We start from the raw sequence: 72,089 nt of genomic DNA on the forward strand, positions 1-72,089 counted from the left end.
TAATTCGTTTTTTTTCTTTTTACATTTTTTTTCTTTCCATGGTGGCACGTGAGGCCCCGCCTCACCTGCCTCCCCTGACTGCACGTCACTGGTGGACACGGATAAGGTTAAGTGGGATTTACCTTGGATAACCTTAGCCGGTTTAGTGGCCTAAGAACAACGGCTCTCCACCAATTCCCCTCCCGCATCAATGTCAATGACTCCTGACAAACAACCCATTTGCATTCAGCTGTAACCATGACAACATTGCCTAACACCAGGTCAGAGTTCACTTGGTTTTAGTGCTGTTTTCAGCTCTCCTGGGAGCAAATGGAAGGTATGTTCCTCTTAAATGTGTCAATAAATGTCAGTGTGCGATTCTGTGCATAGTCTGCACTAAAACAACTAAAAAAACTCATCCAGTTATAGTGAGGAGGATGTTTGTTCTGAAATAAGCCCAGGAGCAAATGAATTGATTATCTGCAATGATCATATAACATTTTTTATTCTTCAGTCACCAACCATAGGCATGTTTTGCATTTCAAAGGACCACGTGTCAGAAAAGAGGACAGTCAGCATGTGAGATCAGTCACCATGTGAGAGTCGTGTGGAATGTGTGGATGTTGGAAAGGTTTGAATCGATTGAGAAATGTGGGATATGGAGAGGTTTGTTTCTTGCCCATTCACTTTCAGAGGTGGGGAAATCCTGGTAATTCTGGGTAATCAGGGAATTTGCGGAACCGGGAAACATTCTGGCTTGAATGTCCAGAGTGAGTGGAGTGCGTGGATGTTGGAACTGTTCAAATCGGATGAATTGTCAATGGGGAGAAAATTACCGGAAATTCCGGTAAAACCAGGAATTTTGGGAAAGGAACAACATGTTTTGCGTTGGACATATGTGAAGAGCAGTGTGGTTGATGGTTGAAAGATCGAATTTGGGTAAAAAATGGCGCAGAATTTTGAGAATTTGGGGAATTGTTTAATTATGAATACATTTGTTCATTTGAATGGGAATTTCCTATTAAATTGGAAATTTCGGGGAAAACTGAAATTTTTGAAAATATAGGGAGTACAACAACTGTCATAGATGATATGAATGGGTTGGTGTTGGAATGTTTCAAAGCCGTTGAAAAATGTTGACATTGTAACAGTTTGAATCTAAATGGGTATTTTAGGATTTGTGGAATTTCGGGAAAACTGGGAATTTGTACTAATAGAAAACAATTTTGTTTTGTTGTCCCAATTAAGAAGAATGTTTGAGGGTGGAATGGTCAAAAACGGTTGAAAAATGTGGACTGTGAAAACTTTTCAAGAAGAGGTGAAAATAGGGCTTTGCAAAAAAATGTTGAACTTGGAAAATGTTAGTTTGATTGTCCAAGGTGAGTGGAGCATGTGGATGGTGGAACAGTTCAAATCAGTTGAGAAATAAGTACCAATGATTGTCACACACACTACGTGTGGTGAGATTATCCTCTGCATTTGACCCATCGCCCTCACCCCCTGGGAGGTGAGGAGAGCAGTGAGCAGCAGCGGTGGCCGCGCCGGGAATCATTTTTGGTGATTTAATCCCCAATTCCAACCCTTGATGCTGAGTGTCAAACAGGGAGGTAATGGGTGCCATTTTTATAGTCTTTGGTATGACTTGGCCGGGGTTTGAACCAGTGACGTGCAGTCAGGGGAGGCAGGTGAGGCGGGGCCTCACGTGGCAACATGGAAAGAAAAAAAATGTAAAAAGTAAAAAAATTAATTAAATTGTTATATGTATCCAGTGATTATACTATAAAGTTATTTTCCATTTTACTTCACCAGTTTTAGATTATTTTTATTCAAAATCGCTGAATTTTCACATTTGCCGTTCAAATACTGAGAAGAGACTTGCGGTGAGTCAGCAGCCAGTTGAGTCTCACCATGGATTGCGCAATGACTCGGCTAACTGCTGGCCTGCTGTGCAGTGAGACTGTATTGCTATATGAATTATATTATACATTTCCATAGTTTAGTTAGCTGAGGTATATAATGTACAGTGTACAATGTACAATGTATTTTGTCAACAACTGTATGTGTGCAACGTATTTCTTGTGCTGAGCAATCATAAAACGGCTGCGAAGACGCACTGTGTGAGGCTCGCAGTAATCCCGCCTCATGGTGGTAGAGGGCGCTAGTGATCCCAGCGATCATTCTTGCGACTACTCGGCTGCAGAATAAGTGACAACAAGCAGCAACAGTGATCGTTTATTTTTTCCTCTCGCCTGGACTTTTAACATGGTGGATTACATATCTAAAATAAAACAGTTTTCTAAACTGGACTTTCAATCGAAGCAGGAGGTAATAATTAAAGGAAGATCTCCATCGAAACAGAGAGACTTTTAAAACTGAAGAAAGATAAGGAAGACTTCTATAAACAAGTTATCGATGCTTTTGTTCAGAAGGAGCGGCGCATGGACTTCATTTATAAGTAAAGGTAAGACCATAATAAAGTTTTTTTTTATTAAATGTGCTTTTTTGTGTGCTACAGTTTGTATGTGTAAAGTTAAAGTACCAATGATTGTCACACACACTAGGTGTGGTGAAATTTGTCCTCTGCATTTGACCCATCCCCTTGTTCACCCCCTGGGAGTGAGGGGAGCAGTGGGCAGCAGCAGCACCGCGCCCGGGAATCATTTTTGGTGATTTAACCCCCAATTCCAGCCCTTGATGCTGAGTGCCAAGCAGGAAAGAATGCTGGTATGAGCTTTTAAACATAACCCGTTAACTGCTGACAATCGCATGGTGAATAAGATACTCTTTAGGGTTCATATGTTTGTAAATCTGACTGTGATGAAGTCAGTGCCTCACCAGCCATGAACCTCACCGCACGTCACTGGTTTGAACTCACGACCTACCGATCTCAGGGCGGACACTCTAACCACTAAGCCACTGAGCATGTGCTGAAATTGTGCAAGTTGGAAAAATGGCCCATTCATTTTCAATGGGAAATATGACCCGAAAACCGGGAATTGTGCGTAATCTAGGCTATTTTTAAAAAATGGTTTTGAGGCGCTTAGGATTCCCGGTCAAGCCGGACGTTTTGATACTTGAACGGTTCTGATCGGATGAAAACTGTGGGCTGTCACATACTTGTGTGAATGCCCAAACATTCACACAATTATGTGACAACATCGGACAAGCAGAAATGCACAGAGCCATGTTTATTTACAGCAGAAGTCACTGCTTCTTCTTCTACTTCCGTTCCCGGTATGTGCTGCACACATGTCAAGATTAAGTACTCCAATTTCAGGCGTGATGCGGGAAAATGCACGTCATAATCGGATCATTTTTTCCGGGGTCTGTGTACACAGTAACATTGTAATCCGAATTATGATCACATTAAAAACATTTTGCCTATGTATGCATGGCTACTTTCATTGGTTATTTTCAACCCTATTGCTCAATTTTATACTCTGTCTCTCCCTTTTTGTTCTGTGGATCTGCCTCAGTCAAATGGAGCCATTGGTACGTGATCCCCCTGGCCTACATACACAAACCCCCCTGAGCCCACTTGCCCCCCGGCAGATCAGACACAAACACATCAAGGCAGGATTCTTATACCATTTAACCTTTATTAATCATGTACACTCACACGTACATGCGCACAACACCTTCCTCTTTCAATCACATCACCTCGTAACTCTGATTTACGTCACCAAAACATTAAATATCTAGTGATTTATTTAGCTTTGTCAAACTCCTTGTTAGCTGAGACAGTCATTTTTAAATGCATGCTTAATTGTTGCCTTGACTTGTATGCAAGCAAACAAGTAGTAATAAATTACTTTGTTTAAAATGGCATTGAAGATCATATATTTACCTTAAGGAAAATATATGGCAAGATGGTGATTTTACATTAAATATCCATTGAATTTTTCTTTACTCCCGACCACTGCACATTTTTGGGAATTGTGCATTATTCACAATCCCTATGTGAGATAAGAATACACATTTTTCTCTTTTTATATTTTATTCTGAATCGTAAATAAACGCTAGTAAGAGTCAGCTAACAATGCAGGTAATGGGGATTCAATCTATTCGGCTTCAAAGCCCCCCTAAAAAATCCCATCAATGTTTTATTTAAATACTGTAAGTAAAATGTGTTAACAAGCACATTGATGACAATATGTAATATTTCGGTCATTTTAAGCATTGCCGGAACATGTTTTGGGGGTGCATTGATTTCACAGAGCACATCACACAGTTTGCTATTTCCTTTAACAACAACTACTAATCATGGCAGAGAGAGCCAACAACAACTTCTTTGGGGGAAATGATGATTCAGAACTTTATCTTTTTGAGCCTGAATACAAGGAGGATGAGTTACTAGTTTTACAGTTGGGTGATAAGCAGATCATGTAGCAATAGTGCTAAAAGCTAAACAAGATATACAAACTACGAACGTGATAAAACAAACACTAACTGTACAATCTCTGCTCTCACTGGCATGCCTACTTTGTTACATTGTGGCTCAATGATTGTGAAGTTTTAACTGAATAGATTGGACATTTTGTATGCCTCTATTTGCTGACATTACTATTTTATCTTTTATCTTCCTTTGTAAAATGACTCAGCAGAAGTGCATGTATGAGTGATTGTAAACCTGCCATCATGACTTGCCTCATGTCCCAGAACAAAGTGGATTCTCATTCATCGAATTGTCTATATGAATTCATTAAATCACAGCAGTAGATAATTATGGCTTTTAACATTGTGGTGGTTAACTTATTGATCACAAGCTGGAGTCTCTGGTGCAAAAAAGTTCTTGGAGCCTGTCATTTTTTTCCCAGCTTCCATCACTGCATACAGTAAAAACGTATTATCACTGTGTGTATTGTTCCAATACAGACATCCATGCAGTCAGCATCTTTTTGGTCCTCTCCTGACCTGACCTTGGCGATCCCCGACCTGACCTAAAAACATACTGACTCACAGAAGGTTCCACCGGAAAACAAGTCACACACCAAAACAAAACAATTGTGGCTTATTTACTCAAACATCATTGTCCTGCATTGTTGAGGCCATGACAAAAAGGTCTGATGCATAAACAACAACATTTGTTCCCGATGGACAAACATAAAAGTGGAGACAAAAACAGTCAGGCCCATGTGACCTTGTAGTGTCTCATGCATTGCCCAAGAGTGACCCCACAAGCTCCATTGACTCTCTCCTACATTCACACACACATGAACTGAATTACATGTTTAATTGTGCAGATGTCATGTTGTTTTCACCTCAACTGGCTGTTCTGGCTGTGTGTACCCTTAAACAGGAACTGCACTTTAAAAAATGTTTTGCTTATTGTTGAAAGACATGACAGCAAATGTCCTCTTTTTAAAATGCATTCTAACTGGTAAATAAATGTGATCAAAAGTTGGCTTACAATGGAGCCTATGGTAGTCGCTCTATTCTGCCTATAAAGCCTTTAAAGGGTTTATATACATGATGTAAGTATATTTGTAATGTACGAGAACATTTATAATAATATGCTCTAATATTCATTCATTTCAAAAACTCATCATGACGTTCAACAATATCACTGATTACTGCTCACTGCAGACTTTATGAGAGGCAACAAACATAATAAAACATCATTTACTGTATAATGTCTACTGTCATTAGGACTGTTAGGATGTTCAAATATTTACGTTTAGATGAAGAATGACTCAAAATCCTCACAAAGAAAAGGGGGGTGGAACCAAACGTCTTTTCGTGTCGTTCTGTCCATTGCCGGGTCTAAATTGGCTGTCAAAGTGTACCAACTTGTCGGAATACATCTTTGTCCTTCTACTGTCCAGGTGGGATGCATGAGTTATGATCTACAATAAAGTTTGGCGAGCAAGCAAACGAGAAAGCAGTTGGTCAGTTGATCATGTCAACATTGGCATGCAAGCTCGAGATCACGGCGCCGCTAAAAATAGTTTGCCTGCACTAGCGCTTATAATAACAATATCACTAATACTTGGTTAATATTCAAGTCACGAAATGTAAATGGAGTATTGTTGGCGCTTTTCGGATGTTTTTTAATTGGATTTTATGGGTGGAATAGACGTAATCCCATTGGCTCCGCTGTAAGCAGACTTTTATATACGTTTATTTACAAGTTAAAATGTATTAAAAAAAAGACATCCTTCGTCATGTCTTACATAATGATTGTGAACGATAGGCAAATTCTAAAAAAAGTGCATTTCCCCTTTAAGGACCATGCCTAATGTTGTCTTGTAACTATAGCCGACAAAATGAACGCATTAATGCAGATTTATTCATCATCTTTATTAATCTGATTGATTTTTAAAAATAGAATTAAGCTCAGAATGGCTCAAATTCCCTTAAACGTCTGGCAACGCATTTCAGACAGTTTGTTTACGCATGCGTTGATTATGGTAATGCAATGGTGACAGGTTGCGGAACCAAACAAGTCAATACGGAAGCCACGAAACAGTACGTTGGCCTTTTCGATGTGAAAATTGAGTACCGTATTTTTCGGACTATAAGTCTCTGTTTTTTTCATAGTTTGGCCGGGCTCCAGTGCGATTTATATATGTTTTTTTCCTTCTTTATTATGCATTTTCGCCAGGTGCGACTTATACTTCGGTGCGACTTATACTCCGAAAAATACGGTACACACACAAAAACCCTGACAAAACAAAGTACAGTATTTATGCACGCCTTGCAGGAATAACTTTTCTGTTTACTGAAGTACTTCCAGCTAAAAATAGCACATTAATACCACTTAAGCAGTAGCAGGTTCACGTTAATGAGCATAAACACGAACATGATGTTAAAGATGTTTGATAAACACGTTTAGTGCATATATTCCCATTTTTCATAAGTTTTTTTGCTCATGTAAAATGAAATAAAATTAAAGTAGATTAAGAAACAAATGATATTTTAATTTTGATTAATTGCAATTGATCTACAGCAACCCTGTGATTAATCTGATTAGAAATTGTAAATGTTTGACTGCACTACTTGTAACAATGTATTGTTCTGCAATGCCTGAGGCTGTGTGTTCCACAAGCAAGTGAGTCAGAGCCCACGCAGCACTCAGCTGCACACAGTAGAATGTTAAAGCAAATTTAAGCTGTAATTAGTTTCACCATTGTCACTGAAAGCCTAATGAATGCCCACAAAATGCTCATTTTCTACACGTCAGTGGTTTTGCACACAAGGATAAAGGCCGATTTTGAAATCTGTTTTTATCTGTCACGCGCACTAATACCTGCACAACCGCATCTCTCTTTTTCAACATCATTTTTATGAATAACCTTTAAGATGGCAAACCCACATTGTGGCCCTTTCCTCCTCCACAACTATGGCTGGAAACCATGGAGATGGCCAGCCAAGCAAAGAACTAGATGGATGACACACTCAGAGCAGATCTGTATAGACTGCTGTATAAATAAAGATGCGTCATGCACGCCTGTGGTTCTTGCACTTGTGGCGCCATCTTTGACCTAGACTTTAACAAACTGGTTATGTAGTCAAACGCCAGAATGGTTACGATCAACAGACTTTTCTAAAGTAGGCATTTGACAATTATTGGCAGTATTTTCCAACTGAATCATCACAGTGGTGACTTGCAGCTTTTTGTTTTAGTGCAGAGGCAGAAACGCTGTTAATCTCCCAGGATGATACACCTGGGCTCTCTCCCACAGCAATAATGATGCAGCATTCATTCAAAAAAGCTTGTTGGACGGCGTGGCGAAGTTGGTAGAGTGGCCGTGCCAGCAATTGGAGGGTTGCTGGTTACCCCTTTACCATCCTAGTCACGTCCGTTGTGTCCTTGGGCAAGACACTTCATCCCTTGCTCCTGATGGCTGCTGGTTAGCGCCTTGCATGGCAGCTCCTGCCATCAATGTGTGAATGTGTGTGTGAATGTGGAAATACGGTCAAAGCGCTTTGAGTACCTTGAAGGTAGAAAAGCGCTATACAAGTATAACCCATTTATCATTTATTTATTTGGCTTCATTAATTCAACCAATTGAATAGACAACATTAATTCATATAGTTACCATCCATACTCTCCACCCATTCAAAGCAAAATATTTCCTATTTTTCCCCCGGAATCACCAGGAATTTTCCCAATTGAAAACGAATGGCTAAAACACAAACTTCTATATATCTCACATTTCCCATTTGAACGGTTGCAAAATGGCCCTTGCTAATGTTCGTCAACTGCTTTGTTAAATCATTTTGCAGGCATACACCTCAGAGTCATATAAATTGGTACGTAAAACATGCTAACTGTTACCATGCTAACGTTAGAATGTTAAAGGGGACCCTGTTATGCAAAACCAACTTTTCTTGCCTGATAGTACCTGCTTTTGTGTATTTGGGATCCCTATAAGTCCTGAAATTTTTAAATCAAACCATGGAGGCATTGCGGTGATATTTATATAAAAAAAACGGTAACAATTTAGTATGGGGAACATTTTCTAAGTAACAAAGACTAAAGGGTTAGGGTTATTGTAGTTTTGTGTTTTGTTATGTAAGAACAGACCATATTCATTAAGTGGTATTAAAGGGAGAATCAACTTCCTTACTTAGTACTAATAAGCAATAATTCTGAGGTTATTGAGGGAAGACTATTAGTTAATGGCTTACTGGTTGTGTAATAAGGCCATGCAGAATAAGGCATCAATAAGTACTTAATAATGACAAATTAAGAGCCAATATGTTACGAATTTGCATCTTAATAAGCCTGGAACACTTTGAAGACCCCTGGTGTAGTGGACCACACAGCTGACTTTTGAAAGGTTGGCTTGTGATCAATAAGACAATCACACTGCTATTGACAGGCAACAAGTCACATGGGTTAGGTTCCAGCCACTGCTGTGACCCTGAACTGGAATAGTCGTGTACATTATTCGCTAATGTACCTCATTATTTTACATTCTACCTTCACAAAAGTAATCTGTATGTTTGAGTTGGAGCATCATCCCATTTGAGTGGTTGACTAGTGACCAGTTGAGGGTACACCCCACATCTTCCAGTGATACGGATGGAAATGATTATGGTATTACGGCTTGCATTGGAATACTTTTATTACTACTGGTTTTTAAATTGAAAAGCCACTGGCATATCCAATCACATCTAATGAGATGAAGCAACCTTATAAATAAAAACATTGCAACTACAGTACTTTAGTATAACATATTCAGTTGTGGAGATGTAACAGTGACCTCTGCTGTCCTCTTTGAGGATTGCATAATGTAGGACTTGATGGTTGAGAGGATTTGCGTCACAAATATAAGACATATAGTGGATAAAAAGTAAAAAAATTTTTTTTTAAATTATGAATTTATTTATCAATCAACAAAACAATACACAACAACACCACAACAATACAATCCAATTCCAAAACCAAACCCACCCCAGCAACATTAAGAACAACAATAAACAGAGCAATTGAGAGCAATTGAGGACACACAAATCCAAATGTAGTGAAACAAAAATGAACATTATCGACAACAGCATCAATATTAGTAACAATTTCAAAATAGCAGTGATTAAAAAACCCTCATTGATATCATCATTAAAAACATTAATAAAAAAAATAAATAAAAAAAATTCAAATGAACAATAGTGTCACAGTGGCTTACACTTGCATCACATCCCATAAGCCAGACAACACACCGCGTCCAACATTTTCCACAAAGATATAATAAGTCATATTTTGGTTCATTTATTAGTTGAAACAAATTTAAATAATGGATCCCATATTCCAATATATGACTCATTATTATCTAAACTAAATGCAGTTTGTTCTACTGATATCATCTCCATAGCTTGTGTGTACCAGTCAGTATGAGTTGGACTATCAACAGCTATCCATTTTTTAAATAAAGTACATTTGTATTCACCCATACAATAATTAGAGCAGCTTGTGGTTTGCATGTATACTTAACAGCCAGGTGGTTTTGCATACTCCAGTTTCCTCTCACATTCCAAAAACATACATGTTACATTGTTTGTGAGTGTGAATTGTGTTTGTCCAGAGTGTAACCAGGGATAGGCTCCAGCTCTGAACTTTTAACATATGACAAAATATTACTTAGTCCACAGTAACCATTCGCGTTACATGTTTATATCTGCATGACCTATTGATTTCTTCTATCACTAACTGATCCAAAAAAATAAGCGAGAATCTTCAAGACAATTTTCTCCACTTGATCTTATCTGAACATTTCATTACACTCATGTTATCTCAGGCCTTCATGGATAAAACAACATAGCACACAATTGGTTGGTAAGAATAGTGACACTTGAAGATGGATATAGAGAACATACAAACCCTTTATTTATTAAATCATAATTATTGAAATTCAACGATTTGGTGCATTTGCAAATAGCTAAAATTACGTATAAAGCAAACTATGTCCTGCTACCCAAGAATGTACAACAATTCTTGTCAATAAAAAAGGATAAATATAACCTTAGAGGAAAATCTAATGTAAAACATTTGTATGCTCGTACAGCCAGGGGCGCCGAAAAGGGGGGGTAAAGGAGACAGATTCTAGGGGCCCATGATGGAGGGGGGCCCAGAGAGGCCCCTAATGATGATGAAATTATAATACAGAAAAAATAATGACACTGTGTTGGGGGCCCTGTAAAGATTATTTTCATGGGGCCCAAAATCCCTAGCGGCGCCCCTGCGTACAGCACTTAAAACATTTAGCATATCAGTATATGGAATTCAATTATGGAACGGATTAACCAAAGAAATTAAACAAAGCACCAATATGATTCAGTTTAAGAGAGTTCAAACTACAAGTGTTCACAACGTACACAGAACAAGAATTATGATGAACATCTTGAACCCTTTTTTTCTTTTTTTTATTGAGACAAAGATTATTTATATATTTAATATTTGTTTGCTTACTTTATTACTTTATTTTATTATTTATTTTTTCACTGTTCTGTTACAGAGAACAAGGAAATTGGATAAAATTGCTGTGGTATGAAAAGGGGTAGGATTAAATAAGTTCTGCTTCTTCCTACTCCTTTTCGGACGTGCTGTAATGAAACAACTGGAATTATGTGATGCATTACATCGTATCATATGCATGTTCCAAATAAACTGAAACTGAACTGAGCTGAACTGAACTAAAGTCCAGAGATTGCAATATAAACCTGACACTGCAACTACTCTAGAAATGTGTGTAAAATGTATATAAATGTTGGTCAATACGAAGGTCCTGAGTAATCTTGGGTTCAATCCCAGGCTCGGGATCTTTCTGTGTGGAGTTTGCATGTTCTCCCCGTGACTGCGTGGGTTCCCTCCGGGTACTCCGGCTTCCTCACACCTCCAAAGACATGCACCTGGGGATAGGTTGATTGGAAACACTAAATTGGCCCTAGTGTGTGAATGTGAGTGTGAATGTTGTCTGTCTATCTGTGTTGGCCCTGCGATGAGGTGGCGACTTGTCCAGGGTGTACCCCGCCTTCCGCCCGATTGTAGCTGAGATAGGCTCCAGCGCCCCCCGCGACCCCAAAAGGGAATAAGCGGTAGAAAATGGATGGATGGATGGTTAATACATCACAGCATAGCATAGCAATCAAATATACTTTGCAAATAGGCTACTCAATCCCATCCATCCATCCATTTTCTACCGCTTGTCCCTTTTTGGGGTCATGGGGGGTGCTGGAGCCTATCTCAGCTGCATTCAGGCGGAAGGCGGGGTACACCCTGGACAAGTCTCCACCTCATCGCAGTACCAACACAGATAGACAGACAACATTCACACTCACATTCACACACTAGGGCCAATTTAGTGTTGCTACTAAATCCCCTCGTAGGTTATTTACTGTATGTGTGTGTGTGTGTGTGTGTGTGTGTGTGTGCATGCGTGCGTGTGTGTGTGTGTGTGTTTTGAAGTAAAATGGGCCTTATCAGTCTCTGGTGGAGTTTCCTTTTGAACAGGAAGTAGACTTCCTTTGCTTCCTGTCCGATCCTCCTTGTGTGTGCATGTTTGTCCCAACAATAGAGCACAAACCAATCAGTGTAGAGAGGCAAAATAACCAGGTTGCAGATGCTGAAGTACAGATGGATATAAAACTACTACAAAGAAATGGTCAAAGTGTGTCACAAGACAGCTGTGACAAGACTTAGCTGACCCAGGATCAGACAAACACAGTGAGACCACGATGGATTATGAACCCAAGAAGTCCAAAAAGGTAATTATGATTTCATTCCACTTGTTAAGTTACAGGTAGGTCAAATGAATTTTTTTTTAATCCAATGCTTTAATGCCATTGTTATGTTAGAATTATCAGCCTCAAACAGCCTCTACTACTGAAGCAGAACTCTTCCTGTCCACTCAAAGAAAATGCCTAAAGTATACAGATGCAGAAATATTGATGCAAACATTAATTTGCAAAATATTGTTAACTGTTTTCTTTTTAGTGACACTGTGTCAACTGTCAGAGAGAAATTGATTACCGTGTGTAATGAATGAAGACAGAATTTCTTGTTTCCCTCGTTCAATTGTCAACTGTCCCGGCGAGACAGTCAAACCTGCCATTTAAAGAAATATTTTCTCTTGTTCTACTGTCAAAAAGTATAAGAGGATGACATATTTCTTGAACTGCATCTTCAAAGAACAACACTATAAGATTTGAACTCATTCTGCTGTGTTTGCGATTTACAAAGAGGTCTGTTGTTAGGGCAAAAATAATTAAATGTTTGTTTTCATCTTTCCATTAGTGAAACCTCATTATTGCTCCTCATGACACCAACAGTATATTTCCTATTTTTTTGTCTGTGTGTTATCTTCCTCCCAAGGGTTTTGTGTCTCCCATTAAACGATTGGTTTGGTCCAAAGCGAGTCGCAGGCCCGTTGAACGAGGCAGCGTTTACCGACGTCCTTTGCACACTGTCCCCCTCTACCCTCCTGACTTCCTCATCCACCCTGAGAGACTCATCTTTGACTATGTGGAAAAGGAGGTCAAGGTAGGTAGGACTGGTAAAGAGTCTAATAAAAACACGGCTTGATCTACTAAAGCAAGAGTAGGGAACTTATGGATCTCGAGCCAGATGTAGCTCTTTTGATGACTGCATCTGGCTCTCTCATAAATCTTAGCTGACATTGCTTGAACACGATAAGTAATGAATAATTCCGCTGGTAATCACAGTGTCAAAATCTAAAACATTCTCATGCATTCCATCCGTTTTTTACCGCACCTGTTGAAAAAGTCGCATTAATGGTGAGAAGTATTTTATTTATTATTGGTTAGCTTCAGAATAACAATGTTATTAAAAATAATAAGAGACTCTAAAAATGTTGGTCTTACTTAAAAATGCACACATTTAGTTGTATTCAGTGTTAAAAAATATTATATGGCTCTCACGGAAATATTTTTTTTGAATATTTGGCTTTCATGGCTCTCTCAGCCAAAAAGGTTCCCGACCCCTGTACTAAAGCATTGCGCCTGATAGAAATAGGGCTGTCAAACGATTAAAATATTAAATTTTGATTAATTACAGTTTGTTCGTAGTTAACAAAAAAATAATTGCGATTAATCGTGTACCCTAAACAGATCATTTCCAAGTTTTTAATAGCATGACTGGACAATTAATTTGTTTTAATTAAATGTTTTTTAAACAATGATGCGTTTGTAAAAAAAATCATGACAAAATGGACATAGACACGCTTTTAATGACAACAAAAAATGAAGTGCAATGCATTGGTGTCTTGCTAGGTTTTGTATTTTGTAGGAATACAGAATTTGTATTCCTGCTGTAGGAGCATGTGCATTCAGAGGAGGAACTACACTATGTTTAGATACCAGTTTTGCACATCAATAACACAAAATGTGCATTGTTACGATAATTGTTTGATTCTCAAAGATTTATGGTAAGGTGAAATGGGATTTTTTTTTGCCTGAATAAACACTTGATATTCTGTACTTTACATGTTGTATAAGTTAATCACATTTGTTTTGCGGCATGACAATGTCTCAACCTTACAGTGTAATATTTCGCCCGCTAAACATTCTGTTATTGAGGACTATCAACCAGAGTATGTTATAAAAGAATATACAATTTATTTCCATCTGCCAAAAAATGTCCCTCTTTGTAATCCTCAAGTGGTGCACTACCATTTATTTAGGTAGGCATATCAGAGATTGCTTTACAAAATGTAATGTAAGACATTTTTTGTTTTGTTATAGTAGTTCAACTGGATGTGACGCATAGCACTAATATTGTGAACCCGGAAGTGTGTGATTGGTTTGAGAAGAAGAGTTTTGACATTTTTTGACGTTTTTGACAAGAATAAAGAATATGAAAGACTTCCTGCCTTTTCCTCTCCTTTCTGCTAAACTTTTACCCCATCTTGTTAAAGAAGTTAGTGTAACAATATACATGTTATGTGTTCAATGCCCTCAGCTGTTATGTAAACACAGAAGTGAAACTCCTTTTCTCTGTAAGCAGCAAAGCGCGACAGCCCGCGTTCGCTCCAGTGATGTCGTCTCACGGCGATCGAAGATAAAATAGTCTTGTCTTGTCGGGGGAACGACTTGCCGTGGCTTTGAGATTTCCATAATGTGCCCTTTTCCTTGTGCATTTCTAATCACTATTTTCCCGCTTGTGGCCCAACAGTAACTGAACGCCATTACATTTTTCCATGCAACGGAATGGATCGAGGGTCAAAAAGGAGGAGTGTGCATTAATTGTGCGTACAAAAAACTAAAATAATGTTGTTAAATAAACTTATAGTTAACGTGTTATTAACGCATTAACTTTGTCAGCCCTAGTTAAAACACATGCAAACTTGCTAGCTCATACAGTGCTGGTCTACAAGAATAACGCTGTTAAACAAACTTTGTCAGCCCGAGTTGATTACTCACGCAGTGCTGGGTCTACTAAGCCTGTGGGCCGAGGATTGTGTACCTTAAATGAGCAAAACCGCAAGCTAAATCCATTGAGCATGTCAGTCTTTATGCATTTGGAGAGAAAATGCTGATTATTGAAACAGTAACAATACTGGTAAGACATGCAAACGTAATCACTGAGTGCTGGAAATGTGATTTATCAAAACTGTTTTGTGGCTGTTGTTTTTGTGCATTTTTATAGCCTGTTTGGAAAGTACGTGCAAGAGATGAGAGAATCTTCCATACGCGTGTAAACATATTTAGACTGTCAAAAATGCAAATATCAAACATACATCACACATCTGTCCAGAAATTCTATCAAAAAGAATAAATATGTGAAAAAACATCTGCAATGCGTTTTGTAACATCTGGTTAATTCTCGTGCACCACCGTAGTTAGCGCCGGCGTCTCCCAGAGAGCACCTTCGGCGTTCCAAAAAGTAGGTTCTGTTGTAGCTCACGCTGAAAAAGCAGAATCTAAAAGTTCAAAAAAGGTGTCACAGATTATAGTTGTGTGCTGCATGTTCTACAACATAGCAAAACTTCACAGGTTGCAACTTGATGCCATTGATGTGGAGAGTAATGACTGTTTCCTGTTTCCATACTACACACGGTCTGTACCATTTTTGCACTTGTTATTGATTGTACACGCAGTCTTAGTAGATCGGCCACAACACACCCCCTAATTGTGAACACAAGTTTATACTTTGCACACGCTAATTAGCACTTGTTATTTGGCTCTTAGTAGATCAGGCCGATACAGTATGGTACACAAACTTCTGATCATCAGTTGATTGTCCTTTCCAATTAGTTCCTTGGTCACCTGACGTGGGTGTCAGTTTCTCTGAACCCGTCCAGTCGAGATGAACTGCTGCAACTGCTTGACACAGCAAGGGTTAGTAGTCAAACTTTCATATCACTAAGCAGCAGTGATTTGTTTTATATGTAAAACCACCTTTAACTTAGTAAAACCTGATCACCAATAAATGATACCCTGTCTTGCATGGTTATACGCTTAGTAATTGATCAATTGACAATTGATGTTACTAATGTAGGGGTAGATGTCTTTTTTCATATTCTGGGCTGGATTCAATTTCAGATCAATACCCTATCAACTCTGCCCGCAGACTTTATAGGTCAGATGGGATTGTCTCCAGCCCCCATGTGACACTGAACAGTATAGATGGTGTAGAGAATCCCTACCTGTCAATATTTAAAGACTTAGTAGTCATTAATGCAAATAATACAGGGTGGTGAAATAGTGTAATAGTCACATTTGTTGTTATGTAAGTGTGCCGTTTGTTTAACTCATTTAGTTATGTTGGTCAGCAGCAGTTGAGAGTTCTGCCTTTGAAGACCAGCATGGACCAAGACTGTATCCTGAGTCTGTCGGCTCGCTGCTTGTTGCTCACGTGGCGAGACAATGAGAAGCTACTGATGAGAATTCCCACTCATGAGATTGCTGCGGCCTCCTACCTGAGAGATGATGCGCTTCACCTGCTGGTCCTCAAGACAGGTGAGGATTCATCCACCAGCCAAGCTCAGCAAGGTACGATAAATGTATTTCTCTCAGGTCTAAATGTGGACACTGTAGTTGCCGGGGACAACAGTCTGGATCGAAAAAATCCAACAGGCATTGATGGCCGACGTCAAACCATGAGCTGCAATGCTGACCCACGGCCATCGGGGGGTACGATGGAACGACGACACACCATTTGTGGAGTGGACTGGAGGCCCTCACTGTCTAGGAGTAACCATGACAAAAACCAGAATTTGGACAGAGGCGGGGGGTGTGACAGGGGAGGGGGAGGAGGAACAGGAGGAAGTGGGGGGAGTTTAGAAAGGAAGCGAGCTGGAGGGAGCTGGGAGAGGAGGCAACCGACGCGCAAGACAGGTGGAAGCTGGGAGAGCCGCCGGCCGAGGCCAGTGAGTGGTGTGGGGCCCGTAGTGGGAGGCAGCTGGGAGGGGCGGCATGGAGGAAGTGGAGGAGGAAGCTGGGAGAGGCGGCATGGAGGAAGCGGTGGAGGAAGCTGGGAACGACGGCAGGCTTGTACGGGCAGTTGGGAGAGGGGCAAGAGCTACGGCAGCTGGGAGAGAAGGAACCACAATCCACTGGAGCCGACACCCTGCCCTGATGCCTACTGCAACCTGGTCATCCTAGCTGTGGAGAACCGAGTGGGGCACCTTTCTGTCGCACTAGTTACACATTTCTCACCTAATCCTTTTCATCTAATATCTAATGTGTGTAGGATGCGGCAGAGGAGTACTGTTCTCTTATCTGCCAGATGTTCCAAATCATTTACGGCCATCAGACCATTGAGTGCGTTGACAGAGCTGGGTTCCATCATACTATGCCGGACTGCTATTGGCTGCAGAGAAGTAAGTTCTTTTTATATCTACTGAAAAACATTTCTTACCCACCAATTTCTATTAAACTTAGTTTAAGTTTATTGCAGCTGACTCAAAGATGGGAATATTCTCATATCCATGCCACAAAAATGCAGTGTTCAATGAACTAAATATATCCAATCCAATCCAATCCACTTTATTTATATAGCACATTTAAACAACACATTTTTTTCCCAAAGTGCTGCACAACAATATTAAAAACAATATTCAAATATTATCCTTAGCTCCACCAATGACTGAATAAAAACAATTAAAAAAATAAATAAAACCAATATAAAACCAATATAAAAATAAATATGACTAAAAAACTATTATATAGACAATAACGACTATGAAATATGTAAAGTATAATGGCATACAAGCCATACACTCAAAATTGTGTTCAAGTTCTCTTCCTATTTGTCTCACAAAAAAATAAAAAAATTATCTGTGATAAAAATTGTTGCTGGAATTCTTGCTGTAAGGTCATAGTGGTCTACACTTGAAGTCTACCTGTTTACATTCTGTATCCAGATATAATGCCATGCCTAATTAAAGGTGCCATATGTAGTAATGGCGCCAGAAATGGTACTGCAATCACGGTCAAAGTTTTGTAATCCCCTCCCACTCTCCATGACTGAGGTTGCCAGATACGCAGCTGAATCCGAATCCTACTCCAAGGAACATCAAATGGTAATTGACGAGTCCTACGCTGTAGGTTTCTCTTGTTGATGCTTCTTGTACGATGGTTTACTAAGTAATTATGCCTTATGTCGATAACTGATGCTGATGTCGATTAATCAAATGTATTTGTAAAGTTACACAGCAATATTTTCGTCGGGAGTCGGTACAGGTTGCTGGCATTACCCTGCTAAAATGTCTAGTTAGACCGCACGGACCACCATCGAAATAATTATCCATCCATCCATCCATCCATCCATCCATCCATCCATCTTCTTCCGCTTATCCAAGGTCGGGTCGCGGGGGCAGCAGCCTAAGCAGGCAAGCCCAGACTTCCCTCTCCCCAGCCACTTCGTCCAGCTCCTGCCGGGGGATCCCGAGGCGTTCCCAGGCCAGCTTGGGAGAGATAGTCTTCCCAACGTGTCCTGGGTCTTCTCCGTGGCCTCCTACCGGTCGGACGTGCCCGAAACACCTCCCTAGGGAGGCGTTCGGGTGGCATCCTGGCCAGATGCCCGAACCACCTCTTCTGGCTCCTCTCCATGCGGAGGAGCAGCGGCTTTACTTTGAGCTCCTCCCGGATGACAGAGCTTCTCACCCTATCTCTAAGGGAGAGCCCCGCCACCCGGCGGAGGAAACTCATTTTGGCCGCTTGTACCCGTGATCTTGTCCTTTCGGTCATAACCCAAAGCTCATGACCATAGGTGAGGATGGGAACGTAGATCGACCGGTAAATTGAGAGCTTTGCCTTCTGGCTCAGCTCCTTCTTCACCACAACGGATCGATACAGCGTCAGCATTACTGAAGACGCCGCACCGATCCGCCTGTCGATCCCACGATCCACTCTTCCCTCACTCGTGAACAAGACTCCGAGGTACTTGAACTCCTCCACTTGGGGCAGGATCTCCTCCCCAACCCGGAGATGGCACTCCACCCTTTTCCGGGCGAGAACCATAGACTCGGACTTGGAGGTGCTGATTCCCATCCCAGTCGCTTCACACTCGGCTGCGAACCGATCCAGTGAGAGCTGAAGATCTTGGCCAGATGAAGCCATCAGGACCACATCATCTGCAAATAGCAGAGACCTAATCCTGCAGCCACCAAACCAGATACCCTCAACGCTCTGACTGCGCCTAGAAATTCTGTCCATAAAAGTTATGAACAGAATCGGTGACAAAGGGCAGCTTTGGCGGAGTCCAACCCTCACTGGAAACAGGTCCGACTTACTGCCGGCAATGCGGACTAAGGTCTGACACTGATCGTACAGGGAGCGGACCGCCACAATAAGTCAGTCAGTTACCCCATACTCTCTGAGCACTCCCCACAGGACTTCCCAGGGTACACGGTCGAATGTCTTCTCCAAGTCCACAAAGCACATGTAGACTGGTTGGGCAAACTCCCATGCACCCTCAAGGACCCTGCCGAGAGTATAGAGCTGGTCCACAGTTCCACGACCAGGACGAAAACCACACTGTTCCTCCTGAATCCGAGGTTCGACTATCTGGCATAGCCTCCTCTCCAGTACACCTGAATAGACCTTACCGGGAAGGCTGAGGAGTATGATCCCACGATAGTTGGAACACACCTCCGGTTCCTCTTCTTAAAGAGAGGAACCACCACCCCGGTCTGCCAATCCAGAGGTACCGCCCCCGATGTCCACGCGATGTTGCAGAGTCTTGTCAACCAAGACAGCCCCACAGCATCCAGAGCCTTAAGAAACTCCGGGCGGATCTCATCCACACCCGGGGCCTTGCCACCGAGGAGCTTTTTTAACTACCTCAGCAACCTCAGCCCCAGAAATAGGAAATAATTATATATAATAATATATAATATATTTCCGCCCGTGTGCAGTTGGGATAGGCCCCAGCTCCCCCGACCCCGTAAGGAACAAGCGGTACAAAATGGATGAATGGGATATTATACATCGCATAGGCCTACTATGATGGCAAGCCAAGGCCAACAGTAAACTTACCGCCACATTTCGTTCAGCATAACTCCATGTTGCATCCCACCTGACACAATGCATTCTCTTTCATGTACGCACATCACCATCTTTCAGTGCAGAGTGCAATTCTATGAGCCAACACACGTTACGCAAAAACCACGTTACGCATAAATCATTTAGCCTACTATCATGTCAATACACAAAGTAGAAAATCATTACATGTAATGTATTATATTGTGCCAAGCAAATACCACCCCATATGTGCCTGATGCACATACAGTACCAGAAACCGCATTTCCTCAGTGTATCAGCATATTGAGAACGATATAGGCACTGACACTATCCATATTCACATAGGTTTTATTTGTCGAAAATATACTTTGCCCTGTCAGTTGGAATACACATCGACATACAGGCTCACGGGCATTTATTTACCTCGTTAGCCTGTATGTAGATGTGTCATTGACCGGGCTAGCATGCTTAGCACTAGGAGCTGAGCACCACCACACTAAGCATTTGTTGCACGAACATACTAGCTTTGTTAGACAAGATCATAGACTGTATTGGACAATATAGTTTACATACAAAATGTCAATTTCCGTTTATTACAAGTAATAAGAAAACATAAATGCCTTACTTACCTATCAAGGAGGAAATTAGCAAGTTTGGTGTCAGATGAAAACATTGTCTCCGCCTTCAATTGTCTCCATCTTTAAAAGGCATCCCCGATACAAATCCTTGTTTTGTTCCTGGTTTTGTCATGAATTACTTGAGAATCGTAACGACGCCTTTTAGATTTACTAAGGTCTGACATGTTTACTAACTTTACCAGTGGCAGTAGCTCGACGAAGAGGGCGAGGCATTGAAATGAAAACAATAAAAACAATTCGGGGCTGTAAATCTAATTTTGAAATGAGCATTTTACAGCTGAACTACCGTTATCAGTTATAAAGGTATTCGAAAAGAACATGATTTATTGATGCCTTTTGACATATCAGGACCATTTAATAATGACTTGACATGAAGTTATTACATATGGCACCTTTAAGGATTGCATTGATTTTCTTAGTAAAGCCAACTAAAATAAATATAATTCACTTCACTAATTCACAAACAAAACAATGTACTGTACGTATACAGGTATGAAAATGTACTGCTCCCACATGACAGCTTGGACTTTGGCCTTCTGTTCCCAGCGTGTAGTGTCATTTCTGTCCAAGCGCTCTTACAGTATGTTTTTGTTACATGTGTTGTTTCCATTTCCTGCTACTTCACTTTTGGTGAGAGCACCGGTGTCCTCACCTGCTTCCAGGATACACACCTGTCCCTGCTTGTCAATTAGGAAGCTTCTTATGCCTGCGTCCTCTGCACAGCGCTGATTTATTGCTTATTGTCTGAGTATTGTATGGTTGTCGTGTACGGTGTACTGTGTTCTATTATCAAGTTTTGATACACTTGTAGATCACTCAGCTGCGGCCACGCTGGTGTTTCCTTGTTTGGTACCTAATAAAGGAACTTTCTTACCTGTCGCATGTCGCTCATGCCGTCTCTTCATCCTGGGGTCATGCAAATTAGAAATTTGAATTCTCTTTTTGTATCTATTTAGGTGACAGCTGTCTGACAGACACATCCTACAGTTATGATCCAGAGTACAGTTGTTGCAGCTCATAGTAGGTCACATTTTGTCCCCACCATAGACCAAATGTAAAGGGAACACACTTTCTGTCCATGCCAGACATTGACAGACAACTTTTTACGCTGGTCTTTACAGTATGTTCATCCTCGTTAAAAATGTACTATACAATCACCTGACTGAATTCCTTTACAAGTCAAGCCTTAACAGTGAATAAACCCGATGAGGATATTTTATTAGAGATGTCATTTTGTAATTCACATATTAAGAAATGAAAACGTTTCTCTTCATTAGGTCAGAAAACAAAATATTATCAAACAACCAATAGTTTGTATTCCGTCACATGACTTCTTCCCGCAAGTGAAAAACAGCGGTGGTCAATCAAGGCAAGATGGAGCAAGCAGCGCGCAAACTATCGGAGTACGCAAGGGGCCTAGATCTTCCTGCAAAAAGCAGATACAAGCAAAAACTCTAACTATGCAATTGAATAGTGGTATATACATTTGTTGAGTGATATTATTTGTCGGTGGAGTTCCCCGACATATCAAACTATATTTTGCGCACCAGACATCATTCTACATTTGTACATTCCTGGTCTTTATCAAAATATAACTATAGATCTCAACATTGTGTATGTGCTGAAAGCTTCATTTAGGGTTGCTGCTTTTGTTAAAAGCTTAACTCTTGTAGGTGAATAATAATGATGAATAATTAATAATAGCACCACAAAAAACATAAAGCCTTAAGACCTTAAAAACCATAACGGCATAGTTGGGTGCTAAAGGGGTAGTTATTATCAATAAATAAAATAAATAAATAATAAATTGTTAATAAAACTGGACTCACTGGTGACGGTGGCAGAGAAGAGGACTGTGGAAAAACTAGTGAGCATCCTGGATGATGCCAGTCACCCTCTGCGTAGCGTTATCAGTAGCCAGAGGAGCCTGTTCAGTGCTAGACTGCTTCATCCCAAGTGCAGGACTAATAGACTAAAAAACTCCTTTGTTCCACACGCCATCAGACTGTACAACTCCTCTCTGGGGGGTACTAGGATGACAGGGGATGCAAAACAATAACAATACTGAAATAAACTGCAACAAAAAAACAGTGCAATTAACAGTGCAATACATTTTCATAACATGGTCACTACTGCCTAGTTTCTCTTGTTATATTCTTATTTTTACGGTTATATTTTTATTCTTATTGTTGCTTTTTATTTTTATTCTTATTGTAATATTTTTTATTTTATTTCCATTTATACCCCCATTATTTATTTTTTACTTTTTAAATTCAATCTCAATTCTGTACACTGCTGCTGGAATTTTAATTTTCCTGAGGGAACTCTCCTGAAAGAATCAAAAAAGTTCTATCCATCTATCTATCCATCTATCTATCTATCTATCTATCTATCTATCTATCTATCTATCTATCTATCTATCTATCTATCTATCTATCTATCTATCTATCTATCTATCTATCTATCTATCTATCTATCTATCTATCTATCTATATATCTATCTATCTATCTATCTAAACCAGTGGTTCTTAACCTTGTTGGAGGTACCGAACCCCACCAGTTTCATATGCGCATTCACCAAACCCTTCTTTAGTAAAAAATATATATATATATTTTTTCAAATTCAAGACAAAGTTATATGTTTTTTTTACTGGTGCACAAAATGAAGTGTGCATGAGCATCACCTTGTTCAAAGAACAAAACCAACACAGTGCATGAACTCACAACTAATTACACACCTGCAAATCAGATGGAAATTAGAGGGAGCATTGTTTGGGGGTATCCATAGTACGCCGATAGAGAGAAGTTTTTATTTTCACGATGAGTTGGGTGTGTCTTGACCTCCGCGGCAGAGGCTCCGCCGAACCCCTGAGGCCGACTCACCGAACCCCTAGGGTTTGATCAAACCCAGGTTAAGAACCACTGATCTAAACTATAACACGTTAATGACTTAAAAACTATAATAGTTAGACCAAAGTTGTTTGTAGCACAAACGAGTAGGACTGCTTGGGGGAGGTTTTAATGAGGTTGGGGAGCTGGTTATGAAAACTGAAACATTTATAAAACTATAAAAGTAACAACAACAAAAAAGTAGTTATCATTAATAATACGTTACGTACCACATTAACACCATAAAACCATAAAACGTTAGTAACTAAAACATGTAAATAGTTAGACCAAACATTTTTGCAGCTCAATCGTAGCACAAACAATTGGGACAAGTTTGGGGAGATTTGGACATGATGTGGGGGCCAACTTTACACATGTTAAAGGCTGGAGTCAAGACTGATTGTCCTTTTATGGTATGAACACCCCTGTTTCTTTTAGTGATGGATCCCAGGACGCATTTGAGCTTTACTACAGTGAGACGTACAGCGAGAGTTCGTCCCTGTCACTGCAGGAATCCCACCGCAGTCTGGTATCTGCCACCGACGTGGGGGAGAACAACCCCACCCTGATGCTCATGCAGGAGTACATGACCACGGTGTGTGCCTGTTACACTCTTTTTACAGAGGATTTTAAACCTGTTGCCTGAGAAGTCCATATTTAGTGCGTGCATGTGTATGCAGCTCAGGAACAAGCTGAATGCTGTGGAGTTGCAGCGCTTTGCAGTCTTGCTGAGAGAATACAGACTGGGGTCAAACATAGAACATTTCTGCTCCGAGCTGCTGCAGTTGTATGGAGACAACCGCAAGTTTCTGCTCATGGGTGAGATTGCCAAACTCATCATTTTACAGACTTTAACAGTGTATGCATGTGAATGTGACAGGAGGCTTAAAATATCCCATACAGACAAGTTCAGCAATAACTTGCCAAATCTTCAGTTGTATAGCGACTGGGACTGCTTGTGTAAAAGCTTGACGTTTGGAATAACTAAAGATGGATGAGACCATAAAACGCCAAGCAAAATTCATACATACATTCACCTAGCTCAGTGGACTTGTGGTTAGAGTGTCGCGAGTTAAAATGCCGGCCGAGTCATACCAAAGACCCATTGCCTCCCTGTTTGGAACTCAGCATCAATGGTTGGAATTGGGGGTTGAATCACCAAATGATTCCCGAGCGCGGCGCACGCTGCTGCTCACGCTGCTGCTCACGCTGCTGCTCACCTCCCAGGGGGTGAACAAGAGGATGGGTCGAATGCAGAGGACAAATTTCACCACACCCAGTGTGTGTGTGACGATCGTTGGGACTTTAACTTTGACTTTAACTTTAACTTGAACCTGTCATGTCTGTGTGAGCATGTTTTGTTTTAGTCATGTTCGGTTTTGTTTTTGGACTCTTTGTGCACTTTTGTTTGTTTTGTCACCATAGCAACCCATTAGTTTTCACCTGTCTTGTCACGCACCTGTTTCACGTTTTGAGTCACGCACCTGTTTTCACTGATCATGTCACTGCTATTTAAGCTGGTCTGTTTCTGTTGTTCGTCCTGGTGACATTATTATATCTATCTATCCATCCATACTACCTCTGCTACCCATGCGATTCCTGTTTATCATAGTTTTCATGCTGTTTCACGCCACAGTAAGTGTTTTCGTTTTCATGTTAATAGTCTCTCTAGTTTTGTATCATTAGCCAAGTTTGTTCTGCGCCATTGTGCGCGCCTTTTGTTTGCTTCCTTTTTTTGTTAGTTTGTTAGTGTTATTAATAAATATGTACTCACATTCACGCCTTGCCCGCGCCAACTTTCCTTTGCATTCCGGGAAAACAAACCCCAAGGATCACGTATTGACAGAACCTTGCTCTTATTTCAGGAATGCGCCCGTTTATCCCAGACAAGGATGTCGGAGTATTTGAAAACTTCCTGGAAAGTATTGGAATCCGCGAGGGTGGAATTTTGACTGACAGCTTCGGACGCATCAAACGCAGCATGAGCAACACATCGGCCACCGCCATGAGAGGGTACAATAATGGAGTCACAGCTTTAATGGTCCTCATGCAAAGCTGGATTTTTATGACAGTAATATGTGTTCCTATAGAGCAGGGATATTCAGCTAAATTGTTTTGTGGGGCACATTTAAAAAATGCTAAGGACTAGGGGGGGTTGGATTTCGCCCTGTCTGTATATTCAGGAGAACCAGCGTCCTCCACAGTAGACATTTGCTTTTGGTGTGTTTATTTTATCAGTTACAGCAGCGCTCTGCTGTTTTTAAGAACCTTCTGCAAAAAAACTAGTCAAAGATTATCTCTATGACAGCAGTCTAGTGTGTTTAAGAGTCTACTGCAAAACACTTTTTTCTTTAACTAAACAAGCAGGCCACCAGTTGAACTGCCCAAATTATGAAAAAGAGAGGACCTAAAATGGAACCTTGAGGAACACTATTAGTAAAATTAAGGAGTTGAAAATATTACTAGTGACTGCATCTGAAGTAAACAAGCTACAGCAACACCCCTAAGTGACATTGATCACTTTACCAAGAAAAAAAAATGTAGCTTCCAAAAAGGAGAGGACTTCAAGGAGTTCCTTGAGGAACACCTCAGTTTGGATCCCAGTGTTCTATATGTTTGCTAGCAAAGTTAGAATGTCACTGCAAGGATCTGTCAATGTATTTACAGTGGTTGTACTTCCTATATACAACAGGAGCACTCTAGTGTTTTTAGGAATTTGCTGCAAAAATTATTGTCTTTAAAGTTTTTGAACTGAACTTGGGGGCCAGGTTTCCCTCAATAAAATCCCCTGACGAGCAGGGAAACCTGCAAAACAGGCTTGTAGGGATGATATAGCCTCTTGTGTTTTTTCCTGACCTAACGTATATTCAGCTCTACCACGGTATTGAGCACTGTATAACGGATATACCACAGAAACCTCGACTATGTGTGTATATATATATATATATATACTGTATATATATATATATATATATATATATATATATATATATATATATATATATATATATATATATATATATATATTTAGATCGTCAAAAAGAGATATATATATATATATATATGTATATATATATACATATGTATATAGATCGTGTGTGGTGACTTTGTCAAGGAGGTAAAACCTCTACAAGGCTGCCAGAAACTATCCGCCTTGGGCACCATGTGCAAAGCAAGCAAGAATGTTCAACACCGTGTTTGGTGTTTGCGGTGGAAAGTGTGGAAGTGATTAGCGACAGATAATTTGCTAGCAAACTCTGAAAAACGTCACCAGAAACCAAATAAGCGTGCATTAAAATGGTCTAAGTCCTCCTGCTTTACATGAAAAGGAAGCAAAAGACACCGCATCAATCAAACGGTAGTTAGCAACATTAACAAGTAGTCCATTAGCGCACAGAGAAGCTTTCCGTCTTCGGCGACGCCAGAGCGGAGAACTGATAGTGTATGGTTGAGCAAGCAAGCGAAGAAAAGCCACAAGATCAGCAAAATAGATCGGCAATGAAACGTTTGGAGGTAGCACTCCGAATAACGTCACTATGGGAGAGGGACTAATGTGGACTGAAGCGACAGCTGAGAGTGAAAGAAACACAGATTTCCAAAACTAGTACAGGGCAGGGCAGGTCCAAAACATATGGGTAAGATCGGCTACCCCTTGATGACACTTATCGCAAATTGGATCAAGTCCAGGGAAAACGCGAACCAGTTTGGTTTTGGACCAGTGGACTCTGTGTACCACCTTACATTGTATGACCCTGTGCCTTGCAAAGATCGAGGAAGAGTGGACTCGTTTCAAAACCTGGTCCCAGGTATCGTTCTCTATTTCTATGTTGAGTGCAGAAGACCATGTTGCACGCAAATCACCAGACACCGTGAGGCATGGACTGATGTCTGTACATAGTGTTAGGATTTGGTGGAGTGGATCCCAAGGATGCAGAGACGTGTTGTGTACAATTGTTCTTCCTTTTATTTAGGAGGAAGCACAAAGTAGCAAAACAAAGGTGATGGTAGATAACACACAAAACTAAAAGCGCTAGACAAGGCTAGGAAAAATACTTCATGAAAAAAGTTAATATAAGGACAAAGTACAAACTAAAAACGCTAGACAAGGCTAGGAAAACATACTTCATGAAAGAAGTTAATATAAGGACAAAGTACAAACTAAAAACGCTAGACAAGGCTAGGAAAAATACAGGCAAACCTTAGATGAATGGTACACGATGAACTAGTGAGTTCTCTGGCAAGATCAACAGGTTTGCAAGCAGTGACAAAGTTCCGGCGCTCACAGGCCGTCAGCAGCCAGGTTAAATAGGCTGCTTCTAATCTACGTCAGGTGTGTGCTGCTGCCTTGCGCCAGCTGCACTCCATACTGTGGACGAGAGAGAGAGTGAACATGGTGTGCAGACAACAACAGAACTGAGCAAGGAAATTTCAGATTACCACAGTACCCCCCCCCCCCCCCCCCCCCCTTCAACGGACGCCTCCTGGCGGCCTACCTGGCTTGTCTGGGAATCGAATGTAAAAATCCTTGATCAAGTCTTTGTCAATAATAAGCAATCTTGAAATCCATGACCGCTCCTCCGGGCCGTACCCCTCCCAGTCTACCAGGTATTGGAATCCCCTGCCCCTTCTTCTCACATCCAAGATGGTGTTTACTGTAAACGCTGGGTGACCCTCAACCAGCCTGGGTGGAGGAGGCGGTACCTCAGGAGGACTGAGTGGGCTGGATGCGACAGGCTTGATGCGAGACACGTGAAAGACAGGATGGCATTTGAGAGATCTAGGGAGACGGAGCTTGACTGCAACACGGTTGATGATCTTGACAATGGGGAATGGTCCAATGAACCTGGGAGCCAGTTTCCTAGAGTCGGTGGCCAATGGTAGGTCCCGGGACGACAACCAGACCTTCTGTCCCAACTGGTAGTGTGGGGCTGGTGTGCGATGGCGGTTGGCTAAGAGTTGGTTCCTGGCCGATGTTCTTTTTAACGCCGCCCTGGTGTTGCGCCAAGCCTGGTGAGCCCGACGCAGGTGTGCCGTTACGGATGGTACGTCGGCATTGGGTTGGGTAGAAGGAAAAACTGGGGGTTGGAAACCATAGGCGACGTGAAATGGAGACAGGTTGGTGGCGGAGCTAATGAGGGAATTGTGAGCGTATTCTATCCATGGGAGATTCTCAGACCAGGTTGAGGGTTGCTGATGACAAGTGCACCGGATGGCCGCCTCCAGGTCTTGGTTGGTCCGCTCGGTCTGTCCATTGCTCTGTGGGTGGTAGCCGGAGGATAGGCTAGGGGAGGCCCCCAGAGACTTGCAGAATGCCCTCCAGACAGCCGAGGAAAACTGTGGCCCTCTGTCGGATACCACATCAGTGGGGATGCCGTGCAGCCGGAAAGCGTGGAGCACTAATAGTTGGGCTGTTTCAAGAGCCGAAGGCAGCTTGGGGAGGGCCACGAAGTGGGCCATTTTCGAGAACCGGTCCACAATGGTCAAGACAGTGTCATTTCCTTCAGAGGGGGGAAGTCCTGTGACAAAGTCCACCGCTATGTGTGACCACGGGCGGGAGGGGATGGGTAATGGGTGTAACAGTCCTGCTGGGGCCTGGTGGGATGCCTTGTTCCGGGAGCAGGACCGACATGCTGCCACAAACGCCTTCGTATCTGCCAGAATGGATGGCCACCAAAAACGCTGGGAGAGGACAAAACTGGTGCGACGAATACCTGGATGGCAAGCGATCTTTGACCCATGTGCCCAATCCAGAACGCTGGAACGGAGCCGAGGAACCACAAACAACCGACCTGGTGGGCAGCCCCGAGGAGATGTGTCCGACTTTAGGGCCTCCAAGACTTGCCGCTCGATGTCCCACTGGAGTCCCCCAATGATGTGGGTATGGGGAACAATTGGTTCAGGTGAGGAATCCTCAAGAGACGAAGAGTAGAGACGGGAAAGGGCATCGGGCTTCCCATTCTGAGAACCAGGTCGGAAAGTGATGATAAAGTTAAAACGGGTCAGAAAAAGTGCCCACCTGGCTTGGCGGGGGTTCAGTCTCTGTGCGGTCCTTAAGTAGGACAGGTTCTTGTGGTCTGTGAAGATGATGAATGGTAGCTCCGCCCCTTCCAGCCAATGTCTCCACTCCTGAAGGGCCAAGATGACCGCCAGAAGCTCCCTGTTGCCAATGTCATAATTTTTTTCAGCAGCGGATAGGCGACGAGAGAAGAAAGCACAGGGGTGCAACTTCTGGTCGGTGGTAGATTGCTGGGAGAGTACGGCCCCTACACCTGAATCAGAAGCATCCACCTCAACAAAAAATTGGAGAGAACGGTCAGGGTAACAAAGCACAGGAGCCAAAGTAAACAATCTTTTCAGCCTCAAGAACGCGGAATTGGCTTCGGGTGTCCATTCAAACGGAACTTTAGTAGAGGTTAGCCTTGTAAGTGGCTCAGCGACGCGACTAAAATTGCGAATAAATCGCCGATAAAAATTAGAGAAGCCCAAGAATCTCTGAAGGTGCTTCTTGGACACCGGAGTGGGCCAGTCTACTACTGATTTGACCTTAGCGAGGTCTGGTCTGAGTCTACCCTCCTCAATGATAAATCCTAAGAAGGGAATGGAGGATGAGTGAAACTCACATTTTTCCGCCTTGACGAACAGTTTATTTTCGAGCAATCGTTGAAGGACCAACCGAACCTGCTGCACATGTTCGTCAAATGTCGATGAATAAATTAATATATCGTCCAGGTAAACGAAGAGAAACCGACCTGTCATGTCCCGAAAAATATCGTTAATGAAGCCCTGAAAAACGCCAGGTGCATTAGTAAGTCCAAAAGGCATGACAAGATACTCAAAATGTCCGAGAGGAGTGTTGAATGCGGTCTTCCATTCATCCCCCTCTCGGATGCGAACTAGATGGTACGCGTTACGTAGATCGAGTTTAGTAAAAAACTTTGCGGACTGTAAGGGAGTAAAAGCAGAATCAAGGAGTGGAAGAGGATACTTATTCTTGACAGTAATCTGATTAAGAGCGCGGTAGTCTATACAAGACCGTAGGGACTTGTCCTTCTTATCGACGAAAAAAAATCCGGCGGCTACCGGTGCGGTCGAAGGGCGAATGAGGCCCGCAGCTATTGATGTGTTTATGTATTCTTCTAGTGCTTTGAGTTCGGTGTTAGACACCTTGTACAAACGGGTCGATGGTAAAGCCGCTCCGGCTAGCAAATCGATACCACAATCGTAGGGTCGGTGGGGGGGAAGTGAGAGTGCTCTATCCTTGCTAAACACCGCTCTTAAGTCATGGTAGTTTGTGGGCACGTTTGTCAAGTCTATGTTCTCTATAACGGCGGTAGGTGGCGGTGTGTGAGATCCTGCTGTGGAACGAAGACAATGTGTGTGGCAGGTCACACTCCAATTAATAATGGCCGAACGAGGCCAGTCTATGTGCGGGTTATGCTTATGTAACCAGGTGATCCCCAGAATGACGGGCGCGGACCGTGATGGCACAATAAAAAAAATTATTTTCTCACAATGATTACCAGACAAGCGCAGGTTGATTGGCAGGGTCTGGTGGGTTATGCTGGCTAATAGGCGCCCATCAAGAGAATACACCCTCTTGGGCACATACAGTTTTACAACAGGAATCTTATGGAGTCTCATGAACTCAAAATCCAAAAAGTTATCATCTGCTCCTGAGTCAATGAGAGCGCAAATGTCTATTTGTTGGTTAGGCCAAGAAAGAGTACCTTTTAGTTGCATTCTGCCTGCGGCCAACGAAGGAGAACGGCGACCTCTGGTGGACGTGTCCTCTGGCGAGTGAGGGCGCACTCGTGGCCGTGCGGCGGGGCGCGGTAGTTCCTTGCAGTGGGAGATGAGATGATCAGCGGCCCCACAGTATAGGCAGAGTTTGAGGCGAAAGCGGCGTTCCCTCTCGGCGGTGGTGAGTCGGCGACCTCCCAGTTGCATCGGCTCATCTATCTGCCACGAAGGAGAGGTGTCTTCGGGAACGAGATGCTCCGTCTTGCAGATGGCAGGTCTAGCAGGCGCTGATTGGCTGCTAGGTGGGGCTTGTCTCCCTCGTCGATCCCTCCTCTCCTCCAATAGGCGGAAGTCGATTTGCACCGCCAGCTCGATGAGATCATCCAGATTCGTCGGAAGTGACAGCGGGATCATCATGTGACGAATCTCGTCCGCGAGACCCAGGTAGAAGGCGTCCAACAGCGCCGAGGGACCCCAGTCACAGTCGGCGGCCATGGTGCGGAACTCGATCGCGTAATCTGCGACCCGTCGTGAACCCTGTTGCAGCCGGAAAAGGGATCTAGCTGCCTCTCTACCTGGGAGTCGTCGTTGGAAGACCTGCCTCAAGGATTTGGAAAAGTTTGCATACGTGGAGCTGGAGGCGGTCTGACGGTTCCATTCTGCAGTCGCCCAGGTGCCAGCACGGCCCGACAGGTGGGAGATGATAAACGCTACCTTAGCCCGCTCAGAGGTGAAAGCGGAAGCGTTTAGTTCAAAATGTAGTTCACACTGCGTCAGGAATTGTCTTACATCTTCCTTTTCTCCGGAAAAACGTTCGGGTCGGGATAGCCGCATGTTGCTGGTACTGGCCGGTTGTGTAGGTTGGGTGGATGCCTGGTCTGGCACGGTGGTCGAGGTGGGTACGACGGTGGCTAGCAGCATATTGACTCGCTCCAACATGGTGTCTTGACGCTCCGACAGTCCCTGTAGACCTCGGCTCAGGTGGTCTAGCTGGTCCCCCTGCTGGTTGATTCGTTGAGCCTGGCCTTGCAATGCTCTTTTCCAGGCGTCTGTCTCTGCGGGTTCCATAGTATGGCCGGAACTTTTCTGTTAGGATTTGGTGGAGTGGATCCCAAGGATGCAGAGACGTGTTGTGTACAATTGTTCTTCCTTTTATTTAGGAGGAAGCACAAAGTAGCAAAACAAAGGTGATGGTAGATAACACACAAAACTAAAAGCGCTAGACAAGGCTAGGAAAAATACTTCATGAAAAAAGTTAATATAAGGACAAAGTACAAACTAAAAACGCTAGACAAGGCTAGGAAAACATACTTCATGAAAGAAGTTAATATAAGGACAAAGTACAAACTAAAAACGCTAGACAAGGCTAGGAAAAATACAGGCAAACCTTAGATGAATGGTACACGATGAACTAGTGAGTTCTCTGGCAAGATCAACAGGTTTGCAAGCAGTGACAAAGTTCCGGCGCTCACAGGCCGTCAGCAGCCAGGTTAAATAGGCTGCTTCTAATCTACGTCAGGTGTGTGCTGCTGCCTTGCGCCAGCTGCACTCCATACTGTGGACGAGAGAGAGAGTGAACATGGTGTGCAGACAACAACAGAACTGAGCAAGGAAATTTCAGATTACCACACATAGTTTGGAGATATTGTCCTTAGAATATGATATGAGCTTAAATAGAGACTCTGTTGGGGCCTGCTGGGTCTAGTCCCCGCGTCTATTGTGGTAGCTTGGTGCTGCAAGGTATTCCGAGGTGCTGCAAGTCGACCAGCTGCTGGGGTAGTGACCTTGTGTGTCAGCGTGTCTGTGATCTTCTTTTAATCCTCTTTTTTATATATATATATATATATATATATATATATATATATATATATATATATATATATATATATATATATATATATGTATATGTCTTAATAAGGTTATCCAAAAAATAGTGCTCGATACCGTAGTAGAGCGCAATATATGTATGTGTGGGAAAAAAAATCACAAGACTATTTCATCTCTACAGGCCTGTTTCATGAGGGGGTTCCCTCAATCATCAGGAGATTTTAATGGGAGCATTCACATACCATGGTTTATATAGGGCACAGAAAGAAGCCTTGTGATTGTTCCATCTGGTTTTGAACTCTCCCTCGGTTAATCCTACATATGTGTCGGATGTGTTAATGTCCTTGCGTGTTACCTTAGATTGGTAGACAACTGATGTTTGTAAGCACCCCCCGTTGAGAGGGCTATCAGGTTTCTTTCGGCAGTTGCAGCCTTTGTTGGTTTTGGAGTCGCTCTGTCCGGGGGCCGACGGCTCATTTGCAATTGTTTTGTTGTGGTTTGAGATAATTTGTCGTATATTGTTCATACAGCTGTAGCTCAATTTAATGTTGTTCTTGTTGAATACTTTTCTTAGGATGTTGTCTTTGGGAAAGTGTTTGTCAATCAGATTGAGGAATTTGTGTCCAATGTTAGTTGAGACGTTTTTGCTGTATGGGGGGTTGCAAGCTACAAGCTAAGGCTCATAGAAAAGACGGAACACTTCCTAAGAAGGATGCGGTGGAAAGCACATTTTTTCCTCCACCCTGAAACAAAAGGAACGCAAAAGAAAACTTACGGATTCAAATCTACCAAGAACCCACCCACAGTTGAGGAACTAAAGGATTTTGAGAACGACATGCTCAAAATGATACAATCAGTCAAATTCAAGCCAATCCGCAACCCACTCCTCACCAAGCTGAAAAATGACAAGGAGCGCATCAAGAAAGTAAACAACCTCATCATAGCTGCCGATAAAACCACAAACTTCTACAGAATGGACATACCAGAACATCACACCTTACTGGACAGAAGCATCACCAAATCATACAAAAAAGCACAACCCAACACCTTACAGAACATCCACCTGGAAAATAAAAGGATCGCGGCTGAACTGGACATTGAGGACAGGGTGGACGCCACAGCCAACAAGGAAGCCTTCATCACATTGAAGGACCACAAACCCAACTTCGCAAATAACCCAACATGCCGACTAATAAACCCAACTAAATCTGAAATAGGAAAAATCAGCAAAATAATCCTGGACAGAGTCAACACAAAAATCAAGGACAAAACACCACTCAACCAATGGAGAAATACAGCAGCAGTAATCAAATGGTTCAACAACATCCAAGACAAACAACAGCACAACATTATCTCCTTTGATATCGAAGAATTTTACCCTTCCATCACGCAAGACCTACTGACTCAAGCACTAGACTTCGCCTCAGACTACGACTCAATCACAGGCAACGAAAGAAACATCATCATCCACGCAAAAAACTCCATTCTCATCCACAACAGTACACCATGGCAAAAAAAGAACAATGCAACATTTGACGTCACTATGGGAAGTTTTGACGGAGCAGAAACGTGTGAACTCGTTGGGAGTTTCCTCCTCTCCCAGCTCGCTAGCCTCAATCTGAACCTTGGTATTTACCGTGATGACGGACTGGCAGTGTGTCGCGCCTCGCCAAGGAGCAGCGAGAATACCAAGAAGCGCATATGCCAAATTTTCAAAGAGAACGGCCTACGGATCACGATTGAAGCCAACAAGCAAACCGTCAACTTCCTTGACGTCACTTTCAACCTGAGAAATAACAGCTACCAACCATTCACGAAACCCAACACAACACTCCAATACGTGCACCATGACAGCAACCACCCACCCACCACCACGAAAAGAATACCTACCGGAATTAATAAAAGGCTATCGATGCTGTCATCTAGCAAAGCTGAATTTGACCAAGCAACCCCCCCGTACCAAAAAGCCCTTGATGAAAGCGGATACAATTTCACCCTCACCTATGAACCCACGCCAGGAAACCAACCAAAAAAGAACAGAAAACGAAACGACATCATCTGGTACAATCCCCCATACAGCAAAAACGTCTCAACTAACATTGGACACAAATTCCTCAATCTGATTGACAAACACTTTCCCAAAGACAACATCCTAAGAAAAGTATTCAACAAGAACAACATTAAATTGAGCTACAGCTGTATGAACAATATACGACAAATTATCTCAAACCACAACAAAACAATTGCAAATGAGCCGTCGGCCCCCGGACAGAGCGACTCCAAAACCAACAAAGGCTGCAACTGCCGAAAGAAACCTGATTGCCCTCTCAACAGGGGGTGCTTACAAACATCAGTTGTCTACCAATCTAAGGTAACACGCAAGGACATTAACACATCCGACACATATGTAGGATTAACCGAGGGAGAGTTCAAAACCAGATGGAACAATCACAAGGCTTCTTTCAGGAACCAAAACCTGCGGAATACCACAGAACTCAGCAAACACATTTGGGACCTCAAAGACAATAATGTTGAATATTCAATAACATGGCAAATTCTTGCATCCAGCACACCTTACAATAGTGGTAATAAAAGATGCAACCTATGCTTGAAAGAGAAACTGTTTATTATTTACCGTCCAGACCTGTCATCCCTCAACAAGCGCAGCGAAATTGTAACAGCATGCCGCCACAGACGGAAACACCTCCTAGGTAACACATGAGCCAATCACTACGCCCCTACGCCAGCCTGTACCCACCCACTCTGTGCCCTATATAAACCATGGTGTTACGATCCGCTGCCCGGATCATAGTTTGTTTGTTTGAGTCACGTGTTTTCAGCACCTTGATTTTGTTTGTTTTCAGTTGCCATGTCAACCGATTACATTCACCTGCCTCTGGTTAGTGTGCGGGACGCGCACCTGTTGCCCGGGCACTAATCAGAGGGCTATTTAGTCTTTGCGCTGGCCTCACTCAGTCTGGCTTCCTAGTTTGTTCTTACACAACTGATGACGACAACTTTGATTCCCGCTAGCTTTTCACGCTATGCCATTTTGCCTGCTAGCTCCCACGCTAGTCCTTTTGTTTTTGCCTTTTGCTATTTGCACGTCTTTTGTTTGTTCATCGAATGATTTATATTTTAAAATCAATCATTTTCCTACCTGCAAGCTGTGTCCGAAGCCGTCTGCATCCTTGGGAGAACCACACCCGCATCACTATGCGACCACGCCGTTACAGTAGGAAGCCAGCAAATAATTCTCCCGCGGCGACCATCGAGGAGTTTGACGAAGGTACGTGGGAGGTGTTGCGAGCGATGGAGGCGGAAACTCTTCGCTATTCCCCCTCGGAGCGCCAGGACCTGATATGGGGTCCCAACGGAAAGCTGGTCCCAATCCACTCCGTTTGGCCCGAGGACATCGCCACACCCCCGCAGTACGGGACGGGTCAGCGAAGACGGAAGCCAGCCAGAAGGTCTTCCCCTCGCTGTCAAGACGCGCCGCTCCTGCAAACTCCTCCCCCGGACCGAAGCAAGCTACATGCAGCTCAAACTTCCCCTCCTCAGATGTTTGGCAACCCAATCGACCACTTTGCCAAACATTTCTCCGATTGGGCTGTCAGTCACATGGACAGCATCAACAATGACGTCACTCCCGATGACGTCATTGAGCAAGAATTTTTTTTTCCATCTTCTGCTTCATTCAGTCAGCCACCTCCAAATGACTTTTATTCCAAGATAAAACATTATCAGGACATTTTTATTAAGTGTAAGTCTAGTCAGTCACATTCTGATTTTCAGACTCCACCTCCAGTGAATTTGGTTCCGCCCCCAGTGACTATTGCTCCGCCCACTGCACATATTTTTTCCCCCTGTGCTCCCACCCAATCTCAAGTGAGGAGTGATAATAGTCAATTTGGACAATTTAAAGAGGAGTATACCCCCCTCCATACCTCCCCCCACCCACCCTTGAAGACGGTTCCAAACCGCAAAGAGCGCGTCTGGTATCCGCGTCTTGAGGGGGGGGCTAGTACTGGGAACTGTGCTAGTGGGGTGGCACCATTGCGCTCAGCTAAGCCGCAACCTCCTGCACGGCCACCGCCACCAGTTTTTCGGCGTGCTAAACCGCAACCTCCTGCACGGCCACCGTCACCAGTCTTTCAGCGTGCTAAGCCGCAACCCCCTGCACGGCCACCGCCACCAGTCTTTCGGCGTGCTAAACCGCAACCTCCTGCACGGCCACCGCCACCAGTCCTTCGGCCTGCTAAGCCACAACCGCCAGCTAGGCCACCGCCACCAGTCTTTCGGCGTGCTAAACCGCAACCTCCTGCACGGCCACCGCCACCAGTCCTTCGTCCTGCTAAGCCACAACCGCCAGCTAGGCCACCTCCAGCTGCACCTCGGCTAGCACCTGTTCCTGCACCTCGGCTGACACACCAAGCTTCGTCTCCTATACCTCCACCACGCCAAGCTCCACCATGCCAAGTTCCTCGGCTGGTTCTCACACCAGCGCCGGCTCCAAGGCTGGTTCCCACACCAGCGCCGGCTCCAAGGCTGGTTCCCACACCAGAGCCGGCTCTACGGCTGGTTCCCACACCAGCGCCGGCTCCACGGCTGGTACCCACACCAGCGCCGGCTCCACGGCTGGTACCCACACCAGCGCCGGCTCCACGGCTGGTACCCACACCAGCGCCGGCTCCACGGTTGGTACCCACACCAGCGCCGGCTCCACGGCTTGTACCCACACCAGCTGGTACCCACACCAGCGCCGGCTCCACGGCTGGTACCCACACCAGCACCGGCTCCACGGCTGGTACCAGAACCTGCACCTGCTCCACGGCTGGTACCAGAACCTGCACCTGCTCCACGGCTGGTACCAGAACCTGCACCTGCCTCCACGGCGACGACGTCTCCTCCTGCCTCCACGGCGACGGCGTCTCCTCCTGCCTCCACGGCGACGACGTCTCCTCCTGCCTCCACGGCGACGGCGTCTCCTCCTGCCTCCACGGCGACGACGTCTCCTCCTGCCTCCACGGCGACGTCTCCTCCTGCCTCCACGGCGACGACGTCTCCTCCTGCCTCCACGGCGACGACGTCTCCTCCTGCTTCCACGGCGACGACGACTCCTCCTGCTTCCACGGCGACGTCTGCTCTCTCCTCGTCTCCGGTGGGCTTTTCCAGGACGCCGCCACCTTCCTCGCCCTCATCGTCGTCTCAGCGACCTCGAGTGGTCTGGCTGCGCAAGCGGCGCTCTCTGAGGTTTCTGTATGGATGCCTGTGGCGCAAACAGCAGCGACACCCGAGACATAGACTTAGAACTCTGCGGCTGCTGAACTTCTGGCGTCACTCACGCCCACCTTCTTGGCAGCCACGAATGTGGCCTTTCCGTGGTTGCCCGCCTCGCCTGCGGCAGCGGCGTTCCACTCGCCGCCGCCACCTGACTCTTCCCCGGTGGATTCGGGGACACGTGGCCTGGCGACCCACCACCAAATCCTCCCTCCGCCCTCCCTGGACTCTTGAACTGTTTCTTGTTTTTTGGGTTCTAGTTTTATTTCGTGTCAAGGGACATCTGGAATCTGTCCTTTAAGGGGGGGGTACTGTTACGATCCGCTGCCCGGATCATAGTTTGTTTGTTTGAGTCACGTGTTTTCAGCACCTTGATTTTGTTTGTTTTCAGTTGCCATGTCAACCGATTACATTCACCTGCCTCTGGTTAGTGTGCGGGACGCGCACCTGTTGCCCGGGCACTAATCAGAGGGCTATTTAGTCTTTGCGCTGGCCTCACTCGGTCTGGCTTCCTAGTTTGTTCTTACACAACTGATGACGACAACTTTGATTCCCGCTAGCTTTTCACGCTATGCCATTTTGCCTGCTAGCTCCCACGCTAGTCCTTTTGTTTTTGCCTTTTGCTATTTGCACGTCTTTTGTTTGTTCATCGAATGATTTATATTTTAAAATCAATCATTTTCCTACCTGCAAGCTGTGTCCGAAGCCGTCTGCATCCTTGGGAGAACCACACCCGCATCACTATGCGACCACGTCGTTACACATGGTATGTGAATGCTCCCATTAAAATCTCCTGATGATTGAGGGAACCCCCTCATGAAACAGGCCTGTAGAGATGAAATAGTCTTGTGATTTGTTTTCCCACACATACATATATTGCGCTCAACTACGGTATCGAGCACTATTTTTTGGATAACCTTATTAAGACATATACTCCGCTCCAAATTGACATTTGTTGAGCACTGTACGACGATCAGAAATGGAAAAATTCAACATCGACTACTCCACGAAGAACATTCCCATACCCGCACAGAATGACTACAAGCTAAGGCTCATAGAAAAGACGGAACACTTCCTAAGAAGGATGCGGTGGAAAGCAAATTTTTTCCTCCACTCTGAAACAAAAGGAACGCAAAAGAAAACTTACGGATTCAAATCTACCAAGAACCCACCCACAGTTGAGGAACTAAAGGATTTTGAGAACGACATGCTCAAAATGATACAATCAGTCAAATTCAAGCCAATCCGCAACCCACTCCTCACCAAGCTGAAAAATGACAAGGAGCGCATCAAGAAAGTAAACAACCTCATCATAGCTGCCGATAAAACCACAAACTTCTACAGAATGGACATACCAGAACATCACACCTTACTGGACAGAAGCATCACCAAATCATACAAAAAAGCACAACCCAACACCTTACAGAACATCCACCTGGAAAATAAAAGGATCGCGGCTGAACTGGACATTGAGGACAGGGTGGACGCCACAGCCAACAAGGAAGCCTTCATCACATTGAAGGACCACAAACCCAACTTCGCAAATAACCCAACATGCCGACTAATAAACCCAACTAAATCTGAAATAGGAAAAATCAGCAAAATAATCCTGGACAGAGTCAACACAAAAATCAAGGACAAAACACCACTCAACCAATGGAGAAATACAGCAGCAGTAATCAAATGGTTCAACAACATCCAAGACAAACAACAGCACAACTTTATCTCCTTTGATATCGAAGAATTTTACCCTTCCATCACGCAAGACCTACTGACTCAAGCACTAGACTTCGCCTCAGACTACGACTCAATCACAGGCAACGAAAGAAACATCATCATCCATGCAAAAAACTCCATTCTCATCCACAACAGTACACCATGGCAAAAAAAGAACAATGCAACATTTGACGTCACTATGGGAAGTTTTGACGGAGCAGAAACGTGTGAACTCGTTGGGAGTTTCCTCCTCTCCCAGCTCGCTAGCCTCAATCTGAACCTTGGTATTTACCGTGATGACGGACTGGCAGTGTGTCGCGCCTCGCCAAGGAGCAGCGAGAATACCAAGAAGCGCATATGCCAAATTTTCAAAGAGAACGGCCTACGGATCACGATTGAAGCCAACAAGCAAACCGTCAACTTCCTTGACGTCACTTTCAACCTGAGAAATAACAGCTACCAACCATTCACGAAACCCAACACAACACTCCAATACGTGCACCATGACAGGAACCACCCACCCACCACCACGAAAAGAATACCTACCGGAATTAATAAAAGGCTATCGATGCTGTCATCTAGCAAAGCTGAATTTGACCAAGCAACCCCCCCCGTACCAAAAAGCCCTTGATGAAAGCGGATACAATTTCACCCTCACCTATGAACCCACGCCAGGAAACCAACCAAAAAAGAACAGAAAACGAAACGACATCATCTGGTACAACCCCCCATACAGCAAAAACGTCTCAACTAACATTGGACACAAATTCCTCAATCTGATTGACAAACACTTTCCCAAAGACAACATCCTAAGAAAAGTATTCAACAAGAACAACATTAAATTGAGCTACAGCTGTATGAACAATATACGACAAATTATCTCAAACCACAACAAAACAATTGCAAATGAGCCGTCGGCCCCCGGACAGAGCAACTCCAAAACCAACAAAGGCTGCAACTGCCGAAAGAAACCTGATTGCCCTCTCAACGGGGGTGCTTACAAACATCAGTTGTCTACCAATCTAAGGTAACACGCAAGGACATTAACACATCCGACACATATGTAGGATTAACCGAGGGAGAGTTCAAAACCAGATGGAACAGTCACAAGGCTTCTTTCAGGAACCAAAACCTGCGGAATACCACAGAACTCAGCAAACACATTTGGGACCTCAAAGACAATAATGTTGAATATTCAATAACATGGCAAATTCTTGCATCCAGCACACCTTACAATAGTGGTAATAAAAGATGCAACCTATGCTTGAAAGAGAAACTGTTTATTATTTACCGTCCAGACCTGTCATCCCTCAACAAGCGCAGCGAAATTGTAACAGCATGCCGCCACAGACGGAAACACCTCCTAGGTAACACATGAGCCAATCACCACGCCCCTACGCCAGCCTGTACCCACCCACTCTGTGCCCTATATAAACCATGGTATGTGAATGCTCCCATTAAAATCTCCTGATGATTGAGGGAACCCCCTCATGAAACCGGCCTGTAGAGATGAAATAGTCTTGTGATTTTTTTTCCCACACATACATATATATATATATATATATATATATATATATATATATATATCATTTTAAATATATTTTATTATCATTTTTATTTTTTATTTTTCCCCTGCCTCGAGGGGGGGTCCTGCGGCGGCCGACTTGGGTGGGGTGGCCTGGGGCAGGCCGTGCCGTGCTCTCCGGGGGTGGGGGGTGGGCTTGTGGGGGCCCGGTTGCTGGTGGGGCAGGGGCGGTCTTCCCGTTCGGTTGCGGGGAGTTTCTGGGCCCCTCGGGAGGGGCGTCCCGCCTTTCTGCTCGTGTGGGGTGTGGTCTCTTGCTGGCTTGAGGTCCGGCTGTCCCCTGCTTCTCCCGTGTCTTGTCCTCTTTCGGGCGTGTCTGTCTGCGGCCTGCTGTCGGCTCTTCCGGGCGGCACGGTGGGCCGGGCTCTGGGGTTCCTGTTCCCTGGGCGCCACACCTGCTGTTTGTGGTTTGGGCTCTCTGGGTGGCTGGGCCGTACTCTGGCTCCCACACACACTGGGAGTCAAATATATTGTACATACAAATACACATATACTCACATACGAACCGTTATTCAAACATACATACATACATACATAAGTACCTACGCTCCCACATACATACACAAATACAGTACATAACTACATACTCAAAGTTCGTACATCCACACTCACTTATACTGTACAAACATACATATACACATACATGGACATATACATTCACTGTACAAACATACACATACACATACTGTACATATACATTCACTGTACAAACATACATATATACATACTGTACATATACATTCACTGTACAAACATGCATATACACATACTGTACATATACAAGTACATATACATACATACACTCATGTATATAATTATGTTTCATCAAACATATATTAACGTTGTTTCCCTAGGGTAAACTGGGTAACACATGGCACACTGACAAAGCTTAACCTAATGTTACTATAACAATCTACAAGGTTAATATAGCTGGCTTTTCTTTCTTCCCCTCCATTTTTCTGCTTTCTTTTGTATCTCTAGTAATCATTACGTATATGTACTGTTGTATTTGAACAACTGTATTGTTGATAATAGAGGTAAATTATTGGTATTGTTCATTATCAATAGCGCTATTTCTATTGGTATTTGTATTGCTCCATTTGTAGTGTAATAATGCTCATTGTCATTTCTGTATTATTTTTTATTTCACTAACTGCTTCTTTGCTATCACTTTTACCATCATATTTGTACATATCGTATTTGCTGATGTTGCTCTATTTTTGTTGTTGTTGTTTTTGTTGCTGTTGTTGTTGTTGTGTTTGTTGTTGTTGTTTTTGTCTCTCTGTCTTATCCTCCTCTTGTCCCCACAATTTCCCCCTCTGTCTTCCTTTTTTTCTCTTTCTATCCCCTCCTGCTCCGGCCCGGCTGCACCAAATGATAATATAAATACATTTAATAAAGTCAAATACAAATAAGGCAACAAGTGAAGAATCATACACTTCTCTTTTGTAAAGTAAATTTGTACAGCCGATATGGGCATCTACATCAACTATATGATTTGCCTGAGAAGCTGGATAGGACAAAAAAAAACAGAAATTAAAAAAAATAAAATAGAGAGTCTGTCAAGGTTGCAGGTGGAGTTTTGGGAAAAACAGGGGAGTGCTTTCGCACAAAGTCCCTAATTTTCAAATATCGGAAGAACTGGTTTCTATGAAGACTAAATATTGGCAGTCCCTCAGACTACAAAGGCCATATCACTAACAGAGGTGGTAAAAAAAGGGTTTAAGTTAATTGGAGACGAGAGAGGGACAGAGTAAAGTCCAAAATGTATTTTAAATTGAGCCCAAACTTTAAGAGAATTTTTAACAATTGTATTATCAGAATAAGCTAACGGTGACATCTGAGAAAGGCACATTGGAGACTTTAGGGTAGAAGAGTTGCAGGAGGCTTCCTCAATGTGTAGCCATGGTGGTGGTTTGCTGCTAATATAGCACCAGTGTAGCATGCTACGGATGTTAACAGCCCATCCATTTTCTACCGCTTATTCCCTTCGGGGTCGCGGGTGTTAACAGCCCAATAGTCAAATAAAAAAATTGGCAGAGACAACCCACCGAAGTCCCTGGGAGACTGCCAAGTGTTTTTCCGAATTCTAGGAGTCTTTTTGTTCCAAATAAACTTTAAGATCGAGGAATCAAGATCCCGGAAAAAGCGTTTTGAGATAAATATAGATAATCATTGAAAGATGTACAAAAATTTAGGGAGAAGATTAATTTTGATGCAAGTAATTATTCCAGCAAGAGACAAAGGAAGAAAAGACCAACGCACAAAATCCTCATTCATCCTGCTTAACCCAAAGCACTTTAAAACATTAAAGCTACATTTTCAGCACCATCCTTCCAATAAACAGTTGTGGGACTTTTGAGACTTGAAATAGTTGAAAAGTAGTATAATCTGGGACCTTGAAAGTATGCAAAGACAATCAGTCGGTGCAACCCAAAAATGTTTAGGGCAAATGTTTCATTATTTGCAAAATTATCATCTAGTGGGAGATCATTGCTACAATTTTGCACAGTGAAAACGCTGAATATCTCTTCTTGTCGCAATTTTACTATTACTTTTTACTTTAATGTACACTGTATACTGTGACTGCTACCCTCAATATATAATATACTGTGTGCACATTTTAGTCTTTTATTGACCCTTTTGGATTGAAAGAAAAGTTTCTCTTACATTTGTTGTGTGGTTTCATCATTTGTTCTCTGCAAAAAAGAAGCCTTTGCTGCTTTAGGAAACTACATTATGCATGTTTTGTACATATACCGTGCATCACACTGGATGAGATGAAATGACTGCACAGACTGTGTTTAGATTAACTGCTTGTTCTCCCAGCAGGTATGACAGCTGCTCTCTGGCCTCAGGATCTCAGGAGTTCAACCGCCGCATCAGTGACATCACACATGACATCCAGGCCCTTGGCTTTGAGAACACACATGGGGACATTGAGGAGGAGGACTACTACCTCTAAGTAAACTGGCTTTCTGTATAACATCACATTATGAGACTTCAACTCATCATGTCAGCAAATTCCCAATTTGTATACAGAACAGCAAATATGTACAATAAATGTTATTCTATATTTCCCCTGTGGCGCCATATTGTGTTTCTTTTTCAGTTTTGTATTCTACCCTGGAGGTCCATCCATCCATCCATTTTCTACCGCTTGTCCCTTTCGGGGTCGCGGGGGGTGATGGAGCCTATCTCAGGGGAAGGCAGCGTACACCCTGGACAAGTCGCCACCTCATCACAGGGCCAACACAGATAGACAGACAACATTCACACTTACATTCACACACTAGGGCCAATTTAGTGTTGCCAATCAACCTATCCCCAGGTGCATGTCTTTGGAGGTGGGAGGAAGCTGGAGTACCCGGAGGGAACCCACGCAGTCACGGGGAGAACATGCAAACTCCACACAGAAAAATCCCGAGACCTTCGTATTGTGAGGCACATCCTGTTCCACCGTGCTGCCCACCCTGGAGGTCAAAACTAGTAAAGGCAAAATATGCATTTTGCGAGGCTTTGCAGTACTACCCAGCAGAGGTGTGGACTCGAGTCACATGACTTGGACTCGAGTCAGACTCGAGTCATGAATTTGATGACTTTAGACTCGACTTGACAAAATGTAAAAAGACTTGCAACTCGACTTAGACTTTAACATCAATGACTTGTGACTTCACTTGGACTTGAGCCTTTTGAATTGACATGACTTGACATGACTTGCTACTTTCCCCAAAACCCAAAGATGAAAAAGTTATTCGGGAGCGCTCCGTATTTTTCATTGTGTACTTGTCTATCAGCGTTGCGTGTGTCAGCTGGTGTGGTCTCAGTACAACAGCCAATCAAATTAGATCTACTTTGTTTTCATCACACAGCATTCATCCAATCAAATTGCAGGACAACCAACGAAGAAGACATGTCCAAACCACACGCCAGTGAACAAAAAATGATACCTAAAATAATTTTGTTTGGGTATAAAAATTACGAGGTGGTCAACACAAAACGGTTTGCAGTATGCAACACATGCGGTTCCAAAATGACTGATGGAGAGGCAACAACTTCCAACTTCGTCCGGCATTTGAAGTTGCACAAAGAACGGTGAGTTTTGAATGTAAGATAACGTTTATTGGCTAAGTAACGTGACTTTTATTTGCTGTGTAGTTAAATCCGTGAGGCTGTAAACTCACTGCTAACGTTATTGCAAACACGGGAATCTGTTGCAGTTCACTACCTTATTCATACTTTTTGTTCAGTGATTTTTTTTAAGCAGGGTTACGTTAGTCAATATATCACACGTAACGTTAGACGGCGGTCAGCAGCACCGCGTATTTTAGCCACCTAAAAAAAGACAAAAATAGTCAAATAAAGGTCAGTTAAAATGTATACTATATTATGAATATGTGTACCGTTTTAGCTAGCTTTCTGACATACTTTTGGTTGTTTACCTCAGTGGTCCCCAACCACCGGGCCGCGGCCCGGTACTGGTCCGTGGATCGATTGGTATCGGGCCGCACAAGAATTTTTCTTTTTTTTTCTTTTTTTAATTAAATCAACATAAAAAACACAAGATACACTTACAAGTAGTGCACCAACCCAAAACAACTCTCTCCCCCCTTTTGTTCTGGGCATTGAACATGAAGACTCTTCCTTCACTGTTCCGAGTGGCCATGAGAGTCTTGGCAGTGCCTGCCTCCAGTGCTCCAGTGGAGCGAGTTTTCAGCCATGGTGGCATCATACTACGCCCCCATCGTGCACAAATGACTGACAGACTCTTGGCTAATTTGGTCTTTTGCAAATGCAATGCAGCATAGGGCCCTGACATATAAAAAGTACAACTTTTTTGTTATGTTCACGTATATGTCATGTTTTTTCAATGTTAACACTTTTGTACAAATAAGTACATTTGCACTTTATTTTTCAATGTGTTTGTTCTGTAAAGGAATGAGTTAATGTTTAAAATGACTGGTTAATAGTGCTATTATAAAGTGCAATGTCAGCACAATTTTCTTTCCTGCAATTTAAAATGCACTTGTTTTAATAAATAAATACAGCGTTTGAAAAGCATACACAATCTGTGTTATATATTAGTCTGTGGTTAAAAGGACTTGAAAGGACTCGAAACTCAAAATGCAGGACTTAGGACTTGACTTGAGACTTTCCAGTCTTGACTTTGGACTTGACTCGGGGTTTGCCTGTCTTGACTCGGGACTTGACTCGGACTTGAGGGCAAAGACTTTAGACTTACTTGTGACTTGCAAAACAATGACTTGGTCCCACCTCTGCTACCCAGTCACCAGCTAGAGGCAGCAACAAGCTGGTGCATGCATCATTTGTTTGATTTGTCTGTGATGAAAAAAAAACGGTCTAGCTCAAAACAGCATTGTCTGATAATTGAGAGAAAATGAAGGTGAAAAGAAGTGAATGCCAGAGTTGAGATAAAAAGCAGCATGCCTTTTTTTACTCTACGCTCTGCATTGACGGTAGACCCATTATCCAGGCCATAGTTTCATGACCTTCCCATGGTGCACTGCTTCCCTGCCGCTGGCCCTCTTCTCTGCCAGTCTTACTGAACATCAGCGAGAGTCAGTGCACTCACAGAATCTCAGTCTCCTCACTCTTGGGATGTGATACATGAAGACTTCATGCCTTTCTCGTTATTCACTTTGTCAACAACAGGATTAAACATTTGGTTGGCTCACCTGACAATAGCGGGGCTTAATCTGCCATCATGAGATCTGACCGATTACATAAACATGATGCTCATCTGCGGATCAGAGTGTAATAATCTTGTAATCATCCATGTCCTGGAATTTACTATACCTTCCTACAACCAACACACTCACATACACTACAGGTAAAAGCCAGTAAATTAGAATATTTTGAAAAACTTGATTTATTTCAGTAATTGCATTCAAAAGGTGTAACTTGTACATTATATTTATTCATTGCACACAGACTGATGCATTCAAATGTTTATTTCATTTAATTTTGATGATTTGAAGTGGCAAGAAATGAAAATCCAAAATTCCGTGTGTCACAAAATTAGAATATTACTTAAGGCTAATACAAAAAAGGGATTTTTAGAAATGTTGGCTAACTGAAAAGTATGAAAATGAAAAATATGAGCATGTACAATACTCAATACTTGGTTGGAGCTCCTTTTGCCTCAATTACTGCGTTAATGCGGCGTGGCATGGAGTCGATGAGTTTCTGGCACTGCTCAGGTGTTATGAGAGCCAAGGTTGCTCTGATAGTGGCCTTCAACTCTTCTGCATTTTTGGGTCTGGCATTCTGCACCTTCCTTTTCACAATACCCCACAGATTTTCTATGGGGCTAAGGTCAGGGGAGTTGGCGGGCCAATTTAGAACAGAAATACCATGGTCCGTAAACCAGGCACGGGTAGATTTTGCGCTGTGTGCAGGCGCCAAGTCCTGTTGGAACTTGAAATCTCCATCTCCATAGAGCAGGTCAGCAGCAGGAAGCATGAAGTGCTCTAAAACTTGCTGGTAGACGGCTGCGTTGACCCTGGATCTCAGGAAACAGAGTGGACCGACACCAGCAGATGACATGGCACCCCAAACCATCACCCAACCATGCAAATGTTGCATTTCCTTTGGAAATCGAGGTCCCAGAGTCTGGAGGAAGACAGGAGAGGCACAGGATCCACGTTGCCTGAAGTCTAGTGTAAAGTTTCCACCATCAGTGATGGTTTGGGGTGCCATGTCATCTGCTGGTGTCGGTCCACTCTGTTTCCTGAGATCCAGGGTCAACGCAGCCGTCTACCAGCAAGTTTTAGAGCACTTCATGCTTCCTGCTGCTGACCTGCTCTATGGAGATGGAGATTTCAAGTTCCAACAGGACTTGGCGCCTGCACACAGCGCAAAATCTACCCGTGCCTGGTTTACGGACCATGGTATTTCTGTTCTAAATTGGCCCGCCAACTCCCCTGACCTTAGCCCCATAGAAAATCTGTGGGGTATTGTGAAAAGGAAGATGCAGAATGCCAGACCCAAAAACACAGAAGAGTTGAAGGCCACTATCAGAGCACCCTGGGCTCTCATAACACCTGAGCAGTGCCAGAAACTCATCGACTCCATGCCACGCCGCATTAACGCAGTAATTGAGGCAAAAGGAGCTCCAACCAAGTATTGAGTATTGTACATGCTCATATTTTTCATTTTCATACTTTTCAGTTGGCCAACATTTCTAAAAATCCCTTTTTTGTATTAACCTTAAGTAATATTCTAATTTTGTGACACACGGAATTTTGGATTTTCATTTCTTGCCACTTCAAATCATCAAAATTAAATGAAATAAACATTTGAATGCATCAGTCTGTGTGTAATGAATAAATATAATGTACAAGTTACACCTTTTGAATGCAATTACTGAAATAAATCAAGTTTTTCAAAATATTCTAATTTACTGGCTTTTACCTGTATAAACACATACATTGTGTTATGTAGATAGTCTAAAAATCAGTGTGTGCAAAGAAAACTAAAAACACTTGATGTGTTTATGTTATACCCCACGTACACATTTAAATACACTTTGTGCAGGCTCTACAGCGCATACTCTCGAGTCTAATAGGGTTTTTGTCAAACTGCTCTTCTGTTGAACCATCTTCCTGATTTAGTCCCCAACAAAAAGATGAATGTCAAACACTTTTTAGGGATTGCGCAAGTTAAAGCCAGTTTAGGCTTGGCCTTTTATTATTCCTTCCTTAGTTACAGTATGTTATGTTTTTTCAGCGATTTCCCATGATGCACTGACCTCCACTCTATGTGCTCACATTTACACTACGAGTAGAAGTGGTCTCCAAGATAGTCAACCAAGGTTGCAACGATTAATCGATTAATTTGATCACAAAAAAGGTTTGATTTATATTCTGTTGTTGGGATTAATCGTTTAATGAGTAACTGATACAAATATAAATATATAAATATAAATAAAATCCGGACCGCATGGCATGCCTGGCACTTTAAATACATAATTTCTGCACAGCCGCTGCAAAAGAGTGCACATGAGACAGTGGAGAGGTTTTTATTTTTATTAATGCCAACATGTGAAAAGTGCCATTTATTTTTTTCAGATGTCTTTTTACTGATTTGCACAATATAATATTTTTGCTCCAAAATAACCCTCCAACATGGTCACTCAGCTGACTATCTCACCTTCTACAAAGACTAGGATATTAACTATGCATGTCCCAGAGAACATCTTCAACTAAAGATGTCTGTCTTGAATCAGAATTCACAATGACGGCGATAGCATGACACTAACACTGTATCGGTAATCAGAATCCTGGTCATATACAATGCATCCAGAAAATATTCACAGCAAATGTATTCCATTTTGGAATACATTCATGAATTTATTCAATTTTGGAATAAATTCATTTTTGTCCTCAACATTCTACACCAATATCCTGTGCTGACAATGTGAAAGTTTGTTTTAACTTTTTTTTTTAGAATTTTTTGCAAATGTATTAAAAATAAAAACCAGGCCAACATTTTTTAGCCCAATGCGGCTCCCGAGTCAAAAAGTTTGAACACCTCTGGGCTAGAGTATATAAATTAGTTTTAATAAGGAATTTAAATGCTTCTACTGAGGTAGCATCTCTAACTGTAGGGCATTCCAGAGTCCTGGAGCCTGAATACAGAACGTTCTAAAGCCTGCAGACTTTTTTGTGTTTCTGGGAAATACTAGCAAGCGGGAGTTCTTAGAACGCAGATTTCTGGCCGGGACATATGGTACAATACAACCAGGACGATAGGATGGAGCTAGACCGTTTAGTATTTAATACGAAAGTAGTAAAACCTTAATGTCACATCTTAAGTGCACAGGAAGCCAGTGCAGGTGAGCCAGTACAGGCGTAATATGATCAAACTTTCTTGTTCTTGTCAAAAGTCTAGCAGCCACATTTTGTACAAACTGTAATCTTTTAATGCTAGACATAGGGAGACCGGAAAGTAATACGTCACAGTAATAGAGACGAGACGTAACGAACGCATGGAAAATGATCTCAGCGTTGGTGGTGGACAAAATGGGACAGATTTTAGCGATATTACTGAAATGAAAGAAGGCTATTTTAGTACACTCTTAATGCGTGACTCAAACGAGAGAGTTGGGTCGAAGATAATACCCAGATTCTTTACCGAGTTGCTTTGTGTAATTGTTTGGTTGTCAAATGTTAAAGTGGTATTATTCAATAAGTGCCGGTGTCTAGCAGGACCGATAATCAACATTTCCGTTTTCTAAGCATTAAGATGCAAAAAGTTGCTGGACATCCATTGTTTAATTTCATTTAGACACGCCTCCAGATGACTACAATCTGGCGTGTTGGTCAGCTTTAAGTTAAAGTTGAAGTATCAATGATTGTCACACACACACTAGGTGTGGTGAAATTTGTCCTCTGCATTTGATCCATCCCCTTGTTCACCCCCTGGGAGGTGAGGGGGAGCAGTGAGCAGCAGCGGTGGTCACAGTGAGCAGCAGCGGTGGTCACGCTCAGGAATCATTTTGGTGATTTAACCCCCAATTCCAACCCTTGATGCTGAGTGCCAAACAGGGAAATAATGGGTCCCATTTTTATAGTCTTTGGTATGACTCGGCCGGGGTTTGAACTCACAACCTACCGATCTCTGGGCAGACACTCTAACCACAAGGCCACTGAGCAGGTTGATTTAGGGATTTAGATTTAGGGGCATGTAAAGTTGGGTGTCATCAGCATAACAGTGAAAGCTAAAACCGTATTTGTGTATGATATCGCCTAGCAGCAGCATATAGATGCTGAAGAATGCAGGGCCAAGAACCAAACCCTGTCATAACCGGCTCACAGTAGCTTGTAGGCCGCTTAGGGCATACTTGCTAACCCTCCCGGATTTTCCGGGAGACTCCCGAAATTCAGGATGCCACCCGAACGCCTCCCTAGGGAGGTGTTTAGGGCACGTCCGACCGGTAGGAGGCCGCGGGGAAGACCCAGGACACGTTGGGAAGACTATGTCTCCCGGCTGGCCTGGGAACGCCTCGGGGTCCCACAGGAAGAGCTGGACGAAGTGGCTGGGGAGAGGGAAGTCTGGGCTTCCCTGCTTAGGCTGCTGCCCCCGCGACCCGACCTCAGATAAGCGGAAGAAGATGGATGGATGGATGGACTCCCAAAATTCAGCGCTTCTCCCGAAAACCTCCCGGGACAAATTTTCTCCCGAAAATCTCCCGAAATTCAGGCGGACTCAGGTCCATGTGGACCTGAGTCCGCGTTCCCACAATATAAACAGCGTGCCTGCCCAATCACGTTATAACTGTAAAATGATCGAGGACGAGTTCTTGGTTTCTTATGTGGGTTTATTGTTAGGCAGTTTCATTAACGTCCTCCCAGCGCGGCAACAACACACAACAACAGCAGTCACGTTTTCGTCTACCGTAAAGCAGTTCGTCTGCCGTAAACAACAATGTTTGTGACACTCTTAAACAGGACAATACTGCCATCTAATGAAATTTGATGAAGGCACTTTTGTGCGTGCCACACAGCAATGCATCATCAGAGAGGGTGTTCAGCATGGTTCGAAAAATAGTGACAGAGTATAGAACAAGGATGGACAATTCAACCCTTAACTCAACAATGAGTAGATGAGTGTTATGTGTGTGTATATGTGTAAATAAATGAACACTGAAATTCAAGCATTTATTTTATATATATATATATATATGTATATCTAGAATTCAATGAACGTCAAGTATATATATATATATATATATATATATATATATATATATATATATATATATATATATGAAATACTTGACTTGGTGAATTCTAGCTGTAAATATACTCCTCCCCTCTTAACCACGCCCCCAACCACACCCCCTGCACCCAACCACGCCCCCGCCACCCCCCACCTCCCAAGTATGCAGTCACGTTTCTGTATTCTTGTTCTAGACTCTGTGCCTAGTTGTCAGACTCTGTGCTAAAGTTGTTGCCTTAGCTTCCTGTGCGTTCGGCACACTTTTCTTTTGCTTGTTTTCTGTTTGGCTATGATTTATGTTAAATAAACCATCTCTTACCTTCACGTTTTCGTCCGGAGTGTACATTTGCATCTTGGGAGAACAAAATCCGCATCATCATGTGCCCCGATCGTGACACAGATTTAAATCCAATTGATTGTCTCTGGAGAGATCTGAAAATGGCTGTACACCGTAGCTTCCCATCCAACCTGATTTAGCATAAGAAATGCTGCAAAGAGGAATGGGCGAAAATGCCCCAAAATAGGTGTGCCAAGCTTATGGCCTCATATTCAACTTAAGGTAATTACTGCCAAATGTGCATTAACAAAGTATCGAGCAAAGATTTCTTAGTTTTTTTAAATTTTTATTAAATTTGCAAAAAAATTCTAAAAAAAAAAAAAAAAATCACATTATTATTATGGGGTATTGTCTGTTGAGTTTTGACAACGAAAATTAATTTATTCCATTTTTGGAACAAGGCTGCTGTCATGATCCGTTACCCGGATCATGGCATGATTTATGTTGGTTATGTTTCTGTTTTAGTCTGTTTCCTGGGTGCACACTCTTTCCCTGTTTACTGTTGGTTTCCATGGGCACTGATTCTCCTCACCTGTCTTAGTTTTGCAATTAGTGTTCCCACCAGGTGTTTTGGTTAATCACTCCCCTTTATAGTTTCCTGTCACCCAGCAGTAGTTGCTGGGTCAATGTTTGCTTTATGCAACATTTACGTTCCCCTGGTTTTCTCCTCGTTGTAGTAAGTTTGTGCACGCTAGCATTCCTTGTTTATCACCCTTGGTGACATTTTATGTTTTGTTTAGCTCCACGCTTGCTAGCGTCCTCAGTTTTGTATTTCTGTCCTGCCTTTTATTTATTAAAAATACTTTAATCTTACCTGCACACTCCTCCTGCTTGTCTTCTGCCTTGGAAGGAACGCTACCAGCGCAGCTATGCGTCCCCGCAGACGTAACAGCTGCAACATAACAAAATGTGGAAAAACTTTCCAAATGCACTGTAGTAGCAGCATTATCATATGGGCCTTGTTTGAGAAGTGTCCTAAAATCACTGTTACAGGATCTTTATGAATAATACTTGAATTTGGGTCATTTGTTGTTCAAAAGCCATCAATATGGGAAGACTTGAGCCAACATGCAGACCAAGGACTCCGCATGCTCACCTATGACCCAACACTGTCCACAATGAGGTTTCTGTAAGAGCCAACCCACTAAAAGATACTTCAAGATATATTGAAGGGACATAACACAAGTATTAATAAAATCATGCAAACGTTGGTATCGAGTTGGCTGACCTTCCATCAAAGCCAGAAGATAAGTTGAAGTCAAGTCATATTTCAGACAAGTGGGATCAGTTCAAGGACAAAGTCCCACCATAAAGGGAACTATAGAGTGGCATGTTCTACTGATGGCTATATTTAGGAGGCTCTGCACTGCGTGGCAGACCAGGTTTGCCCAGCTCAGGCTTGGTGTCACTGCAGGGATCAGTGGTGAGAGAATCCCGTGAGGTTTCATAACAAAGTGCCAACAGCCAATCAAAGCTGCTGTCACACAGAGCTGCAGTGACCGTGTTAATGCCCTTAGAAGCCTGATCCATAGATGTGCAGCGAAACTGATAGGGAAAATATTCAGATGGCATCTAAAGTAAATCCTGAAAAAATAAATACAGTTGACACAATAAGGTTTTTTTAGTGTGTCGCACAGTGAACCTTGCCCTTGAACATTGTCATGTTTTTATTTAGCCTATGCCTCTTTTTTCTGGATATTCCATATTATAGTTCTACTGTATTGTATTGTTTGGTTTGTTTGTAATATTTATTCTATCTTTTTACCTTTCTGTTTTAAATTTGTAAAGCACTTTGGGGCATTGATGGCTTTATCTTTTAATTGGGCTGTATAAATAATCAAACCTTGTATTTGAACCTTACAGTATAATTTACGGTAACACTTTAGTATGGGGAACGTATTCACCATTAATTAGTTGCTTATTAAAATAACAAATAATAATTTACAGTTATTTGGACACTAGGGAAACATATACGTTTTAGGATTAGGGTTACTAATAAGCAATAATTCTGAGGTTATTGAGGGAAGACTCTTACTTAATGGCTTACTGGTTGTATAATAAGGCCATGCAGAGTAAGGCATTAATAAGTACTTAATAATGACTAATTAAGAGCCAATATGTTACTAATTTGCATGTTAATAAGCAACTAATTAATGGTGAATATGTGTTCCCCATACCAAAGTGTTACCTAATTTACATTTGATGAGGGCTTGTATGATAGCAACATTTTGTATATCGTTATTCATTTTAAAATGTTGCATCTTTTAAGAAAAATCTAAATAAAATGCATTATTACTATTATCATCCTCTATTTATTTATTTCATGAAGTGCATTATATTTTGAAATATTGGTGTAAAGGATAATCGACATTTACAATTTAAATTCCTTTGGTTTGCATTTTCCCAAATATCTCAACAACTTCATAATTAGTCAGGTAAACTTTTAAGAAATAGCCGTGTAAAGTAAACTTCACTGTAGACTATTGTTAATCACTGAGGACATATACAGCAGTCAAATGATGGCGTCATCTACTCCCGGAAGACCCATGAGCTCGACGTCATGACGTAGTCAGATTTAGCCAATGGGAGCGCAGGTGAGCTTAAAGCCGCCTCGCGCCGGGTAAAAAGGGATTTGACAGTTGCAAGTTGCGAGTGTTTGTGCTTCCCCGCTCGTCTTCCTCCGTGGGACACGCAGCATGGCGGCGGCTGCTGCTGCTGGTACCAGCGGCCAGCACGTCACCGCGATTTCGGCCTCTAAAAAAACACAGACTCGGGAGCAAATCCGGAGGAACCGTGAGAATTCCAACCGCAGACAAGCTGCTCTTTTGTTCCTGAGTAACATCTCCTTGGACGGGCGGCCGGTGAGCCCGGCTGAGAATGGAGGGAGTCTCCAGCACAATGAGAGCGACCAGGGAGGTGCCGGACTTGCTTCTACGGTGGCGGGACTTTATCCGGAGCCAAGTAACAACAATGATAGCTCCGGGACATCTGCGACTTTGTCAGCATCTGTCAGCTGCGTGGAAGTGAAAACATCCACGACGCAGCGGGCAGGCGCGGGGTTCCTCACTGTGCCGCCTATCCTGGTCCTGCCCTCGGACACGGAGAGTGCGGATCTGCTGCTCGACCACCCGAGAGACTGTGTCCTCCTGGCCGCCAACAGCAACCTGCTGTCGCCTTCAGCGTCCAACAGCAGCCTTCAGCCTTCGCCGGTGGGACCACGGAAGTCTTCCACGCTGTTGTCGGTACAGAGCTGTAACTCCGTGTCCTCCGAGCTGAGGCAAAGGTGAGTGGAAACATATTTTTGTTTTGCTTCGTTTTGGCGTACTGCTTGAATTTTATCTACAAGTTTAAAGAGTTTGCGGCGTTCTTCTTAAAGTTAAAGTTAAAGTACCACTGATAGTCACACACACACTAGGTGTCGTGAAATGATCCTCTGCATTTGACCTATCCCTTTGTTCCACCTTCTGGGAGGTGAGGGGAGCAGTGAGCAGCAGCGGTGGCCGTGCTCAAGAATAATTTTGGTGATTTAACCCCCAATTCCAACCCTTGATGCTGAGTGCCAAACAGGGAGGTAATGGGTCCCATTTTTATAGTCTTTGGTATGACTCGGCCAGGGTTTGAACTCACGATCTCAGGGCGGACACTCTAACCCAGTGGTTCTTAACCTGGGTTCGATCGAACCCCAGGGGTTCGGCGGAGGTCAAGACACACCCGACTCATCGTGTAAATAAAAACTTCTCCCTATCGGCGTATTACGGATACGGCAACAGCAGAAGTCACACTGATTTGCAGGTGTGTAATTTGTTGTGAGTTTATGCACTGTGTTGGTTTTGTTCTTTGAACAAGGTGATGTTCATGCACGGTTCATTTTCTTCAACAGTAATAAAACATGGTAACACTTTAGTATAGGGAACATATTCACCATTAATTAGTTGCTTATTAACATGCAAATTAGTAACATATTGGCTCTTAACTAGTCATTATTCAGTACTTATTAATGCCTTATTCGGCATTGCCTTATTATAACACCAACCCTCTAACCCTGGCCCTAACCCTCTAACCCTAACCAAATAACTTTAAATTAAGTCTTTGTTACTTCTTAGAATATGTTCCCCTAGTGTCCAAAAAACTCTAAATTAAGTCTTTGTTACTTAGAATATGTTCCCCATACTAACGTGTTACCAAAAACATGTAACTTTGTCTTGAATTTGAAAAAAAACAACATTTTATTTTTCACTAAAGAAGGGTTCGGTGAATGTGCATATGAAACTGTTGGGGTTCAGTACCTCCAACAAGGTTAAGAACCACTGCTCTAACCACAAAGCCACTGAGCGAATTCTTCATGTTCCACTGACAGAACACCCATCCATGATCCATCTATTAAGAATGTGAACAACTCACAATTAAATTCCGATACCTTCTTGGGCTGACAATTCGATTTGGAATCGATTCTCCATTCAAAACGATTCTCGCAATATATTATTTGGATTGGCAACACTAAATTGGCCCTGGTGTGTGAATGTGTCTGTCTATCTGTGTTGGCCCTGTGATGATCCAGCCCCCCCAGCGACCCCGAAAGGGACAAGCGGTAGAAAATGGATGGATGGAGGGGTTTCTAAATATAATAAAACATTGTCAAAACAGGTTAAAAAAAATCTCTGCTTGGTTGTTTACGTATCACATACACTATATTGCCAAAAGTATTTGGCCACCTGCCTTGACTCACATATGAACTCACTGGAACTGAGGGGCCAAGCCCAACTCCTGAAAAACAACCCCACACCATAATTCCTCCTCCACCAAATTTCACACTCGGCACAATGCAGTCCGAAATGTACTGTTCTCCTTGCAACCTCCAAACCCAGACTGGTCCATCAGATTGCCAGATGGAAAAGCGTGATCCATCACTCCAGAGAAGGCGTCTCCACTGCTCTAGAGTGCAGTGACGATGTGCTTTACACCACTGCATCCGACGCTTTGGTCATGTATGGCTTAGACACAGTTGATCGACTATGGAAACCCATTCCATGAAGCTCTCTGCGTGCTGTATGGGCTAATTGGAAGGTCACATGAAGTTTGGAGCTCTGTAGCAACTGACTGAAAGTCAGCATCCGCTGACCCCTGATCACTTAGATGGGTGGCCAAATACTTTTGGCAATATAGTGTATGTACGCAGTGACTAAGCGTGAAGATGGTCTATAAAACTTATTTTTAAAAATTGATTCTTAGAAAAAAACTATAATTTAAAGGCATGTAATTATATGAAACTTTCATGTCACAGTTATAGTGACCAAAATGATCAGTTATCATTATTATTGCAGTATTGTGTAATGCCCTAAAAAATTACTTATACACACTGACCACGTTTTTTTTAATAACTAAAGTAAGTGGACACACTGTTATAAAACCCACTATTTTGAATGGTTTGTGTTTGTTATGCTTCACTGATAGTGTTTTAGTCCTAGTATTTTATCTGGCTATGTTTTTGTTGTGTTAAATATAGGTTTGTTGTGTAGCACTTCAAGATTAATTTAAATGGAAAGTGCGTAGCAAATACAGTCTATTATTATTTATTATTTAGGGCAGGCATTTTGGCTGGTTCAGCGGTCTGTGAACGCACCGTAAAAAACCCTCGAATTCACATATCAATCAAACTTTTATTGCAGACTCCAACGTCCAAGTAGACATACAATCACATACAGTACATAAAACAAAGAGAATACAGTATAAAAGGCATTATCACATAATATTAAAAACAGTACTTGTGCATATTCAGTAAAAGGCATATAATAAATAAATACAAGCAGCAATAAAAAAAAAAAAAAAAAAAAAAAAAAAAATATATACTTCAAAAATGCATCTACACATTCTATAAAAGGCACAGATACCCCACCATTAGCATACTTGCCAACCCTCCCGAATTTTCCGGGAGACTCCCGAATTTCAGTGCCTCTCCCGAAAATCTCCCAAGATAACCATTCTCCCGAAAATCTCCCGATTTCCAGCCGGACAACTATATTGGGGGCGTGCCTTAAAGGCACTGCCTTTAGCATCCTCTCTCACCTGAAAAGGAGACTCATATATACTGTATGTCTCCGTTATCCATAGGTTTATTTATAACCCATAAAGTAGGCAGGCACGGAGCTATTTCTCAGCGTGTGTTTATTCCAGCCGGCACGTTAATACACTGACACACAACATCCGGATTCCCATCATGCATTGCTTCAAAACTACGGAAAGTTGTAATATCCAAAATTTCCAGCCGGACAAACAATATTGGGGGCGTGCCTTAAAAGCACTGCCTTTAGCGTCCTCTCACAGGAAAAGGAGACTATTATATATGTCTCCTTTAACCATAGGTTTATCTATAACCCATAACACGGTGGCCGAATGGATATAGTCACTCATGAACGGTCAGAGAAGCACGAGTGGGCGGCAACGCAGTATTATGGGCCACCTTGCAAGCAACATCCCGTTCTCATTTGCGGATGTTTTCAACAAATCTCTGAAGGATATGTTCCCGGATTCAGAGATCGCTCGCCAGTACCCAAATGGCAGAACAAAAGCTACTCAAATAGTGAAAGGTAGGTGTTTTATTTAAGTAAGCAGCAAGTACAGTACAGTTAGTAGAACTGTGTTTTCATTACGATTTACTGTACTATATACTGTGTATATATATATATATATATATATATATATATATATATATATATATATATATATATATATATATATAAGAAATACTTTAATTTCAGTGAATTCTCCTCCCCCTTAACCCCGCCCCCGCCCACCCCACCCCCCCAATCTCCCGAATTCGGAGGTCTCAAGGTTGGCAAGTATGACCATTAGTGTGAAACAATTTTTATACTTCAGTGAGTGGTACCTCTACTTAAGAGTGTTTTGAGATAAGCCTGCCTCTTGGCTAATTGTTATGCTCTAAGTTTTAAGCAAAATTTTTAATTACAAGCATCCCTGCCCAGTGTTGGGCAGGGATGCGTTACTTTGTAACGCGTTACTGTAACGCCGTTAGTTTCGGTGGTAACTAAATAAATAGTAATCTAACACGTTATTTTTTATATTCAGTAAGTCAGTTACCGTTACTACATGATGCGTTACTGCGTTATTTTATGTTATTTTTTATGTAGTATCGGCTAGAAACAGAAGATCTGAGTCTGTTTTATTGCAGCGCTGCAGTGTCGTCCTTCTGAATATCTTGTGTCACAAGAGGCGCGCTCTGGGTGTGGGTGTGGGTGTGAGAAGGGGAGGGGAGGTGGGTGCGCAATACAACGTAAACCGTTGGCCAACCAAAAAGTAACCACAGAACACTACTGTGGGTACATTTTGGTTGGCCAAGCGGACGTGATGACAGGCTGTCCTCACTCAGGTCCGCACGGACCTGGAGGGGGCGTGCCTTAAGTTCGGCTGGAAATCGGGAGAAATTTGGGAGAATGGTTGTCCCGGGGAGAGGCACTGAAATTCGGGAGGGTTGGCAAGTATGAGATATTCTCACTTCTTTTCTTTTGTCGAGCACAAACAAAAGAACATTTTAGTTAAATATAAGTTGTGTCTTGGATCAAAGATCCCGTTTACTGCCCAAAACAACAATTCAAATCTGCCTGGTTAGGCTTTGTGTATGTCACGTGTGCCTTCCTTAGGTGAAGCCAGGTTTACAGCTATGTTGTTATTATGCTGTTTGTTACTTATGTATGTTATGTTGCAGCTATTTAAAATAGTTTTGTCAATTTGTTCTGGCCTGAAATAAATTGGCCCTTTGAAACATATCTTTGTCTTTGTGTGTTGTATGTAGACCACATTGCTTAGCAGAGTTCAGTGATGCAAATGCATGTCAAGTTGATCAACACAATTTATTATTCTCCAGTGCAATAACAGTACTGAAATGAAGGCTAAAAGGGCATTAATGGGAGCTTTAAAAAAAAAAGTAGAAGAAGTAACTAAATAGTTACTTTTCACAGTAACACATTACTTTTTGGTGTAAGTAACTGAGTTAGTAACTAAGTTACTTTTGAAATAAAGTAACTAGTAACTGTAACTAATTACTGGTTTTCAGTAACTAACCCAACACGGTCTCTGCCATTAGTTGGCAAAGCAAATGTCACAGTGAACCCCAAAAAATCCGCCCTAAACATCCGGTCTTACTCGCTAGCATTAGCTTATAGCTAGAGATTGACATAACTTTGTTTTTTCAAGCATAGGAAGGAAGTGAGTGAGTGTGAATGACAGTGCTGAGAAGGAAGGGGATGAAATAAATAAAAAAATAAAAAATAAATCATTAAAGACTTGAAAGGATGTGGCTAACTTGGTGAAGCAGTTGGAGCGTAGTACTGGTAGTATGCATCATACTGAAACAGGTTAGCTGTGTGTCAATTTATCGGCTGCATCCTTCCAAGGACCCAGCCCAAGTGGTCAAGGAAGAGTGGGTCCTCGAGAGAATCTTCCAGCCCCGGTGGCATAACGATTGATCCATAGATCAATTTATATTCCTAATATTTACGAGTTTACTACTTTACTAGTTGGCCTTCCAGAAGACCTATATCATTCTAACAATTTTAAAAAGTAATTAATATATTTTATCGATAGTAGAAAATAAAACATTGGCTTTAAGAATGGCAGACTCTATATAAAGTTGTTTTTAGCACTTTTAAATAAATCATTTAAATAAAAACTCTAAACGTTATGCAGATCTGTCCTCTGTCTGTGACGTCATTCCCACACGCCATCAAAACACTTCGGCGCATACTGGAAGAAAATGAACAAGCCACCATTGTGATCCGGTTTGTGGAAACAGTCTTTTGCAAAGACAAAGATGTTCTTAATAAGTTGTTCACTGTTTGTTGAATATGTAAAATACAATGGCAACTGACAAATCTGTCCAACCACCTATGGCACCATGGGAATTCACACACGTCGACTGCCCAGGCAAAGCAGCGTTCATGGAGCAGAAAAGCACAAAATAAGAGTTGGTTTCACTTGCTGAGAGTGGTGTAACCGTTTGAATATTTGTTGACTTGTCATGTCTGTGTTGGCGCAATGATGACGTTATAGGAGGCCGAATGTGATGTGATGCGAGTATGTATGTGAATACATTGGTCATTAATTGTTGTTTACTTGCTTGTTTTTATCCGTAATTCATTCATACTTAATTCCCTACAAGAAATAATGGGAATATAGGAAACTTCACCTGCAGTGTCCAGTATTTATTTCACAGTTTTTGGTTAAAGTTACTGAATCCGGTCATATCGTTCTAAATAAACTAATATCGTCCCTGAAAATCTCAACTTATGATTTGAATCGTTGTTAAAACGAATCGTTACACCCTTATATGCTACAATTGGGGTGTGGGTGAATTTTGCCATTATATTCTTCCAGTGGGGACAGAGCAGGTTAGGATTGGGAATAAGTCTGCCATAAAATGTAATTTAATCGCAGCCTGTCATTCTTGAATTGACCGTTTAGTAACTGTTTTTAAATCTTATGAAAATAAGAAACAAAGTGTGGTCCTTTTAGGCACAATACGAAACAAATATTTCTGTTTTAAGTATGGTTAGCATTGACAAACCCAGGTGAGAGGTTTTTGGCTTGGTCCCCATTCAATCACAGGACATACAAACAAGCAGTCACACTCATATTCACCTAGGCTTATTAACATTAAAGGAAACAACACACTGGTATTTCCTTTTCTCCCACCGTTGTTACAGTGAAGCCAAGTGCTACATACGCTTAGTCATATTCAGGTATGGCAAAAAAAAGCATGTTTCCTGAGGTCACATGCACCCCCCCCATTGGCATCGCAGCGTCCATCCCCCCCTCCCACCTCCAGAGGGGACCGCCCCAACATGCAAACTGTACACAGATATGTTGTAACAGCAAGAAAAGCAGAATCTCGAGCTGCAACGATGAATTAATTAAATTGGTTTATTTGATTAGAAAAAAGCTTAAATTCATACTCTGTTTTTTTGAGTAGGGTTGGATAAATCTGGTTTCGATTCCGGTTCCCAATGATTCCGGTTCCCAATGATTCTCGGTTTCGCTTCTTTTAAAGGGGTCATTATTATAATTAATTTTTAATTTTTAAAACATTTCCTTGTGGTCTACTCTACATAACATGTAATGGTGGTTCTTTGCACAAAATGTTGCAAAGATTATGTTTTACAGACCTTCCTCAAACCGCTTTTTGACCGTCTCTTTAGGATAAGTTAGAAATATATGTTACTTTGTATTAGAAAGGGCATTAGCGGAGGATTCATGCGCTTGTATTAGCCAGTCTGCCCCACAACAAGAGGATCCAGAAAAATAAGGTACTTATCGACTACATTGTCGGATTACAGTGGCTGACTCGCGCAAAGCTCTTCAGGTAAATCTCTACCTTTTATATGGAGGTATCCGCTAATGTCATCAAAGGGAAAAACGTTACAAACAGGGCAAATTTCAAACGGCTCATTTGGAGGAAGTAGAAATATCTTCGCAATGCCTTAATGGTTTGATTTCAACTTTTTGGAACTAATGCTGATACACAAAAACAGGTACCAATAGGTAAAAAAAAGTTGGTTTTGCATAATAGGTGTCCTTTCGGGGGCAGGGTAAAACATTTACTATGATTTTCTTTAAGGGCTATTTTCAACCATTATATAAATGTAAATCCTATAAACTCGAATACAAATGTAATGACCATTCATTCCGCAAGACTACACGTTCACAAAAGTTAGACTTTTTAAATTTTTTTATTTCATAAAAAAATATTTTGTTGCCATTAGGGTTTTATGGTGCCGATTCTGATCATATATGAGTGAAATCATCTGATACTGATCACATCCATTAACTGTAATTTTAAAAATGTTTTTATGGTGAGTTAATTGACACTGTAACAATATCAACACAATGTTTAAACAAGTTCCTCATTTCCTTTTATTACATGCAATTATTTGAGCAAAACAAAGTCAATAGCACACAATAACTAAACAAAAAATCTGTTACTCTGCTCGGTTGAATATTGGTGATGTTAGAAATACTTATCTCTTATTCAAATTAGCTATGCAATCATTCAATGTTTCTGTACAGGCTGTTCAGTACAATATGGCTTACTTAACAATTCCCTCCAGGATTTTTTTTTTTTTTTTTTGTGATTGTAAATTCTAAAATGCCTGAATTTCAAAAAGTTGCTAAAGTGTTGCAATGTTTTGAGGCTTATTTTTTGTTCAATAACATTGAACCAACTTGTGCTCTTATGGATTTGTTATTAGTTTAAGTGTTACTTGTAACCTTAAGCTCAAAAAGCACAAGATAAAAAAAAAGAGAGGGAAAAAAAAGACTATTGATTTACTAATTATATACACACACCTAAAAGTAGACGCCAAATGACAGTAAAAGCACATAATCAGACCATATTTTCAAATTACTGTTCTGTTTTATTTATTATAACAAATAATACTAATAATTAATCATAACTATAGAATGAAACAGCACCAAAGAGCTCTGTTGTACACCATTTGTTGACATTTTCCATGTTTATTTCACGCTTAAAAATGTGTTTTTCATCTTAAACATTAATTTATGTTCCAATACAGTTACCAATGCACATTAAGAGCATCTGTGAACAGTTGAGAGCGATCTATAGTGCAAATGTTTGTTGTTAAATGAGAGTCTCTCTCTCTCTCTCTCTCTCTCTCTCTCTCTCTCTCTCTCTCTCTCTCTCTCTCTCTCTCTCTCTCTCTCTCTCTCTCTCTCTCTCTCTCTCTCTCTCTCTCTCTCACTGCTCACTACTTGCTGTCCATATCCTACCAAGTCAGACCTACACTGTTCCAATATCCATTTCTCTGTTCTCAATTGTTTATGACTGATGATAACAACATTAGACAGTTGACATGCGGGTTTAAACGCCACTCAAAGACAAATTCAGTTAGCAATAAGTTAAGCTGAATGGCCAAAATGTATGAGGAAGTTGCGTATATTAGACTAAGTTGCGAGGTGTGATTCTTGGAGAAACTTCGTAGTATAAATTTATAATAACAATAAAGGAAGATGATGGAATGTACACATGGCTTGTTCAAGTTTAGAAAGGTGGGCAAACACTCCACACTAGCAATTTGTTATCATTTATTTGTTTTATTATTTTCTGCTGCCAGTCACATTGTTAACTGCGATTGCAGACATTCTTTTGTTTCTCAATTAGATTTTCTTCATGCACATTATTTCACCTAATATGTCTCAAACAAGTATTTATTGCTTTGTTGTTTAAATACATCCAACAACATGTATGGTGTCCTGTCATTTCTAAGAATTCAGAAACCTCTGCCAACTCAAATCCTGTTGATGTTTTGTTGACAGGCTGTCAACGAACCACAATGACTTGTAAAATAATGGGTCTGTAGAGGGGAAGTGAACCTAGGGGCGGGTAAAAACCACACAGACAGCGTGGAGACAAACAATGTTTCGTGGCCCACGAGTGCAAAAATATTTGCATTTTCTTAGCGGACTCAAATAGTGCAAATGCAAACACACAACAGTAAGAACAAGATATGAGAATCAGAGGATAAGTGAATGTTTTCTCCATGTAAGGATGTGTGCACGTGCAGTGGTTGGCTCATATGTGCTGTCCCAGTGCGAGAGCTGATGGATCAGTTTTGTCACCATTTTGGCAGCGAATCAACCCTGTGGCACTAAACACCGCTTAACCTATTTATGCATAACACACATATCTGAAAATTAGCCTCGAATACCAGCTCATCAATCAAATGGCTAAAAGCTCCAAAAGCTGTTATCTGTTTTTCACACATGTAAGTAAACATGTACCGTGCCTGATGATGTAGGATGAAACTTTTAGTTTTGGGTTATAATAATGGGCTACACTTTTTCAACATTACTTAAGAACACACTATAATGTATGGTAAAGTGATACATAAAATCTGACTTTTTCTGGGTGCCAACACAATAGAGTGGAGAGTGTTGTAAATGAGCTGCTGAGTTTCCTGTGCTGACTGCCAGCTGGCTGAATTAAAAAACAGACGTCTTTCCTCACCTACACACTTCCTGGTTTGACACAAGTTTGCTGTCGACAGATACACTACAATCATCAGTCATGCTCTGTTTGTAAGAGGCCTCCCATTCAGCTAACATGTGAGCGAAGCCTCCCCTTTAGCCTTTTGACTTATTTTAAGCACACTGCCCCAAATAGTCTTTTGTCACTTTCACCTTGTACATAAAGCCATGAACTTCTGGCTTTTGTATTCAGTTGGAAATGGTACAATTAGCATTGTCACTGCCATTGTTTCAGCAAAGTTCTATGTTTGACCAATATTTCACATCTGATTTCACATTCTCATTAGATTTATGGTTTCACACAACAGTTAGGATGGACGTTACATAATGATTGATTGTCAAATGCAGAGAATAATTTCGCCACACCTAGTGTGTGTGTGACAATCATTGGTACTTTAACTTTTAACTTTTAATTGATGGTTGATCATTCTGAATCAACTGTTGTTTGTTTCATTTATGGATTTTCTTGGCCACTGTGTTGAAGTATTGCAGTACTTATGTTGGTGTTGGAGCTTATGAAATCTATTCCAAATTCCGTGTTTTCTGTTAAACTTTTTCAGGATTATGTTTATTTTACCACCATAGAATATGTGCTTTTTGTGTAAAATCTAAAATGTTATCCAATATACATTATTTAAATGCAAAAATCCTTACATTTATTGGTGCAATCCGTCATTGGACAATTTTAACCAGTGTTTTAGGTCAAAGCATTATCATTTTGTAACATAAATGTACCAATGAGTTAGGGATGGTCCGATAGATTGGCCACCGATTTGATCGGCATTGCTAATTAATTAATTAATGCATTTTATTGCCAATCCCCTCTGACTGACACTGCATTTATTTTTAGTCCCCCGGCTTACCAGCAGCTAGCAGCTAAATATGTGTCTCCATACACTGTGTTGAGACGCTCCTCTAAGCTAATAACAATCACCTCCATTATGGAAAATAAACTGCATTTCTTAATCTCTTAAATATCAATATTAAGTACAATCACCAGAGGACGAGGCCGAACATATTACACACAGAGGAGGAGAATAAGGAACTACTTTGAATATTGTGTTGATATTGTTAAACTGTCAAAAGCACTAACCATAGATTAATTGAAAATGTTACAGTTAATACACGTGATTGGTATCTGTATTGGTATCAGTCAAACTCACTCATGGATGATGGTATCGGAATCGGCAGCATAAAATTTGATCGAAATATCCCTACAAAGAGTGCTTTAAGTACAAAGTGCCTTTATATAAGGTACTTTTTTGAAACCTTTAATTTGTTAGCGCAGTCAGCACTGTAATGCGCTGCTGTTCTTAAGGGCGCTTAACGGCTGCTATGTCTTTGAGTGTAGAGATGACTCCACACTGTTTTGAAATAAAAAGAGCGCCTCTCAGGTTACAGCTGTCGTCCTCTCTGTTCATTGAACTGTTATCGGCGGTCGCGTCCACAACAACACAAGCAATTGAGACGGTTGCGGGAGTATAGGTTGTCCTGGCTAGCATTAGCTTTGAAGTTTGTTGGCAGACTTAGCCGGCGTTTCAAGTAGCCGTTTCAACATTGCTTAGTTTGGGAGGGGAGGGTTGAGTGTTTCGGGGATAAATGAGTGGTCCCAGACACATGATTTTCCCAGACACAAGTTACTTCTCCTCACGATGACAGCATTTCTGTCTATTTGTCAATCTTTGCGATATTCCGCGTTTAACAGTCGATTTTGTTTCAATTGGACAATTCCGTGATTCTGTTTAAGATTCCGCAATGCCCTACTCATGGGATTCTTATTGTTCTCATCAAAGTTCTGATAAAACTGCTCTAATGGCCAACTGCAGTATGAACAAGGTTGCAATCGTTTCTTGCTTCCATCACACATAAGATACGCCTGTTTCAGTCACCCTTTTTTTATTTATTTTGTTTTAGTTGAAAGCATTATAATTTAGTTGGGTCATATAAGACATTTCCGTGACCGGGGAGAGGAATGGTCCGTTTCTCAATACATTTGTCATCTAGGAAGGTTACAAAAAAATTGGGCCTGGGTGTATTTTTCAAAATGGTGGGCAAACTTCGTGAGAGCCCAAAATTCAAGATAGCCGCCATGGAAATTAACTTTTGAATTGTTTGACCTACAATGATGAATACATGATTTCAGAGCTTATTTTGGTCAAGGAATATATAATTGGTGGTTATGTAATGATATGACCTATTTTGGATTTCAAAGCATCCCCTGTGTTCATAACTCAATTCATCCTAAGTAGAGCTTTCATTAGAGCCCAATATTAAGACTCTGGTCGATTTAAATAAATAAATAAATAAATAAAAAATACAAAAACTGGCATTCATCTTGGATTGGAAGTTCAAAAATAGGTCATATCATTACATAACCACCCAATATGTATTCCTTGACCAAAATAAGCAATGAAATCATGTATTGTGCATCATTGTAGGTCAAACCATTCAAAACATCTTGAACTCTTTTTTTTTTTTTTTTCCCTTTTTTTTTATTGAGACAAAGATTATTTATGTATTTAATATTTGTATGTTTACTATGGTATATTATTTATTTGTTCATTGTTCTGTTACAGAGAACAAGGAAATTGGATAAAATTGCTGTGGTATGAAAAGGAGTAGGAGTAAATAAGCTCTGCTTCTTCCTACTTCTTTTCGGGCGTGCTGTAATGAAACTAGGGCTGTAACTAACAACTAATTTGATAATCGATTAATCTGTCGATTATTACTTCGATTAATAATCGGATAAAAGAGACAAACTACATTTCTATCCTTTCCAGTATTTTATTGAAAAAAACAGCATACTGGCACCATGTTCTTTCAACTTGCCAAATAAAACAAGGCAAGTGTTACAAAAATGTTTTTTTATAAAGTGCACCATTGTCATGCACAATAGCAATCATTTTGCTTGGGGGAATTTCAAACCTGGCTACTACCTATTCCAACCATTCTGCAATGTTGGATGCTGAATATCTTTCCTCTAGTGGCATGGTCGTAAGGCAGATTGACTTCATGTTCCAATTGTCTCCAATGTAATGGCATGTATTGCCAAGGTGGGCTTCCGTGGCTACACTTGTCCACACATCAGTAGTGAGAGCAACTTTTCTGCTTGGAATGTCTGCTTGTACTTCCTCTCCATCATGTTGGTAAAATGGGTCCTCGAGGGAAGAGTGTAACCAGGGTTGAGGACGTAAATAATTTGTCTAAAACCTTCATCCTCCACCATTGATAGTGGCCTCATGTCAGTTACCAACATATTCAGGATAGCATCAGTAAATGCAGCCGCTTGCTGTGGTGTGCAGACCTTCCTTTGTACCAAGTCACTAATGCTGGGTTGTTTCTTTCTGAAATGAGAGAAACCATGTAATGAACATACATAGTAGCATCATTTACATGTAATTTAATACATACCTAGTTGATTTAATTAATAATTTCTGATGTAAAAGGCAAATACGCCACCACATTAAAAAGAAAAAAAAGCTAAATGTAATAAATGGACATTGGGGTTGCAGCATACACCAATAATAACACAGAAATGTAACTCATCAGATCAGATATTGTACATGTTTCTGTTGTGAATAATAAAGGATTCATTTTAGGCTGCCTCTGAATAATAGCATGAAATATTCCAGCACCTTCATAACGTTTAGTTATACTAAAGTGTCACTCAAATCTAAATAGATTTAAATAGCTTTATCGGGCCTGGCTACATTGATCCATTATGAAACGAACCTGAGATATTTCAGTCCGCTACGTGTATTTCGAAATTGGTAACCGTGCGGTAACAACACAGAAAATGAAGTCATCGCACTATCCAAAAAGTTCCTAACACTCTGAAAGTTAATACACAAGAGTTGCTGCTGCACTTCCTTAAAAAAAAAATCTCCTCGTTAACAAAAGACTAAAAACACACAAAGACGGACACAAGGGATCAATATACTCGGACTGTGGACTTAAAAAGTTATATACCGTGAGGTCTTCCCTTCATCCGTGCTGCACATTATGTAGGAAACTGTCTTCTTTGAAGTCTTTAAAGTGAAGTGTTCCCACACTTTTGACGACTTAGGTCGTACACTTTTCTCCGCTGAACCATTGTTACTGCTTTCCTCCGCCATTTTTCGAATGTTTCCAGGCAAAGGAGACGGCGTCGTTACGTGAGCTGCACATGACACGTCATTGGCTGGCTTACTGTTTACTGCCAACTCATGAGACGTAGCCACAGCGCATGCACATAGCATAGATCCAACGAATCGATGACTAAATTAATCGCCAACTATTTTTTATAATCGATTTTAATCGATTTAATTGATTAGTTTTGCAGCCCTATGTGAAACAACAAGGACTGTGTGATGCATTACATTGTATCGTATGCATGTCGAAATAAACTGAAACTGAACTGAAAGTTAATTTCCATGGCGGCCACCTTGGATTTTGGGCTCTCACGAAGTTTGCCCACCATTTTGAAAAATACACCCCGGCCAAATTTTTTTAGTAACCCTCCTAGATGACAAATGTATTGAGAAACTGACTTTTCCTCTCCACGGTCACGGAAATGTCTTAGATCAGTGGTTCTCAACCTTTTTTCAAAGCATTTTTGGTTGAAAAAAAGAGATACAGAAGTAAAATACAGCACTATGTCATCAGTTTCTGATTTATTAAATTGTATAACAGTGCAAAATATTGCTAATTTGTAGTGGTCTTTCTTGAACTATTTGGAAAAAAAGATATACAAATAACTAAAAACTTGTTGAAAAATAAACAAGTGATTCAATTATAAATAAAGATTTCTACACATAGAAGTAATCATCAACTTAAAGTGGCCTCTTTGGGGATTGTAATAGAGATCCATCTGGATTCATGAACTTAATTCTAAACATTTCTTCACAAAAAAAGAAATCTTTAACATCAATATTTATGGAACATGTCCACAAAAAATCTAGCTGTCAACACTGAATATCGCATTGTTGCATTTCTTTTCACAGTTCTTTTTGACAGACATTTTAGTGAGGGTCAAACCATCATGGCACGGGGGAAACTCTGGGTTTATGGTAATGAAGGGAATAGCCTACTTGATTTGATGTTCAGTTTATGAACTTACATTCATATTTTGTTGAAGTATTATTCAATAAATATATTTATAAAGGATTTTTGAATTGTTGCTATTTTTAGAATATTTAAAAAAAATCTCACGTACCCCTTGGCATACCTTCAAGTACCCCCAGGGGTACGCGTACCCCCATTTGAGAACCACTGTCTTAGATGACCCAACTAATTGTAGGAGATTACATACCTGTATTAACTGTCATGTATTCAATGTTCTTAGCTGTGATATAAACGTAACGGCAAGGCAAAGGTGTAATGGTATCAGAGCACTTAGTAAAGCCATTCAGATTGCTCCAATGTCATTTCTATGCTTATAGTCATTAGGGAGCATGTCCGTGGTATCTTGGTAATGCATTGATAATATGCTATTATGTTTGAACAGTACATGAGATATAGTCCTAAATTAATGTATATGTTATATTAGCTCAGCAACTGGAGGTTTTCTAACTTTTGAAAATTATTGTAGCTAGTGTAGAGTCTAAAGAAAAGTTGAGTTGTTAATAAATTATGTTTTGACTCAAAGCTCCACGCCTTCTCTGGAAAATGTTTTGTTTGTCAAAGCTGTTCCTGATTTGTGCAATTATTGTAATGGTGACCTACATTTATTGTCTGCTTTCTTTCCAGACGTTCAAGTCCATTTTTTGCTTGTTCTTTGGTGACTACACAAAATGATTCTTACATTTTTTAAATGTCACTGTACACAAAGTTGCTTCAACTTGTTTTAAGTTATCTGACTGATAGTACAATATGACATTTTTTGTCCATGAAGATATGTTTATCTTAAAACATAAGATGTTTATCTATATATGTCTGGTTTCCTGTATCAGTGACACAGTATTTTCTCCTTTTTGGTACGTGTTAGAAATTGCAGTATCATGACAACAATGAGTGACAAGAAAGGTCAAGCAGATAGACACAGGGTGACATGTCATGCAGTTATGAACACATGCACACAGTGAAACAAACAAATATATATATATATATATATATATATATATATATATATATATGCACAAAGTCTATGTTGGAGCTAGTAATGCATGTGTTGTGTGGATCGAAAAATGTATGGCTAATCGGGTTAAGCACACCCTTCTGACAACACACTTATATACAGTAACAAAGAGAAGTAACTTAGAGGATGGAATCAGGCTGACATCATCTGCATGTCTTGGTGTGTCTAAACATGCATACCCCTCCAGTGAAAACAAAATGGAATTCCCCACTCTTCATGTACTCACAAACACACACGCGAACATAAGCACGCACGCACGCAAAC

The 72,089-nt window shown here is 41.7% G+C and overlaps 2 protein-coding genes across 3 annotated transcripts in view; both read left to right on the forward strand.

The window, feature by feature from the left end:
- The first annotated feature begins 11,978 nt into the window (after positions 1–11,978).
- Positions 11,979–44,626, forward strand: ccm2l (CCM2 like scaffold protein). Of its 2 annotated transcripts, none has more exons than XM_061971373.1 (11): positions 11,979–12,186; positions 12,794–12,961; positions 15,694–15,777; positions 16,215–16,398; positions 16,456–17,057; positions 17,132–17,261; positions 21,500–21,563; positions 23,871–24,027; positions 24,113–24,251; positions 25,298–25,445; positions 44,407–44,626. In XM_061971373.1, the coding sequence occupies exons 1-11, from the start codon at positions 12,157–12,159 to the stop codon at positions 44,540–44,542; spliced, it is 1,842 nt and encodes a 613-aa protein (XP_061827357.1). In that variant the 5' UTR covers positions 11,979–12,156; the 3' UTR covers positions 44,543–44,626. The 2 variants fall into 2 exon arrangements, with proteins under 2 accessions (XP_061827357.1, XP_061827365.1); XM_061971381.1 differs by having other exon boundaries at positions 44,410–44,626.
- Positions 44,627–55,314: 10,688 nt separating this feature from the next.
- The window catches only part of cables2b (Cdk5 and Abl enzyme substrate 2b), a 63,753-nt gene continuing 46,978 nt past the window's right edge, over positions 55,315–72,089 (forward strand). Inside the window, exon 1 of the mRNA XM_061982300.1 lies at positions 55,315–55,940. Within this exon, the coding sequence (XP_061838284.1) occupies positions 55,354–55,940 (587 nt within the window). The 5' untranslated portion in view covers positions 55,315–55,353. The remainder of the gene's footprint in view (positions 55,941–72,089) is intronic.

The sequence above is a fragment of the Nerophis lumbriciformis genome, linkage group LG01, assembly GCF_033978685.3.
Source record: "Nerophis lumbriciformis linkage group LG01, RoL_Nlum_v2.1, whole genome shotgun sequence".
In the NCBI taxonomy this organism is placed as follows: domain Eukaryota; kingdom Metazoa; phylum Chordata; class Actinopteri; order Syngnathiformes; family Syngnathidae; genus Nerophis; species Nerophis lumbriciformis.

Coding starts and splice junctions, on each gene's coding strand:
- ccm2l (XM_061971373.1), top strand. CDS start 12,157: ATGGATTATGAACCCAAGAAGTCCAAAAAG. Junction 15,778..16,214: donor AACTGCTTGACACAGCAAGG/GTTAGTAGTCAA, acceptor GTTGGTCAGCAG/CAGTTGAGAGTTCTGCCTTT. Junction 16,399..16,455: donor CCTGCTGGTCCTCAAGACAG/GTGAGGATTCAT, acceptor TATTTCTCTCAG/GTCTAAATGTGGACACTGTA.